At 38.5% G+C, this 72,089-nt stretch overlaps 3 protein-coding genes and 1 long non-coding RNA gene across 4 annotated transcripts; 3 read left to right on the top strand and 1 right to left on the bottom strand.

Annotated features, from left to right (window-relative positions):
- Window positions 1-46,838: 46,838 nt before the first annotated feature.
- LOC149067824 (uncharacterized) lies at window positions 46,839-48,383 on the top strand. The gene is made up of 3 exons (XR_016195280.1): window positions 46,839-46,941; window positions 47,093-47,301; window positions 48,313-48,383. It is a non-coding gene; the product is annotated as an uncharacterized LOC149067824 (long non-coding RNA).
- Window positions 48,384-49,053: 670 nt separating this feature from the next.
- LOC149067823 (uncharacterized) lies at window positions 49,054-51,832 on the top strand. The gene is made up of 3 exons (XM_089252115.1): window positions 49,054-49,152; window positions 49,311-49,470; window positions 51,026-51,832. Exons 1-3 carry the CDS (start codon window positions 49,105-49,107, stop codon window positions 51,148-51,150), a joined length of 333 nt encoding a protein of 110 aa, XP_089108241.1. The 5' UTR covers window positions 49,054-49,104; the 3' UTR covers window positions 51,151-51,832.
- A 283-nt stretch (window positions 51,833-52,115) lies between these two features.
- On the top strand, window positions 52,116-59,344 carry LOC149067822 (uncharacterized). The gene is made up of 3 exons (XM_089252374.1): window positions 52,116-52,209; window positions 58,305-59,077; window positions 59,132-59,344. Exons 1-3 carry the CDS (start codon window positions 52,116-52,118, stop codon window positions 59,342-59,344), a joined length of 1,080 nt encoding a protein of 359 aa, XP_089108500.1.
- Window positions 59,345-64,466: 5,122 nt separating this feature from the next.
- Window positions 64,467-65,216, bottom strand: LOC149067821 (uncharacterized). Its single transcript, XM_089252373.1, has one exon. The coding sequence runs from the start codon at window positions 65,214-65,216 to the stop codon at window positions 64,467-64,469; it is 750 nt and encodes a 249-aa protein (XP_089108499.1).
- Window positions 65,217-72,089: the final 6,873 nt, after the last annotated feature.

Genomic DNA, 72,089 nt, shown 5'->3' with positions numbered 1-72,089 from the left:
GGTCCCCAAATGAATGCAAGATTCACACAATACCAGACACAAGAGATGCATTTTTTTTTTTTTTTTCTTCAAAAAGCTGGAGCCATATAAAGTGAAACTTTCACTGGTATCAAAAGATTCAAAAGAGTATAAAGAATTCAATTTCATCACTGGCGCACATGAACAAGCCTTGATACCAAATGAGAGTATTCCAGTTAACAAAAATGTGAATATTAGTGAAAGGGAAAGGGTTTCCCATTTCTTGGAGAAAATACCACTATGCATTGCTGGACAAATTTTCTTCCTCCAATTTAAAGAAAATAACTGTAAAGTTTCTAAAATATTACAGAGAGATGCCAGAAAATTTTCATGGCCGGAAACAGATGTTTCAGAAATTGAAAGAAGTGCTATTGTGACAAGATTACCAGAACCTTCTTTTGATAAACGAATGCACTTTTTACAAACATTACTTGCTTACTTACAAACATTCTGTGGTTTTGAGTTCACTAATTTTATGATGGGATGAATAAAATAAATGTCATAATTTTCATTGCATTTTTCTCTTTAATTTCTTAAAACTGGACTTTATGACCCGAATGAAAACTGGGAATTTGAAATGTAGTGCGAGTCACACTCGGTGTGTAGTGTGAGCCACATATAAAACATTCTGTGGAATGATTATTTCTGATTCAACTTATATAATATATAACAAAATAGAAAGCATTACTATTAAAGCTAAAAACTATGTCAAAAGATTTTTTTTCCTCTCTCATAAGAGGAAAATATTTTACTATCACTGTGAATAAAAAATATGGCTTCCTTTTGTGTAGTGAGTCACAATGTGATTAAATAATTTCTATAGAGGTTAAAAAACAATAAAAATATAGGAAGTTTGTTTTATTTAGTAAATCTAAACCTGGAAAATATTAGCTAATTTCAAAAATTATTTTAAATACAAAAACTGTGCAATATGGTGGATGAGCAAAATAAGAGGGAAACAATGGTAAGGAAATGTGCTGTAGTCATTGAGCATAATGATAGCATGGGTAGTGTCAACAGAGTGGGCCAGTGTCTTTCATACCACCTAGCATATCGTAAAAGACAGGAAATGTTATAAAAAAATCCTTTTGTACTAGAAGTGAGGGAGCGAGAAGCATCAGTTGCTGTTCAGATTGGAACTAATTGAGAGTTTAGTGGAAGAAAATGTTGATTTCTCCAACAATCTCAAATGAGCCATCACTTGAACTATCCAGGTTAACTGAGAGACACTTCCCTGACATTTTGCCGGAAAAGCTTATACAAGCGATATTATGCAAAAACTTCTGAAACAGGGAAGAGGGGAGAAACAAGGAACATATTTCTATAAAGACTGCAATGTTCCATTTTATGCAAGGTCCTGTTTTTGTGAAAATTGTATTAATTTTGTGAGAAATGAGTAATTTTAAAAGCGAAATAATCTATTTGACCTATGACAAGAAATTTCAAATTTATGGATTTCTTATTGTTTTATTTCGGAAAGGGTTCATTTTCAGATCCAGAATTTTGTGAAGGGTTTGGGAAATGGACCCAAATTTTGTTTGGACAGACCCGATGTGTAACACCATGCTTCAGAACATACTATTCCAAACAATACTATTGAAGAGATCGCATTAGTTTATTCATTTTTTGATTATTACTCAACTGTTTATTTTATTAATACAGTATATGTATGCATTTTTTTTTCATACGCGAGTATAGGATCCTTATAACATATCTACTTTATGCGAAGTGTAAAAATTCAATTATACATGAACAACAGCATGTGACATTACATTGAGATAACCACTAAAAAGTAGTTGTCGTCAAATCAATTTAAATTGACAAATATTCCATTACTTTTGTTTTTATTTGGTCAGTAAATCATCTAAGTAAATTCTACCAAAAGAAAAAAAAATTCTGTGAAAAGCATTGAATTGCGAAACATGCCACCCAGGAAAACAAGACTGAAATAGGCTACTGAAGCTGTTGTATTTATAGTGTATCAAATTATTCATCGCATGTGTAAAATGCATCCTAATATTACTCCCTTCCATACATAAATGCACTTTTTTTAAATATGGAAGACATATTTCATAATCAGTTTTTTATAAGTGAAGTACAACTCATCTGGTGTTGCACGAGATAAGATCGTTTCATAAATAAAAATATATTTTCGAATTGTTGCACATTTTAAATATAATCATCTTATATATAAATGTAGATATTTTCATTTGTTTGTGATATATATATTTATTCTTTATACAAATTTAGACCGATCGTCCCCATTTATCGCATACACCAAACAGGACCCGCCAGGAACTATTGTGATGTCAGACTGGTAGAGGGTGTATCATTGCCTATCATATATGGGGGGGGGGGAGGTTATATATACATTTGCAGGTCAACCATGGTTATGCATTCAAGAATCCGTCACAGGTGTGCATACCAACATCATAGTCAGTTTGGTGTCATTAAAATTTTAATCAAACTGTTGCAACAGAATCATCACAAAATATTTTGTTTAATTGTAAAAGACACTTGTGGCATCCCTACAGTCTCCAGGCATACTTAATATGTCCTGGAGATAAAATTACGTAAATGTGTTTCGAGTCATGTTACATAACCGGGTGAAGTATAGGCTGCCAGGACAATGTAGTTTGCAATGCCTTAGCCTCAAAATTTTATAAACTATCTTCTCTCCAGCAGCGATTATTTTCTTTTCAAACAAACGGGAAGGGTGGGTCTATGTTTGTTTTCTTTGTGGCACCCTTTCTTTCACCCCAAACGCAAGCAGTATTCGCCTTACGTGCTAGGTCGAATTTCCCATGCAAGTCAGAACCCTTTCAACATGCCCCCTCAGGGATGGACCAGGGTTTAAGCCAGATAAAAAATTCCTTTTCGCGAAAATGGGGAGAAAAGCTTTAGCAAAATGCTACGTGGCTGGATGTCTACTCGTTCCGTACCTCCTATACGCATTTTTGCAAAAGTGGCTACCACTTCTTTCTTATTTTACAAAAAATGTGACCGTAGCTTAAACCCAGAGATGGACTAATCTTTTCACATACCTCAAATGTTTGCCACCCGCTACTCATGGGCGGAGATACTGAGAGGGCTTCCCCCCCCCCCCCAGCAATAATGACCGTGCCCCTCAAGACTTCCAAGTCTATCTCTGCCTGATCCACAGTTTAATTTGCAGCTCTGCAGAATAATATAGGTATTTCACCTTATAAAATAAATACGCAAATCAATATCTTCAGCTCACCCCGGCACCCCTGGGAGCTGCGACGCACACTTTGAGAAATACTGCTCCCCAGGACAATGTGCAAATGAGTTTAAATACAATAAGAATAATAACATTACCAATATCACTTTACACAATACTCTCTCGACAGCTTTCTGATGCTGAACAAAGTGCTATTCAAACCACATGAAGGTATACGGTATTTTCTCAGATTTCATAGCATACCTTTAAACACAATCTCTTGTGTACAAAGTGAAATTACCATTCATTTGGCACAGAGTAAAAGAAAATTTATGCAGGTTTCTCACTATAATACATATATTTTTGAAATATAAAACCTCTAAAAAAACCTAGTCAAATATCATTGCCCCCACATCCTAGAGCAGGGCCCCCAGACTTTTACGGGCCCCTTTATTATGAATTTATAGCGTGAAAACACAAAAATGAGAATCATCCCGAGGCTGGAACACTGCCCTTGTGGGGGGGGGGGGGGGGCATGTCTAATATACTGCGTTTCTAAACAATTAAAAGCTATTAATAAGTGGAGCGGGGGGGGGGATTGATTCTCTTACAACAAATTATATTGCATGAGCGAGACATTCAAATTGTTAAAATTAATAATATAAGTTAATGGTAAAAGCTCGAGAGCCGCAACATAGTATAAAAATTCAACTGGTATTTCAAAATATAAAACTTACCATCGCATCCTTGGCTGCGTTGAAACCACGGCTGCCACTCCTCAGTTAATAAAGCACGCCACGCCACAGTTAATAAACGATGCCTTTGTATCGACCAAAGCTGGTTAAAGAGAGAGTGGTGTTGATCTAGAGGTCGCTGTCGGAAGGGGTATGCTGACCATATTTCCTTAAAATAAATACGGGAAATAACGGAAAATTATTCCCGCAAAATACGCGCGATCAAAATGACGCCAAAAGTAAACAAAGTTGGCAAAATATTCAAGAAACGTACGTAAAAAAAAAATCAAAATGACGAGAAATAAAGCACCACTGAAAAGTACAGTGGATTTAAATGAATGCAACGAAATAAAACGTTCATGAAGACAAATGTGAGAGATTACCGGCCGTATTCACCACTCACGGTCCTGAAACGCGGATCAGTTGAAACCCGTTTCAGTTTTAGAACGAATTTGGTATTCACCAGTGAGCAAAGCCGCTTGTAAGCACCAAAGAGAACTCTGGTTGAACCAGAATTTTCTGAAAATGAAAGTTTGATATTATCTGCTTATTCAGAATATTTAGACTATATAGGTCTATCTAATTATCAGAATAATATTCTATATTGCATAGGTGGATATATTGTCAGAAGCATTCTAAAAAACATAAGTTGTCAATCGTGCAAGCACATGTTGCTGCATCAATATGAAAAGCATGAACATGATTACAGTTCTATTAGTCCTCAAGATCCAAAAACATTTTCTTTATTTGTTTCAAGAGGTGGTATCAATTTGTGCTCTGTGGCTGTCTTCAAAATTATTTCAGTTGCAGAAAGAGCTTTCAAATTTTTAATGTTAAGAGATTGTAGTAACTTGACAAACATAGATTTTAAGTTGAGGCTCATAACTAATGAATATCTGTGTAATGAAGGGATTAATTTTTTTCATCCAATTGAAAATGAGATGGGATTTGAAGAGCTACATTAATCTCAGATGACGAAACAAATAATCGATAGATATATAAGATTACGTTTAAAGTCTTATGTTGACAATGTAACATTGCAGAAAATTCATAAAAACGGTACTACGAAAGGCATAAATTGACTGAACTTATTCTGTTCCAGAATGTGTAGATGCCAGCAAACTAGATAATTTCAATGTGGTTGGTTCAAAGTCCACCTAAACTTTCTTATTTAATACAGTGAAACTAAAGGTACTTGGTGTCTTTTACATGATGAAACATACACACACATTATTCTCTAATAGAAATAACATTAAAAATAGTATTTAACCATTGATTAATTTCAAATTTCTTACATATTCTTCATTGTATGTGCTATCCTATGGGGATAAAAAGTTTCACATATATTGGGTATTTAATGTTTGTAAATGTTCAAAAAATGTATTGAAAACAGCTTGCACACATGATAAAATACCATGACGTGTTCAAGCTGTTTTTAATGCATTTTTTGAAAGCTTGAAAGTACTGTATAAATGATTGGGAAACATTTTCTGCACTCGAGGGCTAATTAGAACGGGACCAACAATTCATTGCCAATTCCAAATGGCAGCCTTTTTCATACTCACCGAGAGGTTGGTGTGCTAACCCTTCAGTGTGGGACTACCTGCAGTTGTTCTGTGGTCATCTCACGTATCTGTTGTACTCCTGTGTCAGGAAAGTTTCTGACACGGATGAACCAGGCATCAAACTCGAAACACCTCTAAACATCCTTCAGTACTTTAGGTGAGTATTTTATCGGCCTGGGCTTCCACGCCCAATTTTGCTTATTATTCATTCTGTTATCAAGAAAATATACTTCCAGCAACAACACACAATATGAACTTCCCCAGGCTTGCTGTCCCCTTCATTGATTATTTTTGGTGCACCACTGTCATCTTCTGCACGCGAGGGCTAATTAGGCCGGGATCTACAATTTATTGCTGATTCCGAACGGCAGCCTTTTTCATACTCACCGTTGGTGCCTTAACCCACAATGTGGGACTCCTTGCGGGAACAATCTTTTTCTGTGGTCATGTCGTTTCTGTTGTACCCCTGTGTTAGGAAAGTTTTCTGACAAAGACGAACCGGGTATCCTAACTCGCAACACCTCAAAACATCCTTTGGTACTTCAGGCGAGTATCTTGTCAACCTGTGCCCCTGCTGTCTCCTTCACTCTGAGGTGCTGAGGTTGTTTGAGCTCCCTTTCCCATTAGTTGTTGACATGGAAAAGCATGAACTCACAAGAAATTGAAAATTATTTTTCTTGTAGATAAAAGATGGTATGAACCCATGCCAGTGGAATATTAAAGCTATTGAATTCCTAGAAGAAATAGTTTAGTTCTGCAACTCTCCAAAGAGGGTGATATCAGTGAGCGTTTATGGCTTTGGCACAGCGGCTTTTTATTGTCCTGTAAGATTTGATTTTTGTGACTTACATGTTCTTCCACGTCAACTCCACAATTAATGAATACACAATTCCATGTTTTCTTCTTGTTGGCACCTCTGGTCTCCCTTCAGCTTCGAATGCATAATTGTGAAAATGCCAATGTAATGCAAAGTTTTTTTTTGGATTGTTCCAAGTTCATTTAAATTCTAATTTATCGGGAAACATTCTTTATCGGGAAAAAATCTTTCATTGAAATTTTGGACTACCACGCCTGGTCATCTTCCTTAATGTGTTGATTACTGTCGAGTTATGTATATAATATTGCAAAGTCTTAATCAGAGTAAAAAGTGTTAGTTTTTGGTACACTTGCAATGTGAGAAAACGACAGTTGTGTGTGTGCAGAGTCGTGATGAAAAATAAATCTAATGAAAATGTTAAAGAATTTCTTATATGCTGTGAATAATTGCATATGTTGAAGGGAAAAAAATCCCTTCAAATTTACAGAGTTTGTACAAAATACCAGACAAAAAGGTTTGCATTGTAACTAATTATTTGATAATAAGTGCTATTGTGAATTGTGATTTTAATATTCCAAATTACGCTCTGTCGACCTGTTTGTAAATTGTTTATTGGAAAAATGTGTATGTTATTGTAATGATGTTGGAAGAAAAAAAAATATTAAAAACATTTTTTCCTCTAATTTTTATCTCATTTCTTGCATTGGAAGTTCTTTAGCCCTTAATGCGCGGTAATGTTTACTGTTACGAATATTCGAAGTGGAAGCCTTCGCCAAAACATAATATTACAAATGTTTATTTTCTAAAAAAATAGTTCCTCTTAATCTTTTAAAAAAAATGAATTTTTCTTGTGCGAACGTAAGTATTCATTTTTATAAATTATTTTTCAGATGAATAATGCATAATTATTGGTCGAAAAGTTAAAAAAAATGGAATATATAGGTCTTGTGTTTATAATTTCCCCATTGCATTAACATGGTCAGGAAATGTTTTGCCCGCTTCGCTCCAAAAGGGTGATGCGGTCGCGTAGGGGACGGCTCGCGCAGTCCTCACTTTACTTATAGCTCAGTGGTCTCGCGTGCGTATCAAGTGTAACTCGGTTCAGTTGGCGAGTGTTCACTTGGCAACTATTGGCGACGAAACTGCTTGTTTCTGATTGGTTGACCTTATAAGCACGGCTGCGAAAGTCAAGTCAATTTGAAGAAGACGACTGTTTTATTTGTTTACAAGCTGCTTTTCTGTGTTTCTCTAGCACTTCCTCGTGTTTTTTTCATCTCCTATAATGGCTAATAAGATTACTTTTTCCCCTTATGAAAAACAAATTCTGCTGAATCTTGTGGATGATTTTCTACATTTAGTGGAAAATAAAAGGACTAATGCTGTCCAATTGACAAAAGCAAGAAGCTTGGGAGAATCTCGCTATCCTGTTTAATGGGACACCGAACGTTCACAAACGCACCAAGAAGCAGCTGAAGGCACATTACAAGAAGCTGAAAAGTACCGAACAGAAGTGGGTGAATGAGCAGAAACACGCAATGTACAAGACTGGTGGCGGTCCTTCCCCAAAAATAGCCATCACTGCAATGGATGAGCGATTGATCGCTGTGGGAGCATGTAAATTGGCGCATCGAAATAAATTCTATTGCCAAGCTCAATACGAAGACGAAGGTAAACAAAATTATCTACATTCATTCATTCTACACTCATTTCTTTAACCCACACTCTAAAATTTTTGTTTGTTATTCAAGATACAGAGGCATGATATAGGTTAATGCTAATTTTATCCTTGCAGAATCATTGGGGAAGATGAAGTGCTGGATTCAGAGGAATACGAGGTATGTTAATGTAATATTTTTCAACATATGCATTTGTAAATAAACACTGCAGTAAGGAATACAAAGTTCACCCTGTACACGAAGCGCACCTTCAGTGAAATCTTTTCTCAATTCTCACGCATTCAAGTTACACAGGGGTGGGAAAAAATCATTTTGACCTCCACCCGTGCATGCTCCTCTGGATACAACTTCTTGCTGTTTGGTACTTTACCATGAATGAGTATTATGTATAGTCTATTCAGTTCAACCAGGGGCAAGGACAGAACTGCCGCATGAGGGAGGGCCCAAGATAAAAACTGTGGAATATCATATATATATAATCAACCCCACCCTCTTTGAGTACACAAATCCAACATATCATTAACATGCACATTTATTTTTTAATGTAAGGTAAATGGTATAAAAAAAAACATTTTATTCATTTCTTTGTAATAGGAGCTGGAGTTTGAATTATATCATCTTAAAACTATTTTCAGCTGTTACGAATGCTATCATTTTGTTTGTTTCTTGTTGATATATAAATGAAAACATAGTTGCTGTGTGTGTCACAAAAGGTCATCTTTAAGTTCTTGATTACATTTACAGTGCAAGTAAAGTCTTCACAACCTTTATTTTAGGAAGCTCCATCGACCGGCACAACATTCAACGGCCGTCATTGGTTTTTTTGACAAAAGCCCCAATCAGGAACGAGTACATGGTCAGTTATAAATCCTCTTTAAATAGTAACGAAGTGGAATTTTGGTTAAGAAGCATAATAACATGCTTGCAATTCGAATTGCTGGTACATGGAACATCAGGCGAGTTTCGTTCCACAATTATTCAACCACAAAAAAGACTTTTTATTATACTAATAAAAACAGGATTCGATGCAACAGGAAATTATAATGAATACAATAATTAACCATAATAATGAATTAACCATAAATGAAAAGAGAAAAGACTATCGCTTAGCAGAATTTACGTACTTGTCTGCAAACTCATCCCCTTTTGCGTGTCTGGAAAAGAACCTATGCAATGATGCTTGTTAACCTAAGTTCCACTTACACAAATTTAATATGACCTTACAACCACAGTAGTGTTGAAAGTTTTTAAATCATCATCGTTATTTGTAGGATCAACAAAAGTCCACTGTACAATTGACATACACAACACTAGCTACACACTCAGACTGTTAGGTGCACTCGCTTTGTTCCAGACTCTGCCACGCAGCTCGGCTGGAAGAGATCTCGGCAACGGGATAAGTCCGGTGGCAGAGACCATGGCGGTCATTCATTCATGTACAATTGATAGAGGAAGCTCCACAGTCTTATCGACTGTAGTTGAAATATTCGAGGAGTATGCATGTAAATTTTCCTAGTAGAGCCTCAGAAAATTCATTCGGCCGGTTAGTTGAGTAGATGTGTTATTGATTCGGTTTGAGTTGTTGCAGAAACTTTGGTGATTGAGATGTCATATTGGCGTATGATTTACCAACAATTGGAGATTGGTTAGATTGTATGCGACGGCGTGCTTTAATATATGAGATGTTATTAAGAACCTTGATCAATTGACAGATCTCTTTTTCTTCGTTCCATTTCCTGTCAAATGCGGGGTGGTCGCCACCGCAATTGACGCACTTGAATGGTGAATTAGTGCAGTTGTCCGAAATGTGGTCCTTCTCATCGCATTTTGCGCAGGTGGGTTGACTTCGGCACGCCGTTCGTGAGTGACCGAATTTCTGGCAGTTGAAGCATCTTACAGGGTTAAGAATGTATTGCCGGATTTTGAGGCTGTAATAACCTATCTTGATATTATATTTCCGAAGTTTTGGTCAACTTCGGAAGAAGCCCTAATCCCTTCCCCTGCGTACCCCTTTTGCTGTCAGGTTTGTCGCAGTGAGCTATCGATATGTCCTAGTTCGGTGCTTTGAAGAGATTCGTTGTTAGACTAACTAGTGCAAGGTAACTGCGGGTGACAAAAATTTGAGAACCACTGAGTTAAACCCTTTAGAGGAGGAATAAAGGAAGACTAGCAATAATTATATACATACCTCCATCAAGTGTTCCGAACTGCTAATTCTGATCTTCTGAGTGGTGGGGTGCGAAAGGCTTGGCTTCTCCGAAGACGTACAGTAGATCTTCGACTAATAGGGGTGGGCAAACACCTATTGACATCCTTATTCTTTATAATAACGAGGCCAAGAACATTTTTTCAAGAAATTGTGATGATAATTCCCTTTCGGGTATAGTTCCTTTTTTATCTCTTCCGCACCCAGCGGCAACTGTAATTTACAATGAAGAGTATTTTCTTAAGTACGATTCATCTGTTACACTGATGGCAAAGTGGGTCTAGCTTACGTTGTTTATAAACAAGAGGATGAGCTCCTGTTTCGCCAATTCAGATTAAAAAATAACTGTTCTGTCTTTCAAGCCGAGCTCTTCAGCTTGAATCTTGCCACCAAGTGGATTTCATCTTGTTGGAAACAATAATAACAGCGCGCTTATCTATTCAGCTTCTCCCTCTTCTTTATAAAGTCTACAAAATAACTTGTGATGAAGACACAATGTCTTATAAATGCTCTTAAAAAGGAAAAATATATAATCGATTTCACACATGTTCGAAGTCACTGTGGCATCACTGGGAATGAGAGGGCAGATGATCTCGCACGGTAATGTTATAGAAAATGTGGAAGTCTCCCAAAATCTCACTATAAATATGTTTATCGACACAAATCAATCCATCAGTGGAACACAGAATATGTCAGTTCCAAAAATGCCAGGCCGGTAAAGAAATTCCTCCCTTCGATTCCAGCGAGAATGAAATGTTACCATTTCTCCACAAATTTACACTTGACCCAATTTATTACTGGACATGGGAATTTTCAAAGTTATCTCGCCAGAATGAAACTTACCAATAGTTCGCTGTGTACATGTGGAATCGATGACAGAAGATCCTACGCATCTTCTGTCACGCAAAAATCTGACGAAGGAGAGGGTTCATTTCAGAATAGAACTTAAACTATTTCTTGGCAACCTGCAATATCCGATTTGGTCAGATCAAAGGAAGTCCTTCGCATTCTAAAAATATATGTACAAAATATCTTTGCGAAAAAATAATTGGTTTCTATTTTATTTTTTGTATATACATTCTCATTTTGAATAATTAATCAAATTTTCATTTAATTACTAATTTTTTTTAATTTTATCTTTCTCACTATTTTCATATATATACGGGGTGATTAAAAAGTATCCCGACATATGGGCCCCTAACTATCATACCATTCACAGAAACTGAATGAAATTTTGGCATAAGGTATTTTGAGGTATGCGCTCAAGAATGATATGGAAAACAACAGTGTCACTCTAACGGTTACAGTGAGAAAATTTCGAAAATATCAAATTGCAACACCAAGTTTTTTTGTATTGGAATGCGATCGCCATACTGAAAAACACTAAATAGCGTTGGAATGGCACCTGTAGCACGAAAATCCCCGGAGCTAGGCAAGGAAAAAGTAAAAAGGACAAGGACTTTGCCGTGCACCAGAGCATTAATGTTCGTTTCATTCGCCTGAGATCCCAGCCTGATTAGTCCCACAAAACGTGAAGAAACCAAGAAATGCAAATTTCGGGTTTTACGTAAGACACAGTCATGACTGACGTCGTCGCGCTAGGTGAAAGAAAAGGCACTGCGAAATGCGAGCCACGTATGTTACTTTCTGCCATTCCGAAAAAGATGCCGCTTTCAGGGAAAGAACGTGGGGAAATCGTAAAGATTTATTACCTGAATGGACAAAATGCCGCAGAGACATTGCGTGTTTACCGCACATGGATTACGGCGAGGCCCGTGCACTGTCAAAGCTGTGCTGTACGGGACTTGATTCATAAATTTGAAGAAACTGGTTGAACATCGATCGACCTCGGTCTGGACGACCTTCCGTTCCCGTGGAAGCTGTTGCAGAAGTTCATCAGACGATAAGCACAGTTCGTCTCGCAAGTGCACGCGGTGTTTCACGTGTTTTGAATCTGCCGGATTCTGCGCTCTCTTCTAAACATGTTTCCGTATCGATTCCAGCGTGTGCAGATGTTGGAAGCGGGAGACTATCAATTACGGCTGGATTTTGCGAATCAATTCCTTATCCGGTACGATGAAGATAGCAGCTGGCCTTTACGCATTCTGTGGACAGATGAGGCGCATTTCTCGTTAACTGGTAACGTGAATTCGAAAAACTGTGTGCACTGGGCAGACAATAATCCACATGATGTGCTTGCACGTCCATTACACGAGGAAAAGTGACTGTGTGGTGTGGTATAACGAGTACGTTCATCCTCGGCCCTTACTTTTTGAAGATTACTGCCGGTGATTACTGGACTGTTAACTCGTTACGCGATTCCCGCATTGCAACGGCAAAATGCTCTATCTGAAGTTGTGTGGATGCAAGATGGCGCTCCTCCACATGTAGGGTCTTCAGTCAACAGTTTGGTGACAGAGTTATCTCCCGTCATCGTTTCCGTGGCCACCAAGGTCTCCTGATCTCACACCAATGGATTTCTGAAATCCAAAGTGTATCAGTTTCGTTCGCAAACTGCATCTGATTTGAAAGATGCCATCAGAACTGCGATTCAAGAGATTCCTATTGCCATGGTACGTGCTGCAGTGCAATCCACCATCTGCCGCATGCAAAGTGTCATCGTGTGTGGAGGAGGTCATGTGGAAAATTTGTGAAACACAATAAAATGCTTCATTTTATGCTGCTTCTCTGTCCTTATTGGTTGTCCTCACTTTTAGCCTATCTACCGCCGGTGATTTTCATGCTACAGTTGCCGTTCGAACGCTATTTAGGGTTTTTCACAATGGAGATCACATTCCAATACAAAGAACTTGGTGTTGCCATTTGATATTTTCGAAATTTGCTCACTATAACTTTAGGGAAAGAAGTCGGGGGGTGATTGGCGGACCGCTTTTGGAGGAGTCAAATGCGTCGTGCGCTGCATGTTTCACCGACTTTTTCATTTTTGTTGTATTTTCTTTCCCTTCAAACCGGAACATGCAGTAACTGATGCCAGGGTCATATACAGTACTATACAGGATGGTAACTATCGACCGCCCAATAATTACACACGTGATTCCTTGTGAAAAACTAATACGGAAAGGTGTTTTCCATTTTTTGACTTGACCCATAATTAATGAGTTATAACGCTTTAAAATTTGATGACGTCATTTCAAAATCCTGCCAAATTCACTGAACGAACACCAAACATTCAACTGTGTTCAGTTTTAAAAAACTGAACAATGATACTACCCTAAGCAATCGAAAAAGTAAACCGAAAGATACCCAGGCTACATCGCCATATGGCAATATCGGCACAAAAGTAAACTAGTTTTTTTTCCCTCTTTTGTTGTATGTGTGTGTGCACTTTCCAAATTTTTACGCGGTTGTTAATTTTTACGATTTTGCAAGATTGCGGAGTTTTTGAATTCATCCGTACGATTAACAAAAAATACTGCCGCCTAAAAATTCTGAAATTTCTCTCAAATGTGTTACTCGCCACATGTTGGTAAAATGAACCTCAGCTTTATAAATTAACCCAAGTATTTTTTAAAACAAATATTGAATTCTCAGATTTATAAAATTCTAACCGGATGATCAGACATCGAAGTATGAGGTTCATCATCTCATCATGCCGTATAAATATTTTTACAAAATTTCAGAATTTTTGGTGAAGTGTAGGTTTCTTTCAAATCTTAAACGGATGAGCTGAAAAACTGCAATTTGTGAAAATCGGGTTCAAAGCGTTCTTTCTTGTTTACGTTTAAACTGTAATTCTTTCATTTTGAAAAAAAAAACAAATTAACCCGATTCACACGAATTTTTTAGCATTTGATTTTCACAATTGAATGAAATATTTTTTAAAGTCATGTTTGAGAAATCGACTTCAGGGGCCATGAAACCTTAAATGAATAAAGTATCTCCAAAAATTTTAAAATGAGATTTTTGTTTCCAGTTCCGAAGGATTTACATGTTGCATCGCGCTTTCGATTGCAATTCTGCAACACAATTAACTTGAGTAACACAACAAGCATAATGAATGAAATCGATCAGTTACAAATTGTCACGATGACGTCTAGCAATTTCTACAGCATCTCATTAATGTTATGAATGTGTGTATGAAACAATAGGCCCTACTCAAAACGCAGTATCTCGTCTGCATACCTTCGGGCCGTCAAAGTGCCATTCCGAATGATATGCAGGTCCGTACGTCCGCATGTGCCGATTCCACCCCATACCATCCAACCAGCTCGTCTGTATTGTGACCTTCACGAACGAATGCGGGGTTATTTCGAGTGCCCCTGTCCCTTCATACCAGAACACGTCGGGTGTCACACTCCAGACTGAATCGGGACTCGTCTGTAAACAGCACTTGGCTCCAATCATGTTGTTCCCAATCTCGATGTTCAGCAGCCCATCTTCTTCGGGCCGCACAGTGGCGGGGGGGTCAACGGAATGCAGACCATTGGCCTACGTACTGTTTGGCTGGACACCCTTCGTCCCGTTGGCAACCGTCTTTGCAGCTGCGTAGCATTCTATGTTCTGTTTCGACAGGCTGTTAATATACCGGTCATCAGTTACTGTAGTGGTGCGTGGCCGACCTTGCCCTGGTCGACGTCTAACATTTCCTGTTTCTTGGAATCGATTCCACAGCCTTGCAACAACACTTCTGGCGACTCCAACAGCGTCCGCGACACTACGTTGTGTTTGCCCGGATTCCAGTCTGCCTATAACACGCCATGCCATGGATTCCGGTCAATCATGTTGTTGAGACATCTTCAAGTCACCTTGTCTCAAAAAAAAATACTGCGCAATCGAATTTCACAGTTACGGCAGTAAAACAGACGTTTCTGCAACATCCCGATTTCTGCCCTTATCTCCTTTTTCTGATTTTTGACGTCATGAACTTTGATTTGCATATGAAGTTTTCTTCTTCCGTTTCCTGCTAGGCTTTAAATTATGGATGATTCATTCTATGTTACTTATCGGTATACATCTTTGCGTAATTTTGTTAAAACCATGTGCTCCCCTAATTGTTTTGTTTTGAGCAGTGTAGTTCTTCTAGGAGTGCCCTGATACGAAGACCATAAGATGGAACACATGAAGGGCGAGCAGCAAAAAGTCAATCATTTTCAATCCCTCATTTCATAATAAAGTGGATGACCTGTGGTAAAGATTTCATTTTAATATAATATTTCAAAGAAAGCTGTTGGCGTCTTGTTGTAATAGATGACTCGTTGCATTCAACATACAGACTCTCCACAGGAGACGTCCGGAAAGCTCCAGAGCAAATGCGGAGAGGATGAACTGGGTCGAGCACACTTAGATAGCTCCAAGGTGCTGACCCATATACAATGGAGCCGTAGTCAGCTTTGATCTTATGAGGGATTTATATAAGTGAAGGAGCGACTTGGGCCTTTTTACACGCGGTAAGTGAAATAGAAACGTTTTTATTTTTTCCGGTTACGTAGACCTATGCGCGTGGCCTGTCACTTGGACGGGTCTTTTTTGATCTTGTAAGCTTAAACGAGTTTTCCGCAATCTGCATCCGTTATCCTCCGGTTCTATCGGTATTTTGGCGAAGTGGTCGGAAGATACTACAATGAAATTTGTTGAGGCGTACTTGAAACATGAATGTCTCTGGAACTACCAGAATGAATGTTATAGAAATGAGCAAAAAAAAGCAATATGCTATGGTCCAAATAGTAGAAAAAATGGAGCTCCAGGGTTTCGGTATAAGAGAAGTAGAGCTGAAATTCAAAAGCAATCCGCTCAACGTATTCGCAAGAAATAAAAAAAAATGAAAGAATCAAGGTCATCTGGTGCTGGTGCAGATGAAATATATAATTCACGAATAAAATGGTTTGCGATCCTTCACCAGGCCCTGCTGTCGATTGATGCAAGAGCATCGCAGGATAATATGGTGAGTTTTATTTAATTCAGCTTTCATTTAACTGTATATACTGTTGTGTAATAAGCAGAGCCTGCCAAATCAATAAAAAAAAAATGTATGCACAAACCAAATATTTCAGAAGCTAAGCTTAATTTCTTTTGCAAGAGATAGCAATTACACATACGAAATTTTACGCACCAAAAAAAAAAAATACATATATATATATATCAATTTTTATAGTCACCATGGTGACCTAGGATTTGTCAAGCCCTAGTAATAAGCAGATTGTTTTTTTTAAGCAAAAATTTGTTCCTATATATCAATGTTTCTCAAAGTGTGCGTCGCGGCGAGATGGGGACAATTAATTTGTGCGCCTTAACGTTGTGAAATATGAGTGAAAAGTAATGACTGAAAATTGCATCGTTGTAGGCCTTTTGCTCTCTGTGGGGAATCTTTTTAACGGCGAGATCAGCTATCATTCGTGGCTCGATGTTTCGAACCACAGAAAACCAATTTCAGCTGACCACCTCTGCAGTGATTAACTAGGAAGGAGGTGCGTCGGCTTTTATGGGTCATTCCCAAAAAAGTGTACATTTCACATTTTTGAAATGAAAAAACTGAATTTTCAAAATAAAATTGATCTCGTCAAATTACAGCCAATGGCTTGAGTTTTTGGAAGATGCAACAGAGTGCACAAATTAGTATAATTTTTTTTTCATTTTAAATTTAAATGATTGATGAAATATTTTATTATACACTGCTGGCCACCGTAAATGCAACACCCTGAAGGAAGCATGCAAATAATATGAAATTTACAACATGCATTAGCGGAGGTGAGATATGCAAATGATTAGAATTTCAGCGCAGACGCACCACTTCAAAGCGCTATTTAAGGCTTGGAAGTACGGCAATTGTAGTTTTCTTGTGGTTTTTTCAAAAAAACGATCAATTATGCCTCGTAGAAAACAGCGATCATCTTTTGATCAAGTATCCGAGTTCGACAGAGGAAGGATAGTGGATTATCTTTCAGGGAAATCGGTAGTCGTGTTGGACGAAACCAAACAACTGTAATGCGGATATGTGATCGTTGGATGCAGGAGGGTACGACGGACCGACGTGTTCGATCGCATCCACCTCAGTGCACCACTTCACGTGACGACAGGCGTATTGTGCGTATGGCAGTGACGGATCGCTCAGCCACATCACGAACCATAGCACAGCACATTCAGTCTGTACCGCATCATCCAGTGTCTGCGCGTACCATTCGACGCCGTTTACAGCAGAGTGGTCTGTCCGCAAGACGTCCAGTGCTTCGTCTACCCTTGACGCAGAACCACAGACGTCTCCGCCGCCAATGGTGCGATGAAAGAAGGATGTGGACGGCACAATGGAATGAAATTGTCTTTACTAACGAGTCACGCTTCTGTCTGCAACACCACGATGGTCGGATTCGAGTCTGGAGACACAGTGGAGAGAGGATGCTGAACAACTGCGTTATGCACCGCCACACTAGTCCTGCACCGGGTATTATGGTATGGGGCGGTATTGGATATCACTCTCGCACTCCTCTAGTACGCATTGCCGGTACTTTAAAAAGCCAGCGCTACATCTCCGAGGTGTTGGAGCCAGTTGTCCTTCCTTACCTTCAGGGCTTGCCCACAGCCATATTTCAACAGGATAATGAGCGACCACACGTGGCACGCATTGTTCAAAGGTTCTTCGTCAATCGCCAGATTGAATTGCTTCCCTGGCCAGCTCGCTCTCCGGATCTTTCGCCGATAGAAAACATGTGGTCCATGGTTGCTCAACGATTGACCCAGATTACATCCCCAGCTGCTACACCAGATCAACTTTGGCAACGCGTGGAAGCTGCTTGGTCTGCTGTACCCCAAGAACACATCCAAAGTCTCTTTCAATGCCGAGGCGTGTGGCAGCGGTGATCTCCAACAATGGCGGCTACTCTGGCTACTGATTTTGGCAGGAACCCTTTATAAATTTAATCATTTGATGATCAAATTTATAGAGACTTGGTCAACATTTTATCTACAAAATAAATATTGTTGCGATATCTCTTGTCTTTCTTGGTGTTGCAATTTGGGTGGCCAGCAGTGTATTTTGAAGCATATCTCCACTTGTATTGGATTTTAAATTTACTGGCGCAAGGACCGATTTCGTCAAACTGCACCAAAACAAATGTTATAAAAATAAGAAGACTGTCCCTTCATGATAAAAAAGCAACATGAAACGCAAAACAATGACATAAATTGTAAAAACTATAATTTGTCGTATAAACCAATGTCTTATATGACGTAGAGCCTGAAGGACTGCGTACAGCTCTGCCGAACAAATAGAAAATATGTCGGGAAGTTTGAAAGACTCCTCACAACAGATGTAGGCACAACCGACATGCCCAGGGCTCTTGGAGCCGTCGGTATATATGGGGAAGTACCTGTTGTATCTACTCCTGTGATTAAAGAATAGTGGCTCTTTGGTATGATGATAATGAAAGAGACATCTGGCAGAGACTGCTCCCATGGTGCCAGTTGAAAAGCAACTGGGGCCACACGACTGATGTCTAATTCTAGTTCTTCCACAAGTGCCCTCATACGAAGACCGTAAGATGGGACACATGAAGGACGAGCAGCAAAAAGTCTATGAAATGAGGGATTAAAAATGACACGATGAAGTGGATGACCTGGCAAAGACTTCATTTTGATATAACATTTCAAGGAAAGTTGCTGAAATGAAAACTTGATCATTTTGCCGTTCTTCCCAAAAACCAGCCAATGCATCGCTAAAATCCTTCGAAAATACAATTTTTCTGTGGTTTTAACCCCCCCCCCCGTCAATAAATTTCGTTTCTCTCAACTAAAAGATCCCATTGACACACTCCACAACTGGGGCATTTACAGCATTTCATGCCAATGCGGATTATCATATATAGGCCAAACTAAACGTGCCCTAAAATACCGTTTAAATGAGCATAGAAGATACGTAAGCAACCAAGACCTTAACCGCTCATCCATAGCCCAACACTGCTGGTCCTCTGACCATAAATTTGACTTCTCTTCCGCCAAAATAATCCAAAAATGTCCCTCACCGTCTGACTTGGATTTCTTCGAATCATTCCACATCGAAAAAAACACAAACCAGTTGGTCAACGACCTATCTAGTACACTACCCTTCTCAAAAATCTGGCAACACTTTCTACAATAATTATTCTTCTCCATCAGCATCACTATCACGTTGTCGGTTGTGATTGGCTCCGCCATTTTTCTTCTTTTTTCCGTTCTCTTGCTTTTTTGTTGCCGGTTCAGTTTGAATTTGACTCCTGTCTACAACAGCGAGTAACTCCCTCTATAAAGAGTTTTTTCAATATTTTCTTCATCATTAGCAGAAATAAAGAAGAAACTTCATATAGTTCTGAAACGCTTATAGCCGTGTCCGTTTTGGAACTTTGGTTAAACCCAAACGTCGATTATTTAATCGTACTATTGTTTGGGGCATGGAAATGAGTGAAACTGCCATCACTCACGATGGTGAGGTCTATATTGTCTAACAGCCGTTCGACCATTTCTCCACGAGGGGTGTTACTGTTAGAACCCCAAACCATCTTATGTGCATTGAAGTCTCCGAGAAGAAAAAATGGTGGTGGTAATTGATCAATCAGATCTTCTCTCTGTAAGATGGTGTCATTTGGTGGTAAATAAATGGAACAGATGGTAATTCTTAGGCCTGTAGAGATTTCCACCGCGATGGCTTGCAGGTTCGTGCGCAACGTTAGAACGCGCGACGACACGTGATGTGGAACCAGCAGAGCAACACCGCGGCAGGCTCTACTCCCGTCATCGTAATCAATACGGAACAGGGAATGTCGCCTGATATTCCATGTCTCCGAGGGCTTCGTAAAAGTTTCCTGGAGTGCCACGCAAACAGGATGATAGTGATTGATCAAATCCTTGAGATCTTCATAATTGGATCTAAGACCACGAATGTTCTATTGAATTATGTTGGCCATAAATTAAGTAGTAGTAGACGGTTCAAGGTCTTTAAATTTATTTCGGTCTAGTTTCCGGCGAATTATCGAGATTTATGTCACCAATTGACTTGTCAATTGCCACAGGACATGTAGGCCCACCAATTGTTTTGCAAAGCAAAAGAGTGTTGGGGGCAAGAACAGCAGCTTTTGCCAACATTTCTATGAGTGCCCGTCGTGCAAGATAGTTCTAGTAGTAAAAGAGCAGCGGCCTCGAGGCAAACAAGTGTGCTGGGAAAAATATTGCAGCAACATTTTTCATCATGACGAATGGCAAAATTCGATGGCTGGTACGAACAGAGAAAAAACGAGAAATTCGTGGTCAAACATGAGATGTACGAATATTGTAAGTCCGTCCTTTTCTATTATGTTTTATTTATTGTTCTATTATTTCTTCACTATGCTTAACATTTTATTTTTTTAGGTCAGACGTTGATATTCTTCGACACTTGCAGTTTCGTGAGGAGTTTCTGGAGCTCACTGGTGTCCAATTACATTCCAATAGCTCAGCCTGTATGGCAACGTACAGGTCGAAGTACATTGACGAGGGGTCAACTGGGATGGTGCTCGTCAACGGTTACGTGAATCAAACAGCAGCCGCCTTAGTATTGAATGGTTGTCATACCTGGGTGAAAACCTGAACATTCACCATTCCAGAAATGAAGCGAATTCTCGGATTCAGTGTGAACGGTTCTGTACCGAAACAAACACGGTTTATCTGACGGTAATTACTTTGCGGATTTTATTTTCAAATCTTTTTTTCTCTATATAATTAGTATTATTTTCATGGGTTTTTTTTTCAGGATGCTATTGGCACGGCTGTCCGCAGTGCTTTGATAGGGACTTGGTGAATTCCAGTACGCAGAATACATGTGGGAACTTCACAAGAAAACATCAGAACAAGAGATTTGTTAAGGTGTTGGATACAGGCTTGAAGTCATGTGGGAGCATGACTTTAATGCCATGAAGAAAACGGAAGGGGGTTTCAAAAGGTTCTTGATGGATTTCCACTATGTCAACAGGCTGGCACTCAAGGATGCATTTTATGGTGGTAGAACCAACGCCCAGATCACGTCATTATATTCGTGGGTCAATAAATACTGTAAATAATATTTAAAGTTAATATGACTAACGTATGAAATGTTTTTAAATGAATTCTCCTTTCATTGTGGACAACCCCGGATAATTGTGGGGAGCTGGGGTCATATTTTGGTACATAAAGTGCAAAGTACAGCCACCAAGAGGACTATATCTGGCCGTTCTCCCATACAGGTAAATAGAATGATTTTTTTCCTTATCATTACAACTGGTACTAATAAGTTTTATTCTTTCTAGATCCGGCGGAAAGCTGACCTTTCCCCTATGTCGTTCGTGTGTGGAAACACTAAGGAATGCCAGCACAACGACGAGGAAAGATGGGTTACTGTAGAGCTCAAGAAAGAGAGCCGTTGTGAAGATTTACGAGGTATTTTTGAAATCATCACTTTATTACTCTAGCAATATATTGTGCAATCAGTGTTTTAACTTTTTTTCTAGGTTTATCATTTCGACAAATCTCGGGAGGGTCTTTTTGCCCCCTACATAAACGCCTTCCTAAAAATCAAGCAGGAGTCCTCGGGATGGCCGTCAAACTGCGTCACGAACGAGGAGAAAAACTCGTACGTGAAGCAGTATGAACAGGTTGAAAGCATCCAGTTGGAACCAGGAAGCATTCAAATTAATCCAGGTCATCGACAAGTTGCGAAGCTATGTCTGAATAGGTAGTATTTTTAAATATTCTGCATTTTTTAAGATAGGGTCAGTGTTGAACAAAGTATTCTTTTTTTCCAGCTTCTGGGGTTTGCAGGAGAATAACTCACAGTTGTCGTACTTGACTAAAGCCTCCGATTTTTATAAGATGAACGATCCTGCGATAGCGATACTTGTTTTAAATAACTATTATGTGCTATGGTTCTTCATAAAAGTTTATAAAATATTTAAATCATCAAATACACATTTTTTGCAGGTCAAGGATTTGTATCCGCCAACTGAGAACGTTGCTGCAGTTGAATGGCAGTACAAAAAAGTCGGATTTCATACCTCAGACGGACCGGACCAATGTTTTCCTGGCTGCCTTCATAACAGCGTGGGCTCGCTTGAAGTGTATTCCGAGATGGAGAAACTAGGAGATAACCTTCTATACTTTGACACGGACTCGTATCTATAAAAATTTTGATGAAACTAATTTTATGTGTGTGAGCATTTCTTGTATTAATTTTTCTTTTATTTCAGAATCATCTATGCTAGCGATAGTGGCAATGACCCGCCACTGGGAGATTTCTTGGGGCAGTTCACAGACGAGCTCGATGGTCATGTGATTACCGAATGTATCAGGTATTTTTCTCAACGAAAATTTCTCATTAATTTTATAACAGGTGGTGCCAAAAACTATACATACAGGAGATCTGACGGTAAAACATACTGCAAGATTCGCGGCTTCACCCTAAACTTCAAGAATTCAGAAGTCCTCAACTACGACACGATGAAGTCTAGTCAATGGATTTCACCACAAAGGTCGTCATCCAAGACAAGCATAAAATCACGAGAGGTGAAAAGAAGCGTTATAAGCAGAGTAGAGGAGAAAAAATACGGCCTTGTATACGACAAAAAGGTTCTTCTGCCTGGTTTCACAACGTTACGTTATGTGTATACGAGTACCTCCCTTACGTAGGGACCGTAAAGAATCGTATAAAAGGGGAGCAGGACATTATAAAAGAAATCGATATAAGGTGAATATGGTAATACAATTCTGCAGTCGCGCTCACATATTTCAATAATATTTGCAGCTGATCGGAATTTTGTATACACGTTAAAGCTTGAGAAAGTCCGGGGTCAGAACAGATGGTGTAGCTTAAAGGAGACTTGTGAATTTTCCGGGAAGGGTGTAAACCAAATAATTGGAGAGAGGTCGAACTTCCGGAATTGGGGTAAGTCACACTTCCGCGTTTACAAACCAATATTAAATAATCAAGCTCCATATAAGATGTATGTTATGCACATCAATGTATGTCTTATTTAGAGTAGCCTAATAATTAATCTTTAATTATCTTTTTTTTGTCTCTTTGGACTTGTCATTCACACGTGCTTGTGGTTATTGACTTTGTTAACAACGCAATGTGCTGTTTGGAACGTAAATTGTAATAATATAACAAATTAAGCAAACCAAGTCTAGATGGTGAACAACAGGCTAACAATGGTGCCTCGTACCGTGTCAATGTGAGTGCAAGGCTGCAATAATATCACGTAATTTTATATTAATATTCAAGAACTTTTCGGGTGCGGTATATTGTAATGCCAAATCACGGTGGTAGTAGTGAAGTGCATTCAATCGGGTGAAGCACAAGTAAAGGTTAACACAATCACTAACTATTTGGGGCTCATAACAAATTTTTCCAGTTCAGAATCGTCGTTTTCGGCTGAGAATTTCATTGAATTCCTAGACGATACCGCAAAATTAGCAGACTGGCAGGATAATGGAAAAATTAATAGTCCTCAAATCAAAATTGACAGGGTGCGCAGCCGAATTTGTTGCTACCAGTCCGGAATTAAGATCCGAAACAAATTATAATCGTTTGAAAACTGCAATTTTTATATATGACATGAATGTCGCTCTCCACTTGTTAACACAAGATATACTGAAGACTGGATGTTGTGAAGATATTTATTATTTGAGATGTTAATTTTTTAACATCTGTCCGTCCATTGCACGGTTCCGTTCGGCATATATACGCTCTAGCGAAGGAAAATCTCTATCTCCTCTGTAGCTTAGTGGTCAGAGCACTCGTCCGGCAATCGAGGGACCCGGGTTCGACTCCCGGTAGAGGCAGAGATAATTTTTTAAGGAAGGAAAAAACTCAACATCACAACATCCAGTCTTCAGTATATCTTGTATGCATTTTTATAGTTCTTCCAAAATGAATTTTCCTTATCTGCAAAATTTCACGGGTTGCAAACAGAAAGCAAATGAAAATGTGAAAGAATGTTTTTTGAATTCGGGGATTAAACCAGGATCCCCAAAATTTATCAATGGCAATTAAAATCGCCACGTTAGTAGAAAATAACGAGGGTCTTTGCCGTTCGTTCATGTAGTCTCGAGTTAACAGCCGCAGTTATTTTGATTTCGCTTCCTTGCAATCAATGATGGCTGAAATTATGAACGAGTCGCCACAACAACGCGCCAAAATTGAGGAACACGAGAGAAGTGAAAGTGTCTCACAATAGGAGCAACGTCGTTCCCATTCATAACCAACAATCCCATAATCGTAACTTTTCTCTCAACGATATAATGACCCACCACGGCCTTTAGTTAGAGCGTCCCAACAAGGCAACCGCGCCTGTTTTCAACGTGGGTCAAGCCTACACTTTATTCGACATTGTCCGAATGTCAGCGTTTTCCGCGGAGGTCTACTCCAATTAATAGAGCTGGGTTTTCCTCCCGAAGCAGTGACATTTTTTGGGTGGGGAGGCCAACTACACAGGAACTCCGTATCCTTCCTTAACCAACCGGGAATTTTAAGCCAAAACCTACCTATCCTATTATAATAATATGAGTAGGTTCACTCGAATTCCCTGCTCTCGTGGATTCGGGGGCTTGTATAAGAGTCATTATATTGGAATTCGTGGTGTGACGGGACAAACAATGTCTCATAATTCATGTTTTAGTAGAAGTTGGATCTTTTAAAATTAATCAGAAAGTACGTTTCTGATTATGAGCTCAGCAAGGAGTATAAGGTCATTTTAGGTTTTGACTTTATAAAATCGGGAAAGTTTATTTTGGATGTAGGAAGTGGATTGGATTTTAAATTTATTGGCGCAAGGACCAATTTGGTCAAACTGCGCCAAAACAAGTGATTATAAAAAAGAAGATTGTCCTTTTGTCATGACAAAAAATTAAAAAGCGCATGATAAAAAGCAACATGAAACGTAAAACTGACATGAATTGTAAAAATCTATAATTTGTTATAAAAACCAATGACCTTGATGAATTTAAAAATGCGAGATGCATCGCTATTGTCATTTAAAATGTCATGAAGTGAAAGATGACTATGACCAAAAGCGGTCGTAAAATGATGGCGATGATGTGAACAAGTAAAAGCATGAGCAATGGTAAATGGACTTTGACAATGAGGGCACTCTGGTTGACTCTCTCGTAATAACAAATATGATTGTGTGAGGCGACTGTGTCCTATGCGTAACCGGGCAAGCAGAACTTCCTCCTTTCGGTTAGTTCTGCAGCTCGAACGCCAGTGGCCAAGTGTGGGCTTGATGGCATGAAGTTTATTATTAGTTTGATTATTCCAATGATCCTGCCAGCGGCGATGCATCACTTCTCGAAGGATTGGGAAGTGGTCACTGGCAGGTACCAAAAGGTTATTGTCAATGTTAGTTGTTGTTCGAGCTGCGGTGTCTGCTTTTTCGTTGCCCGGTATTCCTACATGACCTGGTACCATGATGAGTGAGGTAATGTAGTTCATGAAAAATGGAATGAATGGACGAGTGTGAAAAGTGAAGGAACACAGTGCTTGCAATGCGCTGAGAGAGTCGCTATAAATGATGCATCGTCGGTGGCGTTTGCGTCGTATATGACGTAGAGCCTGAAGGATTGCGTACAGTTCTGCCGAATAAATAGAGAATGTGTCGTGAAGTTTGGATGTCTCCTCACAGCAGATGTAGGCACAACCGACATGCCCAGGGCTCTTGGAGCTGTCGGTATATATGGGGAAGTACCTATTGTACCTATCCCTGTGCCTGAAGAATACTTGTCGATATATGACATCTGCTGTGGTGGCTCTAGGGTATAATGATAATGAAAGAGAGAAATATGGCAGAGACTGCTCCCATGGTGCCAGTTGCCAAGCAACTGGGACCACACGACTGATGTCTAATTTTAGTTCTTCCAGAAGTGCCCTCATACGAAGACAGTAAGATGGAACACATGAAGGTTGAGCAGCAAAAAGTCTATCAAATGAGGGATTAAAAATGACACGATGAAGTGGATGATCTGGCAAAGACTTCATTTTGATATAGTTCAACACCCCGTTGAGTCTTAAAATAAAGTGTTACGCTTAAGGGGTCTCACTACTCTTTGAGGCTTCAAAAAATCGATTTTTCAAAAATAATTTTAAAAAATCGTTCATTTCATCAGGAATCGAATGCAAAAAAACCGCTTGTCGATCGGCCATTTCTTTCTTCTGCTATTTAAGAAAAAAGAATTGTAAACAAAGAAATTTAAAGGTCCTTTTAAACGCCCATCTTTTGAATATAGATATTTCTCTGTTTTCCGTGACTTTTTTCGGAGCAAGTGGAGATTATTTTCAAGAAAAGGAAGATATTGAATCTATCTATCTTAGACTACTTTAAAGAAGAAAAAAGAAGATAAGCACTTTATACCACTCCAGAACATAGCGTGGTTTCATACGAATGTAAACAAACAATTTCCACATCTCGTTTTTATTTTTGATCTTGTTTTTTTTAATATTGAGTTTTTGAAATATACTTTTTATTAATTAGTTTATTCGTGGATAATGAATTCAAAGTACTTGAAGCAATGTGGGTACAGATCACGAAAGCGTACCTTTTATGGAAACCAGCATACTCCCAAGAGTGAAAGGATGGACGACACAGCATCCACAAGTGCATCCATCTGCAAAGAAACAACTTGAGTGTTCCTAGCTTCAAGACTCCACAAAGCCCTGCAACGTCTACGATTGAAGGATATAGACTTATTGAGATATCACTATTTATTTCAAATTTAAAGAGTTTGTCGTGGTGAAATTGATGTAACAGAGGGTCAAATCAGAGGCTTAGCATCAAAAATTTCATCATAAACTGTAGTAAATGTAAATATTTGAAGCCGATACGGTCTTCTCGAATGATTGGGAAGAACCATCATATTGCTGAGATAAACAGAAGAGCCATATATGCTATGCGCTGTTTGGGAAAAGGACTGGCGAGTCTAAAAACATTCTGTGCGACAATGAATCCTCCTTCACCTGTCCCACAAAATGCATATGATAAAATTACAAATAATCTACAAATGTGGCAATAATTTCCAAATGGTTTTGGATGAAGTTGATGAATTCCCGTGGTAAACCTTTGCTAGGACTCGCGTTGAGCCTGGTTCTTCTTGCTATCGCCTTTGCTTTTAGAAATGCCAACTTATTATCATGGATAGGGTACCACCGGAACCTACTCCATGCTTTCTTTTGTGCTTTAATCGTGAGACTACATTCGTGGTTCCACCAAGGTTTAGGAAGTTTCGAGGAGACTTTGGGTATTGTTTCATTGGCTGCTGAGATCATACAACTGGTCACAAGGTCGACGTCGGGTTGCGAAACCATATCCTCCGTGAAGTCAGCCTATCGGGCGGCCACAAACTTCCACCGAGGAGGTCCCTCAGGTATGCTATGGCGTCGATCATGGCACTTAACTACTAGAGTAAAATGATTGCTCCCATGGAGGTCCGGATCAACCGACCAGGACCAGTTGGACTTCCGTAATGAAGAGCGCTGTTTCGAATTTAATTGTTTGCCCATGGGGATGAAAAATAGTGCAGTGGCTTTCCAAAAATTGGCCAATAGTCTTCTGTTGGAGTTAAATGATTACATACATTGTTTTATCGACGATATATTAATTGCTAGTCCGGATCTTGAGACATTTGCAGAAATTGATCAGAGTATTTAAATTACTCGAAAAATACAATTTAAAGCTTGTCCCGAAGAAATATAAATTCTTTCAAACCGAGATTAAATATTTAAGTCATATAATTTCCCAAAATGGAATTCGTTCCCACACGGAATGTTAAAGCTATCGACGAATTTCTGCAACCACGGATGGCAAAGGAAATCCGACGTTTCCTGGGCATGTGTAATTTTTTCGAGAAGTTCATACTATATTTTACTCTGACATTGCATTGCCAAGCCCCTTACTGAACTAATTAAGAAAAATGTAAATTTTATATGGGGCCAAAGGCAGCAGGCTTTTAAATATTTGCAACAAGCGCCACGAAACCTACCCGTACCGGCATTTTCTGACTTTATCAAGGAATTTATTGTCAGCGGGTGCCAGCAAAATAGGAATTGGGTGTTGTTTGTATCAAGAATAAGATGGAGTAATCGCCCCATAGCGTACATGTCGCGTAAATTCACACCAGAGGAACAAAATTATCCAGCAGTGGAGCAAGAATTACTTGCTATCATGGAGGGGATAAACTATTTTAGGCCCTATTTGGTCGGGAGACGATTTTGGGTAAAAAGCGATCATCGACCACTCCAATACCTAATTTCGCTTAAACACCACCTGGTTAACGGAGGGGTTTTTGAGTTTAACCGAATATGATTTTCAAGTCGAGCACGTTGCTGGACAGTCGAATCAAGCACCACATTGTTTGAGCCGTGCTATAAATACTCTAATGACCGACCATTCATCATTAGAACGACAAATACGTGAACAGCAGACGCGATGCTCAATTAAAATCTATTATTGACATGTTAATGGGGCAAAGCGCGGAACCAGTAAAAAAAGATATTCGTCTCATCAGGGATGATTTATCGAACAGGTTGTGATACCACTAGTTTTGCGTAATGAAATATTAACAGAAATGCACGACAATTTAAGTAGTCACATGGGATTTGACAAAACTTTTCAGCGCCTCAGGAGTCATTATTTTTGTCCCGGCTATTACAGAGACTGTCAAATTCATGTCAATACTTGTATTTGCTTAGAAAAGCGTAGTCATCACCCACGTAAAAGAGATCTGCGAAATGAAGGATGCCGTCCAAAGATGCTCTCACGCGTTATCCAAGGCACATCATGCGCACTTGCTCGCAACTAGTTGTGTTGTGACCAAACGGTGTCAAAATTGTAATTGAGTTTGGAAAAGTTACATATGGTCTCCGCGCACACAAAAACTGATACAACCCCGTCAATTCATAATGAAGCGGAATCCATGTATGTGAAAAATAGTGAATTTGCCGTGTATGATTTCACAAAAACACATGCTGGGCTTTTACAAGTAATTTCTTGAAGAATATTCGGCCGCACCATTGCATAGTGTGTTGGTGAAGTATCCGCATGGAAAACCCTCTCTTGTACTCGAAAATTTTTGTGGTTCCCGGTACGAGGATCATGATGGTGTGCATAAGCGTCATCGCCGCGTTTTGTTTGATCATGAAGCAATTTTCAATCTTAACGGACAATTTATTGAATTTCATGACCCGGTAGTCAGAGTTTCTACATCGGGTATTTTAATAGTAAGGAAGGACTAGAAAAAATAGTTAATTTCAATAATGCAAGCAGTGGTGCTTGAGAACTTTTCCTCAGATTTCCGATAATCCTTCAATTTATATTTGTGGCTGAACGGGGCGGAAAGACTATGAAAGAATTACGTATCAATGGTAGAACCATTTGCAGGAAATTACCATGTGTTTTCTGTGTAGCTGCCTTCGAACATTTACAATGTTTGCCACCGACCATAATTAAAGTTTTCCGTTGATACCTTGCCCCATCTGGGCAAACAGCCAACTTAAGAGAGAAAGACAAGGCTGTGCATGTATGTGATTTATGAAGTGTGTGTCTGTGAAAAGAAAGAAAAATTTTGACAATTTGGGACTAGGAAAAACTCAACCATTTCGAACAGGAAATTCATTCATAGGAGAATACGCTTAATAGTTAGCCAATTAGCGCCAGGCAAGACAAGCACATGCCCATCATCACCAGGCATTCCCCATCCGCACCGGAGCATCGCAATGAGCCTCATAATTCAAGAATACTAAGAACTAGTCTATCGTATCAAAAATTTACAGTTAAAAATCCAAATAATTTACCACTCCCTTCTCAAAGGCCCCCCATAAGAGAACCAACACTAAAACTCAAATATTAAGGACCCAACCATAAAATACATACAACTATCCAGCTTTAAGAGAGTTTAAAAAGATCTCTTGAGCTGTAGTTAAAAATTTATAAATAAAAATCTTAAACTTCTCAGCTTTGGTATCAACCCCATAAGCTTACATATTTCCCTTACCGGAATAGATATATCATCATCTTCGGCCTGGTGGGGCAATTTACTTTGTTGCTATCCCTTAGACACCCTCCAAAATTGGCCGTGTGGGGGGCCCCCACAGTTAGCGCACTTAGGCGGCTCCACTCCTTTCCGGGTCTTGCAATACATAATTAACAATAATTATGTCTCGCAAATTTAACGCATTTGGGGTCCCTAAAACAAAGCCGGGACACATGGAACTGAGGTGACTCAACGATACATGTAGTCTATCCATAATGTACGTGTGGCGAACTCTTGCACCTGCTTCTTGCTTGCACCTACCTAGTCCAGCAAGCGACAAAAGATAAGGACACTCACACACACTATCTTAACTGTCTCGAGACCAGTCGGTCACATTAACCAGCTCATTATTATATTTAAAAATGTTTAATAAATTGTATTAAATTTCAACTTCAAATGAAGTACGCTATTCAAATAATGCGTCAGAACTAAGACTGGCACCGATAGCACTGGGGGATTCTCCCCCTTTCTCTATATATTTCCATTTTAACTCTCAGAAAATTGAACATGAACGCGTCGTCTCAAGCGATGATCACCAATCATGTTATGTCTACAACAAGAGGCGATAAAATTCATATTCTTGGCGCATACGATCAACCAACCTAGTTAATGCAAAATTGACTAATAATGCGAGTAGGTAAACAAAGGGAGGCGTATATCCAACATGCTGCTCTTTGGACAAATCCAAGCTAACAGTTAGCTAACGAACTCTTTCATCTTCGATTAGAACAGTATACAGTGTAGCGCTTATGAAGAAGTGCTACATTATCGGCCCTCCAAAAAATGATCGAGAATAAAGTGGCAGCATTACCAAGCACTATCGGATATCACTATTTTTTCATATCGAGGAAAACGAACAGCTAATGTATGAATTGTTGTTCAAACCTGTCAACGTGCATCTGTCATTTGAAGATTGTACGCCGTTCTATCACGATGTGGTAATGTGCCCGAAATTCCATACAGGAGATTGTTACTCACGCAACCCGTTAGCAAGATTGATTTTTGTTGCCTATAGTTCATGTGCCGAAGGTACAGTGCCGGTGAGTTTGCATCGCACAACAGTGAGAAAACTCTGATACCCCTATGCTTAGCGTAGAAAAAGGTAAGAAAACTAAGGAACACAAGAGTAAAAGGCATGGAACTTTCCTGAAATTGACAAGGTAGCAGATCTCACTCGAGTGATGAGTCTAAAGGACTAAATCAAGACAACGATGAGAGCAGGTGGTGCAACTCTAAACCGGGTCCAAGTAGCCGGATTGATCGAAGTGTCAACTTTGGAAAAACTTTTGATTTTGGCGCCCTACCTATGGGCAATAATGGAACAGAAGAACCAACGAAGTGCAACTGAATATAATCTGCTGCACCCTAATGCGGGCGATGAATAAGATGCAGATGGTGGTTTTGAAATTGTTAAACCCAGAAGGAAAGCTAATATTCCTCCAATCACCTCGACTGATTGGGGCAGCGCTGAATTAGCTGGAGTTTCTGTTGTACACTACAGAGGTAACAATAGAACCCTGCAACGTCGAAGGTGTTATTTATCTATTCCATCACAAAGATACTGAGTGAAATAGATGAGCATATATATTTTACGAAATCGACAGAGGACCAAATCGATGATTTGGAAAATGCGACAGCCGATTGCCTCGATATTGTTAAGATGTATTGTCCCAATATGAGCCGAGCAATCGAACTAATCAAGGAGGATAACGTGCCATGTGCACTTGACGTCCTTTTCTTAAGGTTCTTGAAATTATGATCGTAGTAGAGGGCAGCGTAACGGATAGCAAACTCGGCCCAAGCCAAATCGAGTTAATGGTTACTGACGATTTCACTATCTGTGGGAAATTCAGAAAAGAAAAGGCGAAAGAGCCACGACCCCACCTAGATAACCGACATCTGCACACATGATCAGGTATGCTGTGACGTCAGCAAGAGTAGTGCTATCGTTCCCCCATGACCCTACTCAGCGAAGCACGTTTAAACGTGTTTGTTTTTCATCTCTGCTTCGCACGTGTTTTTATAATTTTATTTTAACTGTCTGTTTTTTTCAAATTTGTATTTTTATATATTTCTGATGCCGTTCACGATAGTCGTGCCGAATTATAAATTAAATTGAAGGAATGATCCAAAAGTCGCCGTGCTCAGATGCGGAGAAATAGCATGCCATCGAAAGGTTTTCAAAATTACCAGCAATAGTAAGGTAAGAACGTTCTTGTATTATTTAAAAAAAATTTCTTGAATTTTTCTGGTTATAAAAGCATTAGTCCACTAGTTTTATGATAATGTTGAAGGCTATTCCATGTCGAAATTTAATCATGAAGTGCAAAATCGCTGATTTTTTCGATATATCAATATGATATATATTTTTTTTCCGCATCAACAAACTTCGATACAAATGAAAGTTTAACTTTTTTTTCTGTTGCTGTTTTATTAATCTAACTCCAATAATTGAAAACTGATCATTGAACAGATGAGGTGCAGTGAGGTTTCAGCCACCTCGTTGGGCATTTTGCCTGTTGTGGCGTTGTATTTGTATTTAGATCATATTAATTAATTTTTTGTCTATTTGAACAATTTTATCTTTTCAGAATTTTAAAAAGTTAACATTAGTTCAATTTCTTACTGGCAATGAACTCAATGAAAATTAGGCATGCATTAATAACGTAGAATTGTTCACCTTGGGAATTTTTTTTCCTTTCTTAATCATTATGAAAATTTGTCATATACTTTCAACATTGTGAATATTATGAAACAGTTTTGATTTTTTTTGCTTAAATATTTTCAAAAATATTTTTTAGAAAACTTATTGTCTCAAGATGTACCTACAAGTAGGAAATTTTTTGATAGTAGAGAGAAAATGAAATTATATAAAATTTTATTTTTTTTAATTTTTATTTTCAAAATAAATTGATTTAATGCCATAAATTTTTATAAGGGCTCTTCTCTCTCATCTTACAGGTATGTAAACCACATTTCAAGCCAGATTCTCAACAAGCTATTATGAACCCTGAGGAAGCGTTCCTGATTTCATTATCTGCTCGGCACCAAACATGGTCATGACTCAACATCATCTATCCTCCATCAACGACTTCAACAAGCTTCCTGATCGGCAAATCTACGGATACAGTAAGGTCTCGAGAAACTGTCTCAATGATGTACCACTGTTGAATCACTTCGACCATCGGTGATGCCTTTCAAAGATCAAGTGTAATACTCTGACAGTTTGCTATAATTTTACTGCCAATCTGCCAGAGATAGCTGTGTCATAGCTGCAAAAATATAGTCACACTGTGATTATATTTTTCATTGTTTCTGCTATTTGTTGATTAATATTCGTCAAATTCTCTCCACTCCTTTCAGTAGGGTTACTACCAGTTATTTCTCTGTTTGGAACCTGAAAACTCAACCCGTTTAATATGACAGCCACAGGTGTGAATGATGTTTGAAATTTTTGAGTGTGAGAAGACACGAGAAAGCTAAATTGATGTGTTTTAAATGAGTGGAGGAAATTTATCTGTTTGGTCAATTGCAACGCTCATTCACAAATAACATCTTCCAACAATAAAAATAATTGTTGGATAAATTGTATCAATATTTTTTTAAACATGTAAATAAACTTTTCCAATTTGACATGATTATGGTGTCTTTTATTGCTATCAAATAATATTTAGGAGTAAAAAAGATACAAGGCTTTTTTTTTTCTCATTCATCTGTTCAAAAATCAAAAGTTTTCAAGATATTTCTGCAAAGGTTTAATTTTAGGAACACTCGATTTTTAAAAAAAGTCTCATACTTATAGAAATAAATGTAATAATGTACAGAATGATTGGGTTTTTTTTTTTTTCAAATAGAAAAAAAATTAAGGAATTAAGATGACTCTCTCTCTACAATGAGAGAGAAGATCTATGAAATCATTGTTTAATTTTAAAAAAAGTGAATAGTGCAGTGCATAACTAATGGGAAAGGGCAAAATAATTTTTTTTAAATGGGTCATTAATGTGTGTATATATAGTTGAAAAAATATTGATGTCTTTTAAGAAAATTTCCTGACTGGTTACGTGATTTAAATTCTTCAGGGAGAAAAAAACTTCAGATACGGCAATGATATTTTTTGATCAGATCGTTAGGCTTGTGGAGGTTTAGCACTACTTCCAGTGACGTCACAAAGCTACGCAAAGGCCGGTTATATAGGAGGTCGTGAAAGAGCCCGCTAAACGTACAGAAAGTAGGAAAAACGAGGGAATTTGAAGTGATAAAATCACTGTAGAAATGGGTGACTGGAAAAACTGATTATCAACTTGCATCCTCCTAGGCAGATGGCACTAACAACGCCACAGCTATCTCCCAGGATAATAATTTCGAGATCGCGAACGAAGTTCAACGATGACGGATTAGATTTATTGGAGCAAGGACCAATTTGGTCAAACTGCACCAAAACAAATGACTAAAACAATGAGAAAAATTGTCCTTTTGTCATGTCAAGAAAGTAAAACTACGCATGATAAAAGCAACGTGAAACATAAAACAATGACGTGGTGTGTAAAAACTATAATTTGTTGTATAAACCAATGGCTTTGATGAATTTAAAAATACGAGATGCATCACAATGGTCAGATAAAATGTCATGAAGTGAGAGATGATTCTGACCAAAAGCAGTCGTAAAATGATGACGATGGTGTGAACAAGTAAAAGCGTGAGCAATGGACTTTGACAATGTGGGCACTCCGGTTGACTCTCTCGTAGTAAAAGATATGATTGTGTGAGGCGAGACACTGACTCTAATTCGCATTGAACTTTCGCTATCAGCAATATGTCTGTCACTAACGCTGAGAAGCTGCTCATATCGATCGTAAAGCTCTAAAAATGCTACCTTTTTGGCATCAGAACATCACTTTATGGTTTCCTAATTTGAGCCGTCGTTTCTTTTATCGGGTATCATGAGAGTCAAAACGAAATATGCCGTGCTCATCGCCTCAATCGACGCAGAGTGCACCCGCCAAGTGGAGCAAAATAATCACGGCTATAACATCCTTTTCTGGAAGCAACTTCGGCACTTTTGAGACCTTCATATCTACACATTGAAACTTGGCATATCTAGAGCATTTTACAAATTCAATTAAATCTCTAATTTCACTTTTTATCATTTGTTGTTCTTGAGAAATTTGAACTCAAAGTTTCGTTATTTTGACACTGACTCACCGATCATTAAAACTCCCAGGCACTTCTAGCAGCCCTAGAAACATGAAATTTGGTACGAAAATAGTGTTCAGGATACAAAAAAAAAATTTTAAAATCCGGAAAATTCATCTCAGAATTGAAAATACGGGATATTACCAATTGTCGCCAAAAAACAATGGCAAATGATTGCAAGATTGCCAAGTATAATTGAAATTGTTCAAAATTTGCCGAAGACCGGAAAAAATGGTTTTTTTACATGTATCGCTACATGTATCGACAGCGGCGTTGGTTTAGCGCTGTGTCAATATATAAATTCTGTGTTAAAAGAAACAAAGCTATTCCCTATAGTCATGGACTGTGCAGACAGGACCGTTATTTCAACTTTTTCCAGGGAAGGGGGGGGGGGAGAGAGAGACAAAGCATGTGTACTCAATGTATGTATATATATACACCATTTTTAGTGTATTTTCAAAAGCCCTTGCCCCCCCCCCCACCCTAAATGACGGGCTTGTGTGCAGAGCACATTGGTTCAAAAGAATTGAACATCTGTGACAATGAGGACTTCAAGTTACACGGGAAAGTCTGTCTCCCCCCCCCCCTCCCCCATATGAACATATTTTAAGGTGAAATGTCTTCAATTTTACGTAAATTTGAATATCTTCAGATTTTTCAATTGTGAATAATGCAATAGAATTTTCTAGTGTTTTCTTCTTAGACTTCATCATAGCAGCCTTGTTTTTTCTGGTGCCTAAGAGGAAAAAAAAAAGTCAATCATTATTACATAATCACAGTCATTAAAATTTAAATTGCTGTGTCCGGTACACAACGATTAGTCAAATTTATAGCCATTTCTCAATGATTTGGCATTTTTGTATATTCGTGCCAGAAAAGGACATATTTTTCATTAAAATAAAAAGCACATGCACAATTAAATAGCAAATCAATAATGAGCATTAATGTTGTGTGTTGCAACAATTAGATTTTTTCATTTCAAATTGCATCTAAGTTCATTAACAAATATAACTAAAACATTTTAAACAGATATTCACTTGGCATTTGTGCACCGAGCATTTAATTGCGGCACTAAATACTGCATTTTTAATATTTTAAAGGAGCACCCCAGGGAACTACTTATACATGGACCCTTACACACACAAAGCCGCAAAAGAAAGTGAGAGTAACGGAGAGTTACTTCTACATTACAAAGAAAAAGCTATAATTTGATGTGTGGGAATGGGATAATATCTATGTTTTGACGTCTGAAAGTCATCAGCATAAACTAAAATCATGGCATACCAGTTTCAATCATATACATGAAAAAGTAATAAACAAGACATGTGAAAGCTAAGAAAAGTGTTTTTCTCTATTTGTCCTTTCTGGCGCTGTGTCCCCATAATAAAACCTAGAGATTTAAAATTCTCAAGAATAATCTTTCGGAGAATATTCTCTCGTAGGACTACTATTATAAATAACTTGAGAATATTCTTATAGAAAATAATGAGAATTATTCTGAAGTTGTTAATAATAGTGCTTCCAGAGAATATTCTCCTTGATGAGAATATTCTTCAGTTACCGAAATCCTTCCAGAAAGTATTATCAAGAATATATGTAATAACATGTATTATAATAAATAATCTCTATAAATAACTTGAATTCTTATTATTTTTGATAAAAATATTCTCTAGTAATTTACAATAGTAGTCCTTCAAGAGAATATTTTACGTCCCTGTCTCTCTTCCCGTCAAGAAGATGGGAACATTGAAGCTTGTAGACTACAATATGGTCAACAAATAGCATTAAGGTCTGTCTTTTTGGGAAATGCAAAAGAAGAATTCCAAAAACATCCCAAAAATAATCCAAGAGATATTATCAATGATCTGCAAGTTGAAAACGTCTCTCCTCTCTTTTTTTCTATGTCTGTGCTTAAAAATATTCAAATCATATAATTTCGCCTTAGATTAGTTAATTCTGAAATATAAAATTTCATTTAATGCTGTTTTTTTCCCTTTATAGATTTGATAGAGTAATATACACTTTTACGAGGGCACCAAAACCATTCAAGTGCTTAAGGCCTTCAAACGTTTTAATCCGGCCCTGCTAGTGACGTCAGTATGAAGCCACCTCTCAGAGATGAAGTGACCTTGTTTTTCTTCATTTTCTTGTGTACTAGAAAATGGGTGACAGCAATGATGTAGAAACATTTATGTATTTGTGAAGGAGTTTCGGGGTTAGAATGGAAGATACAAGATGTCAAGCCACTCGTGTACGTAAGTATAACCTGAGACTCCGGAAAACTTCACTTTGATCCAGTTTTATCAATTCTCCTGATGATGCCAACCACCAGTGTTGGGGGAAACGTTGAGAACGAACTCAAACAATTTTCATCATGTTATTTTTGTCCTGCACATAATCATTCTTTCGCTCTAGTGGTTTTAGAGCAGCTGCTGATGACTACTTTTTATGCTCCATCAGGTCTTGTGTATGTTTGGATAGTTTTTATAATTACTTTTCTGTTTATGTGAGTGGCAACAGTTTAGTTTGTTAAGCTGGTAAGTCCAGTCCAGTCATTGTGTTCATTTGAGAAAAGATTTAAACAAATTCATGTTAAGTTTTGTCACTTGTAAAATTAACTGAACCTGTGATATTGCTGGTACTTAATTTCTGCTGAATCGGATAAGTTCCAGTACTTGTTGCAATCAACAGTGGAAGGATCTCGTGTGAGAGAGGTGGCGGAAAGTTTTCCACCCAACCAAGGAAAGTTATCAGAAGGCAGTGTTTGAAGTGTTGGTTTGGACGTGATGATTTATTGGTAGTAGAGGTGTACATCAGGGAACTTTTGAAGTTGGTTCTGAAGAATACCATATCTCATGGTTATTCAGACAGGTTATGTGTACTTTATGATAGATTGGAGTCACAGATACATGCTCTCGAGACTCTGGGAGTCACAACTGAGAAAAGTGCTGTTCTACTTTTTCCTAGTGGAATCTTGTCTTCCAGAGTGCGTTGATTGGTGTTACCAAACAGAACCTGAGAAAGATTCTTGGTCGATCTCTTGTCATATGAAGAACTTTTGACTGTGTTATGTGACACTGCGTCGATAGTGAATTCTAAACCACTTACCCACATACAACTGTGGATAGTAGTCTCATTCCGCTATCACCAAGCAGTTTCTTGCAAGACAGCTCTGAAACTGGAGCGCCTGATGTTGATCAAATTGATGAAAAAGGTATTAATAAGAGAATGAAGTATCGACAACAATTTGTAAATGGCTTTCAGAAAAGATTTCAATCTGAATATTTGGGGCTTCTGATTCAGAGGAGTGAATGTCAGAAATATATGACAAGCAGGTGAATGTTGGTGACATTATGCTCATTGGAAATGATTCAACAAATGTCTGGAATGGTCATTAAAACTGGTAACCAAGATATTGTCTGACTAAGTGAAGACATTGGTCCAGTTGAAAACATGTAAGGGCTTCTTCAAACATATGAGGCCAGTCTAGAGACTTATCCTCCTAGAAGTCTCAGCGGATGATACTCAAAGGTCCAAGATGCAGGAGGTGAAGACTAAGTCTGGCAGGACAGTAACAGCTCCCACAAAACAAGCTTTGAAAATTGTCTCATTTTTTTCTTTGGACTCCAATTACAAATATTTTTATTTTTTTGCCTTCGAGTTTCATATCATTGCATATAAAGTCACACTTTTGCATATTATGTTTATTCTTACTTAGATTTTCATGAGGTTTAAGTTGTTTATCCACAACTTAAAGGTGGGAGGATGTCAGGTCTTGTGTATATTGTTCGGATATTTTTCATAATTATTTTTCCGTTTAAGTGAGAGTGGCAACAGTTCAATTTGTCAAGTCCAGTCCAGTCATTGTGTTCTTTTGAAAAAAAGATGTAAATAAAGTCACGTCATGTTTTGTCACACGTAAAATTATTAATTGAACCTGTGATACTGGTAGCACTTAATTTCCCGAGCCACCACATTTCAAACTGAACAGCTCTCTCCCCACACCGATTGAATTAAATTATGGTGAACAATCCCTAATGCCTGGATCTTTTCGACAACAGTTCGCTAGGAAAAATAGCACAAACCAAAACCTGGATATAGGATTTCAAGGAAGAAGTGGGACCATCTCAGGAAATTTTATCAATGCCGGATATATCACCAACATCTATGTTCTTATTCTTTTCTGTGTCACTGATGGAAAATTTGGCATTTCAAACAAATTCATATGCCACTCAAGAAGGAAAACCTTACGGAAAGAAATTTTATTATAGTAAATATTATTTCTTTAAATATTAAATTTAATAATATAAGGAAAATCTTATGGTAGACATTGACAAAACCAATATATATTTATTCGAGTGTTTGTCATTGTTAGAGATGGAAAAATTCTCGAGAATAATCTTTAGGAGAATATTCTCTGGAAGGACTACTATTATAAATAACTTGAGAATATTCTCCTGTTATTTATAATATAAATATATATAATACCTTGAAAATATTCTCTGGAAGGAGTACTTCTACAAATTACCAGGGAATATTATTGAAAATAATTATTATTCTGAAGTTATTAATAATAGCCCTTCCAGAGAATATTCTCCTTGATGAGAATATTCTTCAGTTATGTGTAATAGTGTAGTCCTTTCAGAGATTATTCTCAAGAATATTTGTAATAACACGCACGCATTACAATAAATAATTTCTACAAATAACTTAAGAATAATGCTTATTATTTTATGATAAGAATATTCTCTGGTAATTTATTATAATAGGCCTAGTAGTCCTTTGAGAGAATATTCTGTCTCCCATCTCTCTTCCCATCAAGAAGACAGGGAATATTGAAGTTTGTAGCTCACAACATTAAAGTTTAAAAGCACGAAAATAAAATGAACATGGGGCCGAATTGCATAACTTGCAAAGAAATATTATGTAAATGTAATAAAAAAAGAATAGCTTCCTTTGTCAATCAACTTTTGCTTTGAACTTATTTCTGAAAATTTATCTAATTTTAAAATAATTTTTTATGGTTTTAATCTAAAGGTTTCTAAAATCTTTATAACCAAACTTTTAAAACCTCTCATCATGACCAAGAGAATATTCTCTAACTAAATGTTGTCATTGGGGGGTGATTATACCAAAAATTGCTTTGTTGTAAATGTTTCAGGCAATGAAAACTGATTTATATTATCATAATATAAACAAAATTAGTAAAAAAATTTAAATTATTTAAAAGGAAAATGAATATTCTCGATTATTCTCCAATTTTTACGTCTAGGAGAATATTGTGTGTGAGAATATTAGAAGATTTTTTTATCTCCAGAGAATAAGAATATTCTGACCTCACATATCTCTAGTCATTGTTAGTGATACTTCGTTATGTCATCCATACTTATAAATAGTTATCTATAGTTGGACTTAGAAACACTAAGAAAAACAATGAAGTATAATTTACATCTGAAGTATATCATAGCTGCCAACTTTGGAAGTAACGAAAAATTGGTACGTTTTCATCCAGATACAAAAATCCGTACGAAATTAAATATAAAAGGAATTTTTGGAAAACAATGTAGGGACTTTTCATTAATGAAAGTAAAATTATAGAGGGTTGTCCCCGGGCCACAACTGAAGGGAGGGATGGGAGCAGGCGGGTCTGGTTTCTGGGAACTGGACCAGAGAAGAGCAATCCTATTCTCAAATTAAAAATATGCCAACAAAAACATCACCATAGGAGCCGTAACAGGACTTGTGTTACATCAAAGTAGATGGTAGATGCAAGTCATCTCTCCTATTTAAGATGTCGAAAGGCTGAAATGACGCTGACTGTTTGGCAAATTTTATCGTCTCCTCCCTCCAAAAGGAAATATTTCGGTGATTTGATGCAAAGGGCAATTTACGTTACGCTTGTGATACTAGTCTTTAAAAATGAAAGAGCAACAATCTTTTTTTTCGGGTAAATTGTTTAGGAATAATTGTTACCCAAAAAGTAAGGACTTTTTACAATCGTGGTTGAAATTTGGGAGATGGATTAGAAATTCGGGAGAGTTGGCAGCTATGATATAGTGTAGATGAAGTGTATTGTTATGTCATATTTGTTTCTTTTGTAGTTGGTCTTCATTGACTTTGTTATGTTAACGTACATTATAGTGTGCATTATTTGACTTTCTGGAGTTTTCGAGAAAGTCTCAATTTATAAATTATGCCCGATGTTTGGTAGTAGACGTTTAATTTGTCCAATCATGAGAATGATCTGTATGGAGATAAACTCATTATACTGTAGATTATATAGGATGTATCACTCACTGTGATGCATCCCTCTCCATTTTATAGCATTTCTCTCCCATGAGAAAGGAACCTCACAGATGGGCAACGGTCAAGACGTGGATGGGAGAGCGGATCCAGCAAAGAAAAAGAGGAGGGGGGGGGGATTGAGATGGTAAGGGAAATCGGCCGAAGAAAGCATGGGCTGTACCGTCATGTACAATGAAGTATTATATTGATTAAATGTAAGTAATCATTAAAACTATGGTGGAGGATTTTTATTTTTAAATGAACCAACACCAGCATGAATAAAAAGATGTCCGGTACAGGTGACAGGATAATTGGGCATAGTTCGGTTTCAACAATGAAGTGACTATTCAATGGTTTAGAGCTTCATCAATGACAACGGGAGCAAACCCAGATTATTAGAGGAAACAAAACAGGGGATGTCGTGTAATGTGATGAACTCACCCTCCCCCAATTTTATGCTTTACTTTATATGCCCTCATTACTTATTTGTATAAAAGTAAGCATTTGTGAAAATAAAGGGAAAAACTTTATTGCCTCCGTCTGTTTGGATCTTCTAGCAACCAAGCTGCAAAGGCTTTTGTCCTCACTAGGGTGCAGACTTGAATGTTTGTGGGAGTATGTTCACGAAACATGCAGGCATTGATATCGATATCTGATTGGATTGGATTTTAAATTTTCTGGCACAAGGACCAATTTGGTCAAACTGCGCCAAAACAAATTATAAAAATAAGAAAAATCATCCCTTTGTCATGTCAAAATACTAAAATTATGCATGATAAAAAGCAACGTAAAGCATAAAACAATGACATGAATTGTAAAAATCTATAATTTGTTATAAAAACCAATGACTTTAATGAATTTAAAAATGCGAGATGCATCGCTATGGTCATTTAAAATGTCATGAAGTGAAAGATGACTTTGTCATCATTTTACGACCGCTTTTGGTCAATGATATGAACAAGTAAAAGCATGAGCAATGGTCAATGGACTTTGACAATGTGGGCACTGTGGCTGACTCTCTCGTAATAAAAGATATGATTGTGTGATACGACTGTGTCCTATGCGCAACCGGGCAAGCAGAACTTCCTCCTTTCGGTTAGTTCTGCAGCTCGAACGCCAATGGCCAAGTGTGGGCTTGATGGCATGAAGTTTATTATTTATCTGATGGCTCCAATGATCCTGCCAGCGGTGATGCATCACTTCCCGGAGGATTGAGAAGTGGTCACTGGCAGGTACCAAAAGGTTATTGTCAATGTTAGTTGTTGTTCGAGCTGCAGTGTCTGCTTTTTCGCTGCCCGGTATTCCAACATGACCTGGTACCCAGTAAAATTTTACTGTGGTACCATGATGAATGAGGTAATGCAGTTCATGAAAAATGGCATGAATGAATGGATGAGTGTGAAACGTACAGGAACACAGTGCTTGTAATGCGCTGAGAGAGTCGCTATAGATGATGCATCGTCGGTGGATATTTTACAGAACCTCTACACATCTGCCTGCCAACGAACATGGTACCAAGATTTATCAAACTGCCACGCTGGCAAACAAGCGTAACAATAGTTAAGGAACCCCTGAGAATTTTCGAAACATGTTATATATTTGTAATTGTGTACCTATCCATTCACCCTATTAATTGTGTAATTTTATAATAGAATTTATTATATTGTCTTCTTACCTCTCATGACCATGCACAGTTGGTTAAAATCTGAAAAAATGAGCGATCTTGATCGCATCGGCATTCCATTTATTGTTGTGTTGCCAATTACAGTGTCAAAGTTTTTGCAAATTCTAATGTTCTGTCTAACTGAAAGGAGGAAGTTCTGCTTGCCCGGTTGCGCATAGCACACAGTCGCATCACACAATCATATCTTTTACTACGAGAGTCTCTCATTGTCAAAGTCCATTTACCATTGCTCATGCTTTTACTTGTTCGCACCATCGTCATCATTTTACGACCGCTTTTGGTCAGAATCATTATTCACTTCGTGACATTTTGTGACAATAGCAATGCATCTCGCATTTTTAAATTCATCAAAGCCATTGGTTTATTTGACAATTCATGTCATTTTTTACGTTTCATGCATTGTTTTATTTTCTGCATTTGACAAGAATATTTCATCTGATTTTTAATTAATCATTTGTTTTGGCGCATTTTGGCCTTGTGCCATTAAACCAAAAATCCACTCCAATCTAATGTTGTTATGTAAATCTGTTTCACTATTTTTTCCATCGGTCATGTTTTGTTATATATTTTCTGAGAGATAGTTGGGCTGTACCACATTTCCTTTTTCAGGTAAAAATACCTGGAGTCTCAATGATCAAGGCATCCTGCTATAACAACAAATTCACGGATGCCCTGCACATCCCCAATTGGTTCTGGACTTTCATGTCTCCTCATTAGTCCTAGTCATCTGCTATTATACTTGGCGTTGACCATCGTCCCAGCTCTCGCTGTTGGCCTACAGCTTTCATTGTGTATTCCGGCCATGTGGAGCCTCTCACCGGATCGTGACCTCGCAGCTCGTTTATCACCATAAAGCTTCAACCGCCTGATCTTACTGTAATGTTTCATCAGATTTGCAAGAGGACCAGTATGAAATTTGAGAATTCTTTTAATTGTTAATCATAACCAAGATAACTCTTGTTGAACTTGTTAATAAATTTACCTTTTTTGTTAAAATTCAAAATCCCTCTCAAATTATTTGTGTACCACACATGCACCAAATTTTCCAGATCAGAACCAGGGTCATATGCAGAGATGTTGCCCGAGCATCCGAAAATCTTGTTAGACGGAACGTTTGGATATTTCCAGGACCTGTTCAAGAGGACCAACATTTCCAAAGTTTGCCCGGACCACCAGCGAGTCTCTCGTGGTGGCAGTACAGAATTTTCGGGAGAAACAGTTACTTATCGAAGGAAAGATACGAGGGGTGGTACGATGTGCTCGAAGAGATTTGTGAGCTATATCTCGGGCAGAAGGTGCACTCTTTGCTGTGAATGCAGATGATGGTGTTTCGGCAGTTCAGAAACATGTAGACAGTTGATTCCTTGAGTTCAAATACAAAGAAAACTACATTTTTCCATGACAGGTCCGCAGCTGCACTCCTTGGAGTAATCGAGACGTCGATAGAAAAGGGGACAACAATTTATTCAGATTGCTGGAAAGTTTATCGTCTAGGAGATTGTGGTTAACTATAAGATGAGTGTAACCTATGTGTTTATTTTCATGAGTGAGATAAGGATGCCATAGAAATTTAATTGAAAGCACTTGGCGACACGTCAAGAGCTCACAGGCAGTTTTTGCTCCGGTAGACAAGCGAAAATAAGAAAATTAATAGACTCAATGCTTTTTTGGAAATAGTCAGGGAGGTCAAATGGCAAGATTTTAAAATATGTCTGGACGATTGTAGGCTTTCTGGCATTCTTTTTTTGTTTGTATATACGTGAATATTTATTCATTAACTCAGAAATCATATTATATTTATAATTCAGAGCTTATTTACTTTTGGGTTGTTTCCGCTATTACCATGATTTTTTTTTCCCCGCCGTCCCCTGTCTGTAGACTGCCTTGGCGACTTTTTCGTAGGGCCGTCGGACGTGTTAGGCACCGAAAAAGTCGCCAAAGTGGACCGTATATGGAAGCTGCTCCAGAGTCTGGGCTGCCACCCAGAGAAACTTGTTGGTTTCCGCGTTTTTTTTTAAGGCGTCCGTCGTTAGTCGCAGCCTTGGCGACTTTTTCTTGGCCCGTCGGACGTGTTTAGCGCTAAAAAAGAAGTCGCCAAGGAATCTGGATTCTTTCCCTCCCCCATGTTTAACAATGAAAAACTACATACCAGAGAAATCTTTCCGGACGTTTCGTAGACCTGTATCCGAACATCTCCTAATGGAAAAAAATATAATTTCTGCCAACCGTGATAATATATTTTAATAATAAAGGCAGGTTTTTCTGCGCCGCGTGCAACGTGCGCCATCAGAATAAGAAAAGGAGTGAGAGCGCAACACGTCGGGCATAACTACTTGTGGAGGAATCAAAATCGCCATTGAGGCAAATCACAACGGGCGTGTAGACCTTTCATTGCGCGTCGCGCTGGGCGTTTTATGTTACATGCGGTCAAAGCTGGTTATTCAGCTTTGCATGCGGTACAGTAAAAACCGACCTTATATTAAAAATTAAAAGATAATTGTAATTCAAACAACCACAGAAATATTTGGACGCATGCTTCTTCTTCTTCTTCAATTATACAGGGCTTTATGCCTTCGGGCCATCCCTGGACGCATGCCATTTTACGGGATAAGGTTACCTTTATAACGGCTAGCACCACAGCACAGGTGCCTCTTCTCATCTTTAATGGCTCCTTCAGCTATACCACTGCATTAGCAGTGCTTTCGTGTCATTCATGATTTTTCCCTCGCAGATTACTTATAGCTCAGTATGTGAAGACAAACAGTTTGAGTTTACTTATAGCTCAGTGTCTTCACATTGTTTAAGCCGGGATTTCCTAGGAGTATTTTTTTTTTTCGCGCCACGTGACCAAATTGAACCATTTCGCGTCGACAGAAACGTGTTACATTATCAAGCATAAGCCCGATTTTCCTAGGAATAGTTTGTTGCGCAGCGTGAAGCGAATTAGACAATTTCGCGCCGACAGAAACGTGTTACATAATCACGCTACGCGTTTGTGTTTTCCTAGCGAGCCGCATCAGATCAGGGCGGCTATATAAAGTACATGGCTTTGGCATCAGCTACTCTGTCCCAAGTAGTCGCCTGACGTCAAATATGACGTGATAATTTGGTCATTTTCTGTAAATGACGTCAATGAGGAAAAAAAATCACGTCATTTCAAAGTCTTTTAATGACCATGAACAATGAAGGTCATGAAATGACGTGATATTTCATGACCTTCTTTAAATAACTCGTCATTTCATGACGTGTCGGTAAATAGCATAAATGTATTTAAGTCATAAACATCACGAATTTCGTGCCCATTGGAAAAACCGTCAACCGCAAAGAATGCGCGCTCTTTTTCTCTGCTGCAGTGGATGTTGATGATAGTCTTTGTTTTACATGGTGTTAAAATTTTTGTCTTATGTATATGTTCTGGATCTTTTTGTAATCCTACAACGTTACTTTTATCAAATTGTTTTTGTTCAATTTATGCTAGCGATGGCCTTTTATAGTTGCGTGCCTTAAAAAAGTGAAGATTTTGAGCCTGAGCACGAAGGACCGAGTTGTTTTCAAGAGGTTTTTCCTGAGAGGTGAATTTCCTTTCGAATTTTCATTTCATGAGTCACGACAGTCAATTTCTATCAAAGTAAAATGTTATGCATGTTCTGCTTTTTTGTTAGAATTCTGTCTGGGTTTTTTTTTCGAAAATTATTTACGTATTTATCTTCGATTGCTTTTCAGTAGAAAAATGTTTTGCGTTGCAGAGGAGGCAATCGATTCTGGGAATGGTCCAGTTGTTATCCTTAACGGCAATTGGTTAACGCCCCGGAAGACCAGATGTTTTTGGCCATCAAAAACTGTGAAAAATTACAATAAAGCTCTGATTTCTGGCGAGGAGCCGGATGAAAATTGGAAAATAATACAACTAAACAGAATCCTCTATGAAACAGGTAGCCATTTCACTTCATGTAACATTGGGATTTATGACTGAAGATCAAGTTCAATTTTAATGGGGAAAATTTTTTTTTAAACCAAACTTTGAAGCTGGCAAACCTTAGGTTCTTGCTTTAAAAAGGTTTATAAAATTCTTGTGAAATTTACGTATTTTGTAGTCAAATTTTGAGAGGCAATGTCGGTTATATGGATCTTCCAGCATCAACAGTTATGAATTTCAAGGAAACAATTATTTTTCGGATATTATGCTGAGGTGAGCTCGGAAAGAAAAGTCCTCACGTCTCCGCCGGGACTCGAACCCAGGCCTCTTGCATACCGGGCAAGCATGCTACCATCTACACCACTGGAGACACATGAATCTGAATGATGAATTAATGAAGTTATGAATTTGGTCCAGTGAAATAGTGTTGGAGCCTTGTTATACATTTTGTGTTATCAAGGCTGGAAAGATCTCGGGTAACCATGAGGACTAAAAAATTCTTTATGCAGTCAATAAATTGCAGGCTGAGAGCAATCCAAAATATTTTTAATTTATAGCAACATGTCCGCAAACATGTAAAAGGGTCACTATGTCCTGAAAAAGTCAAAAGAAGCATTATTTTGGACCTTTTTTGATAAAATTGTTCTGGCACCTAGAGTGTTTTTAAAGATTTGTCCAGCCCTGTGTGTATCGCCCCCCCCCCCCAATGCGAAAATTTTCTTTTTTTTTTATCAGCTGGTTGGATACCTTATTTTGCTCTATACATTTTCCCTGAACTGCAAATGTGTTCCTATTGGAATACATGAAACATTTTAGGAAAATAACTTCCATAGATGAGTCTACCATACATGAGTAGAGCAAACATTCTAACGCCATTTCCCATGTTCTTTTTCTTCCCAAGGATATAGCACATTTGTGCTGGCATGAGGGGGGCAATATATTCAAGTGTAATGTTGAATGTTCTATGATGCTGCATATTTCTTTTATATACTTTACCTTGTCAACAAGTAGGTCTTGTCTCTAATAGATGACCTGCTGAAAGCCAGAAAAAGAGCCAAAGAAGCTGAATATGAAACTGACGTTGCAAGCACAGAGATAAAGGATGATGATTGTCGCAGGCCTCGAAAACGTAAACCATTAATTCGCAGCAGCAGTGAAAGTGATGATGAGAATGCGAGAAATACAATTGCTCTACCTAAACCGAGGCCAGTTATTGAATATTTGAAGCCTGAGCAAGAGAAATTATTGAATGAGAATAATAGTTTCTTAAAAGGTAGGATATACAAGTAGAATATGCAATTTTTTTCCATGGTTTTTACTGCAGTTTTTTCCACCATAACAAGAAATTTGCCAACTCTGCCCTTCGCCACATTAGTCTGGAGTCTAATGTATTTTTCATGGATCAGGTTCTGATATGAAGATAACATTAGGAGGAGTGTGGAGTTTCCAGTTCTGGGAAATGGGATAAAAAGATAACCGTGCTATATTTGAATTATTATAGGGCTTGAGTAGGCCTCCAAGCTTTGCACTTTTCGTTTGCTTAATCATATTTTATTGTAAGTTTCTCATCTAAATTATCTAGTAATTAGCTTAAATTGAATTATTTTTTCCATCTGTAGAATTGGAGATAGAAGCAAGTCAGTATCTCAGTACTCCTAAAACCTCATCTACTCCTGTTAGTCCACGAACTAATGATAAGATTTTAAGTATACTCGTGGAAATCCGAGAACAGAATAACCAGCTCCTGCAATGCATGAAGGTGGAATTGTCACAGATTCCTGTAGATTTGCCCATTTCTCTTCTTACCACACAAGATGAGATGTTTTTATTGGAAGAGTTTCTGCAAGATGATAATTTTTTCAATTTGGTAAGTATATCTTGATAATTAATCATTGCATGCTTACTGTGATTTTTATGAAACTGAAATGGGCTTAGATCCAGAATATTCAAATGAAGTTATAAATGCCAGTTTGTCACATGGAGTTATTCCTTTCTAATTACAATTTCAATAAATATGCTTTCCAGTGCCAGTACCTGTCTTCCAGAGTGGGCAAAGGGGTTGTGCGAGCAGTGAATGACTCATTACGGTATTTATTGACTGATCGGTTGGCGTGTGAATACAACTTTAAAGGAAGAAACAGCAAAATTGCATTTGAATCCACATCGCTATGCAATGTTTTGTTACGTAAGTTTTTAATATCATGTATCAGGTTTTTAAGCAAAGAAAATTGGTATTTACAGCAAAAGTTACTCTTCTCGCATATGGATCATTCTCATGAAATTGAAAAAAAAAGGTAACGAAAAATGAATGTCAACCAAAGCTGATACATATTCAGCAAAGATGTTTGTTTAAAATTCATGGTGAAAATGTAGCATTTTGCCAGTTTCAGCATTTGACTTTAAAAATTTTGATTGAGAAGCATAAATATAATCTATTTTCATTGCTCATTTTCAATTTGACCAAGCACTGATACTCAAAACAATTTTTTTTTTTTTGTCAAACTCATTTTTAGGTGTTTCTTATTTTTTCCCATCAATTTAATGGGGACGACAGATTTTTAATTTGTTTAGTTTTGCTGAAGCAAAAGAGGTGCTCTCAAAGCATTGTCTCCATATAAAACATTATAATTTGATGTTGTATATGCCATAGAATCGGTTTTTCTTAAATTTTTATCCCTTTCAACTTATGGTAAAACCTTTCATTTTGTTACATAACGCCAGGAGAGAGATTTTCATGTTTTGCAACACTAAAAAAAGTGTGTGTTGAAAATGTGTGCTTACATATCAGAAATAATAGAAGACTGAACTAAACTGCGTGGTGAAGTTAAAATAATTTTCAATTAAACAGACTTAGTAATCTGGCCATCTAGTAATCCAGCATTTTTAGGTGGGTTTCGTTGACCCCATTGAAGAGGAAAATATGTTACGCTTCTTCAATTAACTTCTAGTAATCGGGGCACACCCTGGTGATCTGATATGTGCCGGGTTAGCGAGAGTCTGCTGTTATATACATATATTTCGAAAAAGTAGCCAGGATTAAATAAAAATGCTTGCCTCTTTTTTCATGAATAAGTTGAGCTGACTGAATGGTAAATGTATCTTGTGATAGTGATGTACGTGTGGTAAACTTTTACACCTGCTTCTTGCTTGCACCTGGCTAATCCAGCAAGTAACAAAAGACGAAATAAGACAAAACTGTCTTGAGACCAGACTTTCACATGAACCGACTCTGTATTATATTTTAAACGTCTAACATTCATGAAAAAAAAATTGAGTTAAAAGTTCAACTTTAAAGATGCTGGAAAAGCAGGTGCAAAAGTTCACCGCACGTACGTCACTATCACGAGATACATGTACCATTGTCACCTCAAAGTTAAATTTGTTAAATAATTATCCATTGTTATTGCTATTTAAGGAAACACAATCAATTGCAATATTTTCTCTACCTTTTCCGCATAATTTTTTTTTTTTTATATTAAAGTTTCTGAACTGTTTCATGTGAAATGAAAGATTCAGTGAAAAAGAAAAGAGCCTATGTTTTTAGTGCAGGAGGTGTCCTTTCAGTCAAGTCTCTTAGCATCAAATTGAACAGCCTGGACATTCTGGGAGCTTATCTTTACCATCTGCGTGTACAATATATTTTTCATGAAATCATAATTTTGTTTAGTTATCTATTTATTTAAAATTTATTATTATTCTACATATTTAAGTAAATTTTTTTTTGTTCCACTATTTTGCAGGAGCTGTGAAAAAAGCCACAGGTGAATCTGATGTAACAATAAAGAATTATATAAAAATTTGGTTAAAACATGCACCACAGCGGCAATCGAAGTTGTTGAAAAACAACTGTGAATTTTTGAGATAGCTGTAGTTCGTTTGCAACATGCCAAAAGAAGGAATTATCAGTAAGAGACAAACAAAAAGAAGAGTCAACAAAGTAATTGATAGATTTTTGAAAAATCATAGTCAAGGAAATGACAGAGCCCCTGGCGTTCATTCATTCAGTCAAGAAAATGAATGTAAAAATAATCAAGATCAATCTAGAGAAGAGACTTGCAATGATGGTGAAATTAATCCAGTGATACATAGTTGTGATAAACACAATTTTGAAAATCGAGGTAAGTATTTAAGTGGTAATTTAAGTGGTTCTTGCACAGCACCAAAACATGCAGAAGAAATTATGAGAGAAAAAGAGCCCAGTGACGAGCTTCTTCAGTGTGACCTTAAGAAGTGGGTTGTCAAATATAAAATTCCTGGTGTAGCAATAACCGATTTGCTAAAACTTCTTTCTCCATATCATCCTAATCTGATTAAAACAAGTCGATCTCTGTTAGGTGCCTCCCTAATGTGTGCCCTAGACACAGAAAAATTAGATAATGGTGAGTTTTGCTATTTTGGTGTGGAGAAGCGTTTGATTTTATTTTTTTCTAAACATCCTATTGTTCCTTGTGATACCTTGCAATTAATATTCAACATCGATGGTTTACCACTTTTCAAAAGCTCCAGGATGCAATTTTGGCCTATTTTGATGTCGGTTAATGACTGTTTAATAAACACTCCTGTAGTAGTTGGCACATTTTGTGGCACCTCGAAACCAAAACCTCTGGAAAAATTTCTAAATCATCTAGTGTTAGAACTAAAGCATTTGTTTGATGTTGGTTTTAATTTCAATTGCAGGACCATTGAAATTGAGCTGTATTCTTTTATTTGCGATGCTCCTGCACATGCAGTTTTAAAATGTGTAAAGGGTCATGGGGGATACTCTTCATGTGACGTATGTTCCAGAGGGTAGAAATGTTGTTTTAGCAGATTTGAATGCGACAAATCGCAATGACAAATCTTTTCGAGGACAAAGATCATCACATTGGAACTTCACCACTTTTAGCTCTTGATATTGACATGGTTTCACATTTCCCCTTGGATTGTATGCATTGTGTGTGTTTAGGAGTTATGAGGAAACTGTTAAATTTTTGGCTGTGTGGCAAAGTTCCATTAAAATTAGATGCCAAAACAACTGCAGAATTGAATACTCGTTTGCTTTATTTGAAAACATTTTTTCCTGCAGAATTCATAAGAAAGCCTAGAGGACTGAATGAAATTGACAGGTGGAAAGCCACAGAGCTACGAACCTTCCTCCTTTATGCTGGCCCTGTGGGTTTGCTTAATTTAGTTCATTCTTCCATATACGAGCATTTTTTATTATTGCATTGTGGTATTAGCATTTTATGTTCTCCACACTTGGTGAATTATTCTAGTTCTGCTAATAACTTTCTTAGGGAATTTGTAAGCCACTCTGAAAAGTTATATGGCAAATCATTTTTAGTATATAATGTTTATGTTTTGATTGACCTCGCAGATGATGTGAAAAAATTGGGTGTTTTAGATAATTTCTCAGCTTTTGTATTTGAAAGTTTTCTAGGCAGTTTTAAAAAAAAGCATTAAATCTGGCAATAAGCCATTTGAACAAATTTGTCGGAGACTAAATGAATATGATGAACCTTCTAATCAAATTCAGTCTGATTTATTTGAGATGCAAAATGAACATAATTTGGGGCCAGTGCCTTGTGATTTTATTGGACATCAATATAAAAAATTGTCCTAAACTGAATGTTTTTATTGTGAAAGATTTGGCAAATATATATACTGAAGTATCCTTAGAGGATGTTGTTTCCAAATGTGTTCTGCTGCCCTTGAAAGATTATTTTGTAAGCTTACCATTGTTGCACAGTTCATAATCAATTTCGTCCATTGAACCACTGTGTAGATATATCATATGCATATTTGACTGAATAAAACATTTTTTTTTTCTTTAAATACTTGTGTTTGTCTTTTTAGTTCTATTCCACATGAATAATTTATAAAGCGGTACGTATTTGGGGGGGGGGGTGTGCGTTATTTACTAATGCGTCAATTAATCACGTCATGAAATGGCGCCCAGATGACGTCTTCAAAATGGACATAATCGCCCATTTTATGACGTCAGAAATAAGGCATTTCATGACTTCCAAAAAACGTCATTTTTGACGTCAGGCGACTACTTGGGGTCGTCTGCATGCTCCGGTTTGAAGGGAAGGAAAAGAACACACACAAGAGTGAAGAGAATATCGGCAAAACCGCGGCGCACGACGCATTTGACTCCTCCATAAGCAGTCGGCCAATTATGCCCGACTTAAAGCGCTGTCGTCAGGCGTATTCCGCTCTGTAGGAAAACAGTCATGCTGCTTTTCTTACTGGTGAGTGGATGGCATGTCGCGCTGGGCGAATCACGTTGCGCGCGGCACGAGAAACCTGCTCCTGCAGGAGTAGAATTTCTGCGTCATGTGCAGCGTGATTTTTTTTATATATATATATATATACACATGTATTTTTTTCTGATTTATATATTGAATTTTATTGTGTAAACATGTTTATTTTATTTTTGTGTGTTCGGGGATTTTTTTTTTTACTGGCGTCATCTTTTATGCATTTTTCTCTTTGCATATATTCGTGTGTATGAATGTGTACTGATGTTCCCTGCCGTCTCTTTCCAATTTTATTGATTGTTTGAATAGTGCACCTGTGGAGTTAGAGTCTACTGGCCTTGCACAGGTTTGTATATAATAAATAAATAAAACGCTGATATTCAGGTTTTTGACCAATAACAGTTTTCACGCTGGACGCGCAGCAAGAGTGGTTACGGATGGATTGAAGTTAAGGCCCGTTTACACGAGGCAAGTGCTTTAGTTGGTAACTTAATTTTTAGTTGCCAAGTACGATACAATGTATGCAGACGATAAGGGCTGTTTACACGGCTTTAGTTGGCAAGTGCACAAGTGATTTAGTTGGTAAGCGAGATACAGACGGTTCTATTTTTCCGGTTAAGTAAACCTATGCGCATGCGCCAGTGGGCGTGACCTGCAGCTCTGGAGGGGTCTTTTTGATACTAGCCCTTGGTCCCTCCATGCTGCGAAGGTAGGTGACCAATCACCGGCAAGCGCACGATGTAGTGTTTGGCGCGATTGTTGATTGGCGATCAACTTATTATTTATTAATTCATTATTGTCTTTTTTCGTTATTGAAGTTGGCAACAGCAATATTCGGTAGGGGTTTTTCAAAAATTAAACCGTCATTTTGATAGAGTTCGTATTCTCTTATGAAAAATGTTGTTTAATATCAACGTTATTTACATATATTACCAATTATTTCTATAATTATTTCCTGAATTATTTCCTTTCTTTCTGAGTTGTTATTAAATATTGTTCTTTCCAAGGTTTTGACTTTTCATTAGCTCTAAATTTTAATTCATTATGGAGTTATTTTTCGGAATTCACTTCAGAATTCATTATGGGATTCATTTATTTCGGGATTTTCACTAATTTTTCATTAAATTTGAAATTTAATAATTAATTTCACTAATATATTTTTCCATTAAATATGAATTCCCAGTAGTTTTGGAATTATTTATTGATTTTAAATTGTGATCAATCGTTTCATTTGTTTTAACTTTTTATAAGTTCCATTTCGGAAAAATTCCATTTAATTTCGGAATATTCATTAATCCAATTTCGGTTAATTATATAATAATCTTTAATTAAGTTTATTGTATGATTCATTCTAAATTTTGAATTTTCTTAAATTTTATTTTCATTAATTTTCATAAACCCTTAATTTTCATTACAATTTTTATTCGATTCCATTTTCAATTTAGATTAATTAATGTAAAGTTTTCATTAATTTATGTACCTTTAGTTTTTTTATCCGTCACTATAACATAGCTGCCAAGTCTCCCGAATTTTAGCTTCATCGCTCGACCTCCCGAAAAGTTCTTAAATCTCCCGAATTTTTACGAAAATCACAAAAATCCCTAATTGTCCCTATACATTCCCTACTTCATTAAAAAAAATCCCCTCTTATGAAAACAATCCCTAAGAAATTTCTTGTGGGGCGTGAAGCCTCTTTTTTTTCCCCTTTCGAAATGACGTCACACGTTGTAAATGGGGAAATTTCCTTTTTAAGGAAGTTTTACAAACCCTCTGATGGTAACAAGAAAGTTAAAAGTTGTTTGTCTTATCCTGCAGGGAAATGGCTTAGCAGCCAATAGTCCTGGATAATAATTGAAGATTATAGTGACGCGTATATGGTCAAAATTTCCTCTTTTGTTACGTACGTGCGATAACAAAGCATGAATACTGATAAGCTTGAAGAAACAGTGTTCTAAATTGACGGTGTTTTCCTTCATCTTCCGATGATTTTGGGGTCATTCGCGCAGAATGTTTGTTCACAGCGTTTCTGATTGAACACAATATTTATTTTTATATCATTGAAGTTTTGGTAGGAATTTTATTCCCAAGGGTTTAACTTCCATGTGTGTAAAATCCCTATTTTAATTTGATTTCAGTTTTTAAGTAAGGATTTTATTCCCTACGTTTTAACTTTTATGTTTGGAAAAATCCCTATTGTATTTATTAGAGAGTGGTTTTAGCATAAAATACGGGTTTGCGCGAAAATCTCCCGAATTTTCATTTTCAAAAGTTAGCAGCTATGCTATAACCACTCGACCACCACAGCGGCAGTAGTAACTATGCAGAAATTATTCAAGCATCAATTAAACATTTTGAAATTAGTTTTATCCCTGTTTTCATTGTCATATGGCCCGCAAACCGAAGATTTTGAACATCCATGTCGGGGCCCAAATCAGACATGGGGGGGGGGGGGTATCCGTGACCTGGATCAAAGACGTTTTGTTAATCAGTGAACGCATGTTGTTTAAATGTTGGAGCTCCTGGGCAGGGCCGTAACCCTGAGGGGGACGGGTGGGTCTGGTGCTCCGGATCCTGAGCTAAATTTTCGACATTACAAGGGGACGCCAAAATACTTGCTTGCTCCGACTGACCAAGTATCTATTTGCGGTCCTGTCCCAGAGCAAATGCTTCACTTCCCCATGCGGAAATCAGGCAGTATGTTCTACAAGTAATGTGGGCAACCGATGCTTGGTCAGCCAAGTAAGTACATATTCTGACGTTCCCTTGTAATCAGGGTCGCAACTGGGAAGGGGGGGGGGGGCAGGTGGGTGTTGTGCCCAGGGCATGCCTCCCACAAGGGGTGGGCTGACAAGGCTCCAGCCCTGGGGTCCCGGGACGATTTTCATTATTTTTTGTTTTTCACGCTATAAATCCATCATAAAAGGGACCGTGAAAGTCTGGTCGAGCAGCTAAGACTGCTGCACACCTGTTTGCCATGGATGCGATGAGGTTATCGATCAGACTTTGGAGAATACTGTTCCACTCCTCAAGAAGTGCAATCTGCAAGTCTCGGACAGTAACAGGCGGCCTTGGTCGCGCAGCAATGCGTCGTCCGAGCATGTCCCAAGATTGGATTCAGGTCAGGAGAGCACGCTGGCCGTTCCATACACTGTATTGTTTCAGCTTCAAGCATGTTCTCCACCAGACGAGCTCTATGCGGTCGGGCATTATCATCCTGGAAAACAAAGGAATCTCCAATGGCTCCAGCGTAAGGGATGACATGAGGTCGCAGTATCTCGTCTGCATACCTTCGGGCCGTCAAAGTGCCATTCCGAATGATATGCAGGTCCGTACGTCCGCCTATGCTGATTCCACCCCATACCATCCAACCAGCTCGTCTGTATTGTGACCTTTCACGAACGAATGCGGGGTTATTTCGAGTGCCCCTATCCCTCCATACCAGAACACGTCGGGTGTCGCACTCCAGACTGAATCGGGACTCGTCTGTAAACAGCACTTGGCTCCAATCATGTTGCTCCCAATCTCGATGTTCAGCAGCCCATCTTCTTCGGGCCGCACGGTGGCGTGGGGTCAACGGAATGCAGACCATTGGCCTACGTGCATAGAGCCCTCCCTCATGAAGCCGATTACGTACTGTTTGGCTGGACACCCTTCGTCCTGTTGCCAAGAGCAACCGTCTTTGCAGCTGCGTAGCATTCTCTGTTCTGTTTCGACGGGCTGTTAACCGTACATACCGGTCATCAGTTGCTGTAGTGGCGCGTGGCCGACCTTGCCCTGGTCGACGTCTAACATTTCCTGTTTCTTGGAATCGATTCCACAGCCTTGCAACACCACTTCTGGCGACTCCAACAGCGTCCGCGACACTACGTTGTGTTTGCCCGGATTCCAGTCTGCCTATAACACGCCATGCCATGGATTCCGGTCAATCATGTTGTTGAGACATCTTCAAGTCACCTTGTCTCAAAAAAAAATACTGCGCAATCGAATTTCACAGTTACGGCAGTAAAACAGACGTTTCTGCAACGTCCCGATTTCTGCCCTTATCTCCTTTTTCTGGTTTTTGACGTCATGAACTTTGATTTGCATATGAAGTTTTCTTCTTCCGTTTCCTGCTAGGTTTTAAATTATGGATGATTCATTTTATGTTACTTATCGGTATACATCTTTGCGTAATTTTGTTAAAAATATGTGCTCCCCTAATTGTTTTGAGCAGTGTATATATAATACCCGCATATACAAATAACTTCTACATATTTTTCATTCAGGCATTTTTTAATTTTTAGTTTGTTGTAGTTGCTCAATAACGAAAATACCAGTAAAATTAACACTAAAAAAAAATTAACACTTTAGCATATCTCTAGAAATAGCCTTACAATAAAACGGCCAATATTCGTAAAATACTCTATAAATATGACTAAATTTCACCTGCGGGAAAAAAAATCGATGTTATGAAAATATTTATTTGAACAATATTTATTTGAAAATTATAAAAAAAATTGAGTGAGCTTTCACTCAATTATATTATTTATTTCTATATTTTTGAAAACCTTCAAAAATATGCATTTATACTCAAAATTCTTTGATTTTATGCATTTATATGCATTAATGCTAAAAAAGGCCAAAACATATGCATTTGCATATAATCCGGGCTCTAATTATCAGTGTCATAGAAGTGGGACTTCTACAAGTGAAAGTAAAGGTGTGAGGCAACAAAACTGGGTTCTTTTGCCCCGCAAATCTGCAAATTAAAGCTTATCTCAATAACACTTCCTTTGAGGTAAAATACATCACATCTCTTGCCATCTGGGTCATTCCAGTGAAGTTGGTCACTTGCGGTTATCTCGATTTGAGAAAGATGAAATTGCTGGTCTGTTGCATGCTGGTGTACCGATTCCTACAGTGTTGCACAAAATCAAAAAAGCAGCATCCCCTACTAAAAGACTGGCAGTGACCCTAGCTCAAGATTTACGAAATATAAGTACGAGCTATGGCTTAAAAAGTGATGTCGTTCGCAATGTTAATGATGTTCTTTCTGTTGATAGCTGGGTGAAAGAAAATCAATCAAAAGATGGCAATCCCATTCTGGTGAATAAATTGCCACAGGAGTTCAATTCAGACTACCCGGACCTCCTTAAAGATGATTTCGTCCTAGGCTACATGAATGAAGCTCAAGAGGAGATATTTAAAATATATGGCAAAGAGGTAATTTTTATTGATTCTACACATGGGACAAATAAATACAATATTCAATTAACGAGCATCATGGTAAAAGATGACAATTGGGAAGGTTTTCCTGTTGCTTTTTTGTGGTCCAATCGACAGATGGTAGAGGTTTTCCGTTATTTTTTTTCAGCCATCAGGAAAACCATTGGAAATCTATCAGTTACGACCTTCATGTCTGATGACTTCCCAGCATATTTCAAGGCTTGGTGTCAGGTTTTTGATACTCCTAAACATAAATTACTCTGTGACTGGCATGTGAAAAAAAATTTAAAGAAGAATTTGTTATCTGTGGAAACAAAGATCGCAGATGCTGTTAAACGTGAAGAAGTACAAGAGGAAGTGTAAAGTATGGTTAATGAAGTTGATGAGGTGACATTCAAGAGACTGATGGAAATCAACATTAAAAAATGGCTCGAAGATGACAGTACTGCAGCATACGGTAATTATTTCCTTAGCACATATGCTGATAAACCACAGCAGTGGGCTGCTTGTTATAAAATTGGAACTCATATAAACACAAATATGACTGTGGAGCTGTGGCACAAAGATATAAAACATAACAGTCGCCTTGACATCGCAATCCACAGTCTTTAGACAAAAAGCTGATGGATCGTCTGACATCTCTACAAAGAAAAAAACTAACAAAAAGGATTACTGCGATTAGGAACAGTCACAGAATAGCAAGTTTGAAGATGTGTTTGCAATAGGAAGTTTGAAAGATGTCTCCTCACAGCAGATGTAGGCACAACCGACATGCCCAGGGCTCTTGGAGCCATCGGTATATATGGGGAAGTACCTATTCTACCTACCCCTGTGCTTGAAGAATATCGGTCGATATACGACATCTGCTGTGGTGGCTCTAGGGTATAATGATAATGAAAGAGAGACATCTGGCAGAGACTGCTCCCATGGTGCCAGTTGCCAAGCAACTGGGGCCACACGACTGATGTCTATTTGTATTTCTTCTACAAGTGCCCTCGTACGAAGACCGTGAGATGGAACACATGAAGGTCGAGTAGCATAAATTGTTTAATATAAGTAATCTTGTTTTTAATACCACAAGTGTTCTATTGGGAATATATAGATATTATCGCAGATGATGTGAAGCTAATGGGGGTAATCGGGAATGAAAGCGATAGGGAGTTGCTCCAGACCAACTTAAACAAGATTGCAGCATGGGCAAATGAATGGAGCATGACGTTTAGCGTAGATAAGTGCATGGTCGCTCATTTTGGTTCGAACAACCCACGGTTCTCTTACGAGTTGAATGGTGTCACTATCCCGGATGCAACTAGAGTCACCGATTTGGGAATTCTCATTGACGAGCGACTTAAGTTTTCTGAACATTGTTCAGCGGTTGTCAAAAAATCGAATAGAATGCTTGGTCTCATTTTCAAAAAGGTCTCTTCGCGTTCTCCTAAAGTCATTCTTCCTCTTTTTCGAGGCTTAGTTCGTCCTGGACTGGAGTATGCTGTAAGGTTTTGGAGACCATACCTACAGAGGGACATAGACTTGGTTGAAGGGGTGCAGAGAAGAGCTACGCGTGTCCTTATTGGCACACAGGGCTTGAGTTATGAAGAAAGACTTCATTTTTTGAATATGTTTACATTGGATGAACGCAGGTGTCGAGGAGATATGATCGAAGTGTTCAAAATTTTCAATGGGATGGATAGGATGGACCATGAACTTTTAGTACACCGCCAATCGACTGCTTTTACAAGGGGACACCAGTATCGATTGGTGAGGGACAATGCAAGGTTATGGTGTCGCAGGGAATTTTTCTCCAATAGGGTTGTTAATAAATGGAATAGCTTACCCCCGGAGGTAGTAAATTGTAACACAATTGACACGTTTAAAAAGAAATACGATAAACATGTTGGGGTAAATCGAGAAGCTATCCATTCTTAGAATAAGACAACCATAAGTAATCTTTATGGGCATCGTATAATATTTTATCATGTGTATATATTGTTTGTAATTTGTGTTAATTGCATTTTTAATTGGGTTGCTGTATTTTTGAAACATATGACAACCATATTTTTATGGGCATCTTTTTATCAGCCACCTCGTTGGGCATTTTGCCTGTTGTGGCGTTGTATTTGTATTTGTATTTGTATATGAGATGCATCGGTTGCGTGTAGTTACAGAGACATATCTTACACAAGGGACGGACTTTATTTCACACAACATCCTATATACATGGCGAGAAACGAACTGCGCAATAACTAGAATAATCACCTGATGGCGCTTTGAGCGCGTACATCAATCCTCGCTCTGAGGAAGTGGCTTTCTTTTCCCACACGTCGGCGGCGACGACACAGACTATCCCCCCAGTGAGCGAGCGAACGCTAATGTAGGAAATACAAGATTGACATTCACATATTGATGATACAAAATTATAACAAATAATAACCAATGTGTATGTGTGTATAAATACTTGCGACAGCTGAGAATTCAATATTTTGCTAAGACGAATGAAAAATACGAATATATACGATGTTAACATGTTTGCAATGATTTGAAAAAATAAATAATGTAAATTAACACTTATGCGAGAAATGCGAAAATAATATGTACACATATGCGAAAATGTAAAGGCATAACACAAGAATATAAATGGGTGTAAAACATATGCAATCAAAAATACGAAACAAATCGTTCTGGAAAATGAACTCTTCGTCCATAACGAGTTGTTACTGTTTTTTCTGTCGTTGACACTGGACTTTTGGAGTCCTGTTTAGAACTGATCTCATTTGGTAGTTCGGTGACTGCAGGTTTGACTCTGTCAATAGACACTGAGATAGATTTACCATTTACATTGATTACAAAAACTTTGTCGGTCCTTCGCACTACAGGATATGGTCCAGTGTAGGGTGCGCTTAATGCAGGTCGAACTTTGTCTACGCGTAAGAACACATGAGAACAAGATTTTAAGGAAGGATGAACATAAATCTTGAAAGTATTCTTATGAGATGGAGATACGGGTGATAAACTCCTCATGAGCGAAGACAGCATTGATGCATAGGTAGCGTCTGGTGTAGATTTGGACACCTCATCTGAAAGTAGGTCAGATGGCAATCTAATAGTGGTTCCATACACCAGTTCGGCACAGGTAGCTTGAAGATCTTCCTTGAAAGCGGATCGTAGACCCAGGAGGACTATCGGAAGCGATTCTGACCATTTGGTATTGTCGTGAGCAATGATGGCACTTTTTAGGGTGCGATGAAATCGCTCGACCAGACCATTGGCAATTGGATGATATGCAGTGGTTCGTATGCGATCTGTTCCTAGTAGTGCTGCGAGCTGCTGGAAGAGATGAGATTCAAATTGAGTTCCACGATCTGTGGTCACTGTTGAGGGACACCCAAAACGACTGATCCATGAATCAAAGAATGCTTTGCAGATGGTTTCGGTGTTACTTCGGGCCATCTTGTAAATCTGTCTATCATGGTAAGACAGTAGATGTTCCCGTTTGATGGTGGATAAGGGCCTATAATGTCAATGTGCACATGTGAAAAACGAGCGTCGGGAAGTGCGAAGGTGCTCAGAGGTGCTTTTGTGTACCTCTGGATTTTCGATCGCTGGCATGATTGGCAGCAGCGTACCCAAGCTGTGATGTTTTTGTTCATGTTTGGCCACACATATCGTGAGCAAATGAGGTTTTTTGTTACAGCGATTCCGGGATGCGATAGATTGTGAAGGTGGTCAAAAATCAGCTTTCGATACGAGTCTGGAACGAAAGGTCTGGGTGAGCCAGTTGAAATGTCACACCATAATTCACCATCTGTTAGATGACATGGCTTCAGTTCCAGCTGTAGAGATGTGTTGTTACCCTTCAAAATTTCTTTCAGTTCCGGGTCGCTTGATTGAAATTCCCCGAATTCTTTGAAATTAATGTCCTTAGAACCAGTTATTGCGTCGATTTCGATTCTTGACAGTGCATCTGCGACATAATTTTGAGAGCCTTGGACGTGACGGATATCGGTTGAATACTGGGATATCAAGTCCAAATGACGAAGCTGTCGCGGCGAACATTTGTTTGGATTTTGCTTGAAGGCATAAATTAGGGGCCTCTGATCTGTGTAGATAATGAACTCCCTGCCTTCGAGCATATGCTTGAATTTTTTTATAGATGAATAAATTGCAAATAGTTCTCGGTCGTATGCGGACCATTTGTTTTGACTTTTGGACAATTTCATAGAGAAGAATGCGATGGGTTCCCATTTGTCGGCTAATTGCATGAGAGCACCACCCACTGCGACATCTGAAGCATCTACCCAAACACTTAATTTAGCTCCAGGAAGTGGATGTCTCAGGAGTGTGGCATTTGCCATGGCATCTTTGGCCAAAGTGAACGACTTTGTTGCTTCATCGGTCCACGCGAGTTGGTCGTTGGCACGAGCAGAACGAGGTGATTTTTTATTTTTATGACCTTCGAGAAATTTTATTAACGGATGTAACAAATCGGCAGCTTTCGGAATGAAACGTCGATAAAAATTGTACATACCGAGAAATCTTCGAAGTTGTGTCAAGGTCGTTGGCTGTGGATAATCCAAGATACACTGAACTCGATCTGTCAGAGGTTCGATGCCGCTTGTAGATAGTCGGAATCCAAGGAAGTCGATGGTTTCTTTACCGAAGTTGCACTTGGAGACGTTGACGCAGAGTCCATATTCTTGAAGTCTGTTGAAGAGAGTCTTGAGATGATGGATGTGTTCATCAGGATCTTTTGATGCAATCAGGATGTCGTCGACGAATGCGTAAACTCCAGGAAGTCCTCTGGTCACTTCATCGATGAATCGCTGGAAGGTTGCAGAAGCGTTGCACAATCCGAATTGCATCCTGGTGCTCTCAAACAATCCGAAAGGTGTGCATATTGCTGTTTTGTGAATGTCATCAGGATTTATTGGGATCTGATGATAGGCTTTTATGAGATCCACATGGCTGAAAATTTTAGTACCATGCAGTTCAGCAGTGAAATCAGCAATGCAAGGAATGGGATATTTGTCTTTTAACGTTTGTGCATTTAAAGCACGGAAATCTCCGACCGGTCGAAATTCCAAGGTACCCTTTTTTGGTACCATATGAAGTGGTGAGGCGTAATTACTCCTCGAAGGTCTCAAATGCCCCAGTTGCAGCATGTTGTGAAATTCCGATTTCGCTATTTTTAATCTGTCTGGAGCTAACCTACGAGGTTTCGCCACCACAGGCGGTCCTTTTGTGGATATATGATGGATGGTGTTGTGCTTTACTGGTGCATTTGGATTAGGAAGTTTAGTGATCTCCGGGAATTCAGAAATCAGCTTGTGATACGCCGAGTCACCGGTAATCGTTTTCACCGAATGAATGCACGTTGCGTTTGAGACGCGTCCGGGACTTTTCAAGTCACGTAGGAACTTGTTGCGAAGGTCCGGGACTAAGTCGAAATAATGAAGGAAATCCGCACCCAGTATAGGAGTTGACACATTGGCGATGTAAAATGGCCAGGAAAAATTTCGTCTCAAGCCGAAATCCACGGAAAGAATACGTTGGCCGTACACCTCGATGGATGATGAATTCGCGGCTGCGAACGCTTGAACAGGCCGTTGTTTGCGCTGAGAAAGGCTTGCCGGCAAGATCGAAACATCACTGCCCGTATCAACGAGGAAAGATAGATTCGTTTTCATGTCTTTCACAAACAGGCGACGTGACGTAGATGGCAAAGAGCAAGTCGCCTCTACTCTTTGCTGAGTTCGTTTCCCGAATATTTGCAGGGAGAGACACATTTCTTGGCATCGGTGCCGAATCGTCGATGATACCAACACTCGTCGCGATTTTTCGATCTGCTACGCTGTCGCGGGTAGCGATTTCGGTACGGGCTACGACTTCGCCCTCGGGAAATCTCGTCGATTCGCACATGGAGCTTTTCGATTTCCGACAACAAACGTTCCTCGATGGAATTCGCGGAAGAGTTAGCACCACAAGCGGTAAGTGCCTGTTCTACGTCCATGACGCGATCGGCGATTTCGGCCGCTTTGTCCAACGTTAGTGGTGTGACTGCAGCCAGGATAGATTGCACAGATGTTGGCAAATGCTGAAGAAACAGTTCCAACATGAGCTCGTCCGGAACGCTGTGTGATTCCGCGTGACGCCGCATGACACGCAAAAGTTCACTTGGACGACGATCACCGAGTTGCTCCCCAGTGAGAAGTTTCCGTATCTCTTGCTGTGACGATTCACCACTGCGCTTGATTAATTCCGATTTCACGTGTCCGTAGGGATCTGTTGCCGTTGGATTCGTGATGACATCGCGGATGACGGAAGCTGCTTCCGGTGGTAGATGGGCCACTATGTAGTTGAATTTTGTGCGACTGTCCGTTACCGGTTTCGGAATCCCCAGTTCGAAAGTTGATTCGCACATCAAGAACCACAGTGTAGGATCGGCGAAATTGTACGGTGGTATCTTTACCGCTGCCACGTCCGCCATGCTTTCGCTTTTGCGTGGGCGAGAATGTTCAACAGCACGTGTTGTTTCCGTTGAGATGCGTCCGCTGTTTCTTTTTTTAGATATAATGTCTCAACTGATGATCAGACTTTCCAAGGTCACCATTATCGGGATATATGAGATGCATCGGTTGCGTGTAGTTACAGAGACATATCTTACACAAGGGACGGACTTTATTTCACACAACATCCTATATACATGGCGAGAAACGAACTGCGCAATAACTAGAATAATCACCTGATGGCGCTTTGAGCGCGTACATCAATCCTCGCTCTGAGGAAGTGGCGTTCTTTTCCCACACGTCGGCGGCGACGCCACAATATTATTAGTCAGAGCCATGAAAAATGAGAATATAACTGTTAACAAATGTAAGTATCAAGAAAGGTGGAAATCCTGTAAAACGTAAAAAATGTCATAACGAATTTTATGACAAAAATGAAATAAGCAAACGATAAAGTCCACAAACCTAATAAAACCATAAGTAAGTTCCATAAACCTGATATGCCCCCCAGCATCAAAGGTGGAGTCGACTGATCTAATGTATATATGAGCTGACATCATCATCGTGCCCCCCCCCCTCAGATTTCCAAGTCAAGAAGAAATTTTGATGAGAGGGTGTTCGTCAACCCAGCTTGTCGAAATTGTATTTTTGAGGATGGAGAATAAATTTAATAGTTCTATAGCAATGAATGCTGATGCAATTGAAATCATAACGTCACGTGCTCTAATGTTAATAGGTTCCGAAATTTTAGATACTGTGAAATCCCTAATTTGTTTACGACGAGAGCTTAGAATACTTTTTCACCATGACATTTTATGGTAAAGCAATTTTTTTCCTCTTGTAGAAATGTCAACGATATCTTTGCCAAGGAGAGCTAAATTTCAAATAACCACCTTTTCTCCTTCATCTTTACTAGACGTATTGCCGATGTCGCTATCCTCCATTTTTTCGTACATCTTCAATGTTAAAAAAACACGAAATTTACACCTTGCTCGACACAACAAAAACTTCGTAAAATTAGTCAACCGGATAACAAATAAACAAACGTGATCAGTGATGCTGCCAACGTCAATAACGTAAAAAAAAGTAATAGTATATATATTATTTAAAACACAAGTTTTTATTAATAAAAAAGTCAATAAATAAAGGATTGATGCTTAGAGTGATGTTGGCGTGAAATTCCAAAAATCGCCAACAATTTGTAGGCAGAAAGATGGTAACCCATCCTCAACAAGGTTACTGCCATCTTAAACACACACAAACAATATGTAGATGATTTAAAAACACAAATGTTAGTGAATAAGTTTGTGAAGAGAAATTCTCATCGATCGAAAACATTTGCTTTGTTTTAAATGTAATTTATTTTATCTCAATCGGTTTATGCTATATATTCTCATATCTATAATAGATTTTTGCGATTTTTAATCCACTTCATCCCTAAGACCAAAATTCTGTCACATTTTCTTTGATAACTGATGTTACACAGTTTACGTTTTCTTAAAAAAAATTAGTATTTTGTAATGATAGTTTTAAAAAGTTTGAAATTTTAATAACTTAAAACAAGAGAAATAACTGGGTACAAAGTGATTGAGAATTATGCTACACAAAATAAAATAAGAATTTATTTCAGTAGACCTATTTTCTATTAAATTCTTAGGTGAATGATATATTGGCAGCGAAAATGGAATCCCCCACTTCTCCGAAGTCATTTTCATTTGTTCCCCAGATGTGACGTTATCCCAAGGTCTGACTATATTGTGTATGAATGACTCAGGTGAGATGAGATAAATTGCATAACAGTTCGGGCAAGACATAACCAACAATTTTAGTGTTATCGTAAAAATCTAAGAATTTTACATTGTTATAAAAAGAGTGGGAATTTTTACTGCTACTGTAGGATATCGTAAGAATCTGGTACTAGTTTGAGAAAGCAAGAATAAGAACTTATTGTAACGTATTGTAGGATGTCGTTAAAATTCAGTGCCATAATGGGATATCATAAGAGTTTAATTCTATTGTAGGCTCTATGGTAAAAATTTATAGTTATTGTAAGTAAGATTAGAATTTAGTATCATTGTAAATAATCGTCAAAATTTATTTTACTGCAGTATTTCGAAAGAATTTGTAGGTATATATTGTAAGTGACATTAGAATTCAGTATCATTGTCGAAATTTATTTTATTGCAGTATTTCCAAAGAATTTATAGTTATATATTGTAAGTTCCCGACTTCGAGACATGGCATCACACGTAATGTCTACGTTCCACAAGCCTTGACGACCTGTACACACGTTTTCGTTCGCACCGACGCAGTCCGCCGCCCTCTACAACCGACCTACGAAGGTCCGTTTGAAGTGCTTTCGCGATCCGAAAATTTTTTCCGTGTACGTGTCAAGAACAGGAAATCCGTCATCTCGATCGACCGAATCAAACTGGTCTATCTCCTCAACGACCAGTACCTGAATGGGCCAGACATCGAAGTTCCACCAACAGCAGATGACAACGACTATTCCAACCCTCCGACACGTGTCATTTGCGCCCACTACGACTCAACGTACCCGGTCTGGCAGAATAGTCCGAGCTCCGGATAGACTAAATTACTCAACGATGTGACTCCGTCCCTTAGAGGAGGGGTACTGTGGCGACAGCGTCCACCACCGGATGGCGCTGTCCGCCTAATAGGGAAAAGAGCGCGCCTGCGCGATGGTGGAACGGGACTTTGCCGCTCAAACGAGATAGTCACGCGGTTCACTCGTTTAATAATATCTCTGAATCGTAGAGGGAAGTGTTTGTCGTCAATCGCCTTATACCTTCTGTGACATTCGAAAGAATTTATAGTTATATATTGTAAGTGACATTAGAATTCAGTATTATTGTCGAAATTTATTTTATTGCAGTATTTCGTAGTGCATGTAAGAGTTTGGCGTGCTATTGTGAATTTTAATTAAAGGATGTTATCACGACCTTTAATAAAATTAAATCATAGTAAAACTCCTCTAAGGTGGCCACGTGTAGTGTAGAGGTGACTGCCGAATGAAGTTGAAGTGACCATGGTTTGTTTATTTTACTAATCGTACGCAGCCCTGGTCCAGAATTGATAATTTGCATGTACGTGTACAGGAGTCTCTCACTGTGCTTGACAAAGAAAAATGTGACTCGCTAATTATCAACTTGATGATTATCATATGAAGTGACTCTTATAATAGGTACAAATAATGAAGAGGTTTTTTTTGTTCGATCTATTCGAAATTCCTTGTGTAAAATGCAAGGTGAAAAGGTAAAAAATAAAATTTCACCTTGTGAAATGAACTTTTTTGCTCTTATTATTTCTTTCACAATTTTACTCTCAATTCATGACTAACCAACCTTTTTAACATATGTACTGAAAAAGTTCTTGGGGCCAGGCTGGTCGTTGATGTGCCCGAGTGGCATGGTGGTAAGATGCTCGTCTACCATCGTGAAGGTTGTTGTCAGGGTCCCGGGTTCGAACCCAAGGGATAAGATATTTTCCCTAACGAACTCGAGGCGACCATCGATAGACAGCGCCTTCACTTCCAACCCATCTCACTAATGGCAGTAAATTGCAGTATAGCGATATGGCTAGAGTTGGTGTTTGGTGAAGTAGTAGTAGGCTGGTCGTTGATCGCCTGCCGATGTGACCACGGAATGGAGGTGGCTTCAACAATATCTGTTGCAAGTTCCGAAATGAACTGACAGCTAAAGGAGGTTGATTGCTGACCGTAGATGCCCGCAAAAACAGTTCTTTAAAGCAGAGCTGAACTCGATGCTTTATTGACTTTTTTCTTGAATATAGAAATCGAACAACACAGACGAATTTTTTGTTTAAGTTTATAAATAACGTATTTTTGTATTTCAAATCTTGAAAGGAACATCATAAGAGTGCTTGACGTTTATGAAACAGTAATGTTATGTCAATCTTAGTGCTGTATTTCGAGTAATTTTTTTTGTAATATAATTTTTTCTTGATTTCAATTTCATGAAATATGGTTTTGAATTACAATAATTTTCAGTTTTCTTAGGGAAATTTTTGCGGAAGAGTAGGGGGGGGGGTAACGTTTCAGTTATACGATTTTTGCATTTATACGACGCTTTGACCCGACTGTTCGGCGACGTTCTCAAAAACCTCGTTTATACGACGCGACGAATAAACGAGGTTCCATTGTATGGGGCTTCAGGCCCCCACCCAACCCAACATTTTCAATAACTTTACGCCCTTGACTAAGAGTGAAAGTGAATAAATTTATATTCTTTAAAAAAAATATATAATGTGGCTGTGATCATCTTCATCCATCGTTACCAAAGCTATGAGCTTTAAAAAAAGCACCTCTCTGAATGCCAGATAAATAAAAAATTATTAATTAATATTATTCTCCCGCGCGTTGTGCGTCTCTCTCTCTCAGTGGATTTGAGTAGACTGAAGTGCGCATGAGCTAACTGCGCTCACCTCCGTAAAAATTATACAATAAGCGTCTACTTACCACTTATCGTGTGGACACTTTCAAGAAGAATCGGTAAGTTAAAATTAAGTTACTAACTAAAGCACTAGCCTCGTGCTTTTACTTTTAGCTCAGTGGGCCCAAGTTACTGAACTTATGGGTAACTGACGATGATGATGATTACTCGATGCTGATTCGCCAGAGAAAATCACGTGATGAAAAGAAATATTTTTTTCCTTTTCCGCTCATCACACATTTACGTGTTTTATTTTTCTTCTTTCTTCTTTTCACGCAAGTGCTTTCAACGCCGGAATAATGTTGAAATCAAGAAAAAATTTCAGCTCTTTCGAAAAGGAATTGGTGCTGAGCTTGGTTGTTGAGTACGCTCACGTATTAGAAAACAAGACGATCAATGCGGTTTTCAACCAGCAAAAGCAGGAAACTTGGGAGCTGATCACCGAGCAGTTCAATAGCACCACTGGGGTAGAAGTTAGAACTAGCAAACAATTGAAAGACCTCTACCAAAACATGAAAAAAAATGCTGTGGCAGCTGACAGGGCTGAGAAATTCCGAACTGGAGGTGGTGTAGCGAAATCAGACATTGTTACACCATTGCAGGAGAGGGTGCTGGCCATAGGCGCTTGTAAAAGTGCTATGGTCAACATTAGAGACAGTGATCATCAGTACATGGAACATCAAATTTTAGAAGGCAAGAACTTTTTCATACAAATTTGGCTTTTGTTTACAACTGAAACGTAGCTGAAATTTCTTTCAAAACTACATTTATGCTCCTTTGCAGTGGTTTTAACGACTGTGGATGAAACAAATGAAACCCTGCGAAATTAAGTGGTATGTGGTTTTAAATATTTCAAACAGGAACAAGGGAACAAATCAGGTAGGAGCGAATATTAGTGAGTCTCTGTCAGAATACCGGGATTTACTATTATCCGCTAGGGAGGGGGGTTCAGATGTGGCAGTGATTCCAGTGCTGCCGAGGGGTAGTAGGGGATATAGGAGTAGGATCCACCAATTCAATATAGGCCTGAAGGACATTTGCTCCTCACTTGGGGTCACGTTCTTGGAGCTTCCCGCATTTACCGATAGGTGGCTTCGTTCGGATGGGATCCATCTAAATAAGAGAGGGGTCTGGGAGGTTTACGATAGTCTTAGGTCAGGTTTTTTACTCCCAGACCACGTAGTCGGGAATGCGGGTTAGCTAATGATAATCACAACAGTACTGACGGGGAATTACCCACCTCTGACTTGGATGGCTTCTCGATTGACAACAAACCACCGGGCAAATTAAAATGTGTGTTAATAAATGCCAGGAGCTTGGGTAACAAGAAAGATTTTTTAGAAACTATGATAGTTGTGGAGGACTTGGATCTTATAGCCATTACAGAATCTTGGGCAAACGATGGGGATGAATCTTTCTTACACATCTCCGGATACGATACTTTTTTGAGAAATAGATCTGATAGGAAAGGGGGTGGAGTGTTGATATACGTGAAATCATGTTTGAAGGCTAGAGAGTGTAACGTGCAGAGATTGGATTGGATTGGATTTTCAATTTATTGGCGCAAGGACCAATTTGGTCAAACTGCGCCAAAGCAAGACATAAAAATGAGAAAAATGTCATTCTGTCATGTCAAAAAACTAAAACATATAAAACGGAACATGGAACGTAAAACAATGACATAAATTGTAAAAACTATAATTTGTCGTATAAACCAATGGCTTTGATGAATTTAAAAATGCGAGATGCATCGCTATTGTCATTTAAAATGTCATGAAGTGAAAGATGACTATGACCAAAAGCGGTCGTAAAATGATGACGATGATGTGAACAAGTAAAAGCATGAGCAATGGTCAATGGACTTTGACAATGAAGGCACTCTGGTTGACTCTCTCGTAATAATAAATATGATTGTGTGAGGCGACTGTGTCCTATGCGCAACCGGGCAAGCAGAACTTCCTCCTTTCGGTTAGTCCTGCAGCTCGAACGCCAGTGGCCAAGTGTGGGCTTGATGGCATGAAGTTTATTATTAACTTGATTGTTCCAATGATCCTGCCAGTGGCGATGCATCACTTCCCGGAGGATTGAGAAGTGGTCACTGGCAGGTACCAAAAGGCTATTGTCAATGTTAGTTGTTGTTCGAGCTGCGTTGTCTGCTTTTTCGTTGCCCGGTATTCCTACATGACCTGGTACCCAGTAAAATTTTACTATGGTACCATGATGAATGAGGTGATGCAGTTCATGAAAAATGGCATGAATAAATGGATGAATGTGAAAAGTAAAAGAACACAATGCTTGCAATGCGCTGAGAGAGTCGCTATAAATGATGCATCGTCGGTGGCGTTTGCGTCGTATATGACGTAGAGCCTGAAGGATTGCGTA

This window comes from Pholcus phalangioides, unplaced genomic scaffold (assembly GCF_987345545.1).
Source record: "Pholcus phalangioides strain wild (caught in Gottingen) unplaced genomic scaffold, Ppha-v1.0 ptg000028l_1, whole genome shotgun sequence".
In the NCBI taxonomy this organism is placed as follows: domain Eukaryota; kingdom Metazoa; phylum Arthropoda; class Arachnida; order Araneae; family Pholcidae; genus Pholcus; species Pholcus phalangioides.
Note: the sequence above shows the minus strand (reverse complement) of the source record. Positions and strands in the feature narration are given on the sequence as shown.

Bases quoted from the DNA above. Each gene is read 5' to 3' on its own strand.
- LOC149067823 (XM_089252115.1), top strand. From the start codon at position 49,105: ATGTTTTTATTGGAAGAGTTTCTGCAAGATGATAATTTTTTCAATTTG. The intron at 49,153-49,310 runs GTAAGTATATCT...TATGCTTTCCAG, and splicing joins ATGATAATTTTTTCAATTTG to TGCCAGTACCTGTCTTCCAG. The intron at 49,471-51,025 runs GTAAGTTTTTAA...ACTATTTTGCAG, and splicing joins GCTATGCAATGTTTTGTTAC to GAGCTGTGAAAAAAGCCACA.
- LOC149067822 (XM_089252374.1), top strand. From the start codon at position 52,116: ATGACAAATCTTTTCGAGGACAAAGATCATCACATTGGAACTTCACCA. The intron at 52,210-58,304 runs GTATGCATTGTG...ACTTCCTTTGAG, and splicing joins TTCACATTTCCCCTTGGATT to GTAAAATACATCACATCTCT. The intron at 59,078-59,131 runs GTACAAGAGGAA...GTGACATTCAAG, and splicing joins ATGCTGTTAAACGTGAAGAA to AGACTGATGGAAATCAACAT.
- LOC149067821 (XM_089252373.1), bottom strand. From the start codon at position 65,216: ATGGCGGACGTGGCAGCGGTAAAGATACCACCGTACAATTTCGCCGAT.